We start from the raw sequence: 72,089 nt of genomic DNA, 5'->3' as shown, positions 1-72,089 counted from the left end.
TTGCATTGCATGCCATTCACGGTTTTTGAGGTAGGTGAAAAAATGCTACCATTTGAAAATGGCTCTAAGTCATCAAAACCAAATATAGGTCATTGTAGATGAGCCTCGCATGACCTTATAGGTTCAAACAAATCAATCATATGCATCCTATATTGCAATAAACTGTCCGTCAAAGTTTGACATTTTTTTGGACTCAGGGCACTTGAGAGATCGCGCCGGTAGGGTATGGCTCTCGACGTTCTGGCGCATTGGGAGGCACAATAGGAGCATGCCTAGCATAAACCTACCCACCCGAACATGATCATGATTTTGTTTTGTGCCCATGACAAATGAAATCAAATCTAGCCGATCTTGCAACTTTGCATTGCATGCAACTGACAGTTTTTGCAGCAGGTGAAAAAATACTACCATTTGAAAATGGCTTTGAGTCATCAAAAACCAAGATAGGTCATTGTAGACAAGCCTCATGTGACCCTATTGGTTCAAATTAATTTATCATATGCATATTGGATTATGATAAACTATCTGTCAAAGTTTGACAATTTTTTGGACTCAGGGCACTTGAGAGATTATGTCGGTAGGGTATGGCTCTCGACGTTCCGACGCATAAGGAGACACAACAGGAGAATTCCTAGTGCAAACCTTCCCACCCAGATGTACTTGTGATGTTGGTTTCTGCCCATGACAAACAAAATCAATTCTAGCCTATCTTGTAACTTTGCATTGCATGCCACTGACAGTTTTTGTGGCAGGTGAAAAAACGCTACCATTTGGACATGGCTTTGAGTCATCATAAACCGAGATAGGTCATTGTAGGTGAGCCTCACATGACCCTATAGGTTCAAACGTATTGATTATATCCATCTTGGATTGCAAGAAAATGTTTGTTAAAGTTTGACAATCGCACTAGTAGGGTATGGCTCTCAACGTTTTGGTGCGTTGGGAGGCACAACAGGAGCATGCCTAGCGTAAACCTACCCACTCAGATGCGCTCATGATATTGGTTTGTGCCCACAATGAAACTTTGACAACAATGACAATAACTGAGCAACTTTGACAACAACTAAGCAACTTTTACATCTTTTATCCAAATGACCCCAAACTTTCACAAATGACTTCAAATGATCATTAATGGTCCCATGTCACCTTATTTAGATAGAACAAATGGAAAACAAGATAAAAACTAAAATTTGACCATTGAGAGCATGAGGGTTCTCTCGCACCACTCACATTGACAAATATAAATGAAAGGCATCAAAAGCATCCAATGATCATTACCACGGATCAAATCTGACCATTACCATTGAATTTCATTATGATTGAGACAAGGAGTTTTGTAGGGTTAATTTAATATTTTATAAACCTTATCAAATCATATTCCACAGTTTCAATTCTTTATATCATATATTTTTATGGTTTATAGTCATATTTAGTTCTAAGAGATTTCCACAATCCATCATATAATTATCAAGAGTGCATTTTTTGACTCTCTTCATCCTGATGATGGATCACAGAGTGTGATCCGAAACGTTGATGAAAAAATATTACACACAATCAAATCCAGAAATGCACTCTTGATAATTATATTTATATTGTTTTTTATTAAGGAAAATCAGGTTTTAAGGGACCCGAAACCCGCTTACATAATGAGAAGATAAACATGAAAGAAACTAGAGAGCACATGACATAGAAAGAAAAGCTAAAAAAGAGCAACTGAGAAAACAACAGCTAAGGAAAAGGATAGCAAAAAGCCAGCAAGAGAATAGCAACCAAAGACCAGTATTACATTTCAAATAAAAGCTTTATAGACTCTTTCGCATCCTTAACCAGCATCATCATAGCCTTAACAGCTTCTCTCGGGTCTTTGTTCTCCCACTTCTAATGGGCATCTTTAGTATTCATCTCCAGATTGTTGGTAGTCTACTTTGTTCTTCATCTAGAGGATTGAGGAGCAGATCAGCTGGAGGTCGGCACATCGTCAATGATCACCATCTCTTTGTTTAGTTGGTTCTTCTCCAAACAATCAACCAGGGCGTTCATATTTTGAGACGAGACCTTCAAAACCTCAAGGCTGTGTTTCATAAATTTCTTCAAGGCCTTCTCGGTTTTAGTAATCTGAACTTGATAATAATTTCATTATCAACCTCAACCTTATCTTTGACGATCTTGATCACATCTTCAAGATGCTTCAAGTCTCCCTTAATCATTTCTTTTTCCAACCAGTCCTGCATTTCAATTTTATCATCTGCCTCACTAGTGTCCACCTCCACATCCTCTTTCCCAGTATTGGTATCCTTAATCAAATTATAAATCTTATAATCCAAATCTCTCTGTTTTTTCTAAATACTGGAGATATTTTCAATTACCCATTTCTGGAAATTGAAAAATTCTAGAGTACTATTTCTGGCAGCGTTCAAATTGGAGTTCGTTGTTTTCATACCCTACGCAGAGCTCACATGCCTAGGGTTAACTTCCTCTGTGGTATGCTGAGCTTCATTCCTGCTATCTAAGACAATAGGGTTTGAATTTGGCTCTTCAACATAATATTTTCTCTGCACCTTCTCCTCCTCTCCCGCAGCCTCTTTCTTCTCACTCTTCGCTTCATCATCAACTGCCTTCCCCTGTTCCTCCTCAGAACCAGCATTCACATCCGTGTCCTCTTTATCTCCATCACCAACCCTCCCTTTCTTATGAAGAGGAATGTTAGATGAATCATCATAAGACTCAAAACCATCATGACCATCTGAAATGTGGGCATTTGCCACCACAGGATCTTCCTTATTAACCCTAGCTTTTTTCTTCAAATGCTCATAAATAAGCAGAATGAGACCTTGGTGAGCTATGGGATAGGATTTGGGTTTTTTTTACATGGTCAGCCAAGCTTTCATTTAGGGAAGAAGATAAATAGAAAGGCAAAGAGATCTTAAAACCATGACGGAAATGGTTTAGAATAGCAAAATGATAATTATAAACCTTTGTAAACCTACCATCAACTGTTAATAATTCCATCAAAACTCTTAACATCTTTTTCTAGAAGGATTTTACTTGATGAGGGAGGTAGTAAGAAACATTGTCCTTCTTGGCGAGCCGAACCCTCTCTTCATCACTTTTAGGGAAGTTCTTGATGGCTTCCACCGCAAACTTTTGATCTCTGTAAAACTTGGTACCTTCCTTCTGTAAACCAGTAACCTCCGCCACCAAATCTTCATCCAGCTTCCAAGTCTCCCCAAACAGAGTGACTTTGTTATTGTTCCATCCCTTGGCAAAACCCTAAGACACCAACTTTTTACTACCATGAAATTTTTCCATGTAGTCTGTGAAACCATGTCTGTGCAGCCTCCACCAAACTTTTCGTTCGCTTTTCCAATTATCACAGCCATAGGGCTCATTTCGATTAAGATTGCCTCCCATGTTGTAATTCAGGTCGAAGCCTTCAAGAGAGAATGAGTTACTCAAAAATTGAAAACCAAGACTTAAGCGTAGACTCTTGAATAGAATGTTGGGCTCGAAAAACAAGGTAATTTCCTTGATTTTGAAAAGGTCTTTAAAAACAGTCACATTGAACCAACTAATAAATACTAAGAGGGGGGGGTGAATTAGTATGCCAAAAATCTCTATACTTAAACACTTAAACAGTCTGAAGATAAACCGGTAAAACAATTTAACAGACAAACCGGTTATCACACATGCAAACCAAAATGCAAATAAAGCATTCACCCACAAAAGCAATACAACCATAACACAAGATATTTGACGTGGAAACCCAAATGGGAAAAACCAAGGTGAGATGGAACTCACAAGTCACTATCTGCAGAATAGAAACCAGACTGGTTAAGGTCAAACCGGTTAAGGTCCTACAATGTTCTTCACCAAAACAGATCCTGTTAGGAATCTCAATCTCTGTTAGGAGATAAGTCCGATTAAAGACTACCTTGCTAGAGGATTTTAGATTCACAGAGGTGAACCACCTTGTTAGAGGATTTTACAAAAGGCTTTTGGGCCTACCCGGTTAAGGGCTACAGACTTGTCAAAGATGTGAGTAATCAACAAGTGTTTGATCTATCTAATAGCATAAACTGCTTGGTTAGTTCTAGTATAGCTCACTGCTAATGCATCCCAGCATTACTTCAGTCTTCTCTATCTCTCACTCAGTTACAACTTGATCTTCTCAGATAAGATTTCTCTTTCAATAACTCATCAACCACCTTAAACCCTAGCACAACATAAACCCTTTCAACAATAACCTAGAACCCTAGACATGATGTCCTTTTAAAGGAATCTGATTTCATGTCGATCCAATAGGATTACATTACAATTTCATAGGTTCAATGAATTTAGACATACTCAGTAATACGACACAATAAGCACCGTCGGTGTGTCGGCACCGTCAAACAATCGGTGGATTGGTAACTCATCACAAAATGTCGGTTGGTAACTCATCACAAAGTATTACCGGTTCATACAAAATACCGGTTGCCGGTTTGACAAATGAAGACTAGTAAGAATGTGTTGTGCCGCTTAGCTCCCTCATACCGCTTGAGATCTATGAACCGCTTGGGGTTGACATGTCGCTTCAGACTGGGAAACACATTCTGCAAAATCACCAATAGTCTAAAGACCAGAATACAACATACCGGTTAGAACAAATACTGGTTGAGCTCTAGCTCATACATATAAAGTGGATCTCAATACAAGTGTGTGTCCATCAATGACAATCACAACATAAACATAAAAAATGCCAACAATCTCCCCCTTTGGCATTGATGGCAACACTTAGGAAAATAAAATTTTGACATCTAAGTGTTTTATAGCAAAAACATGCCATAACAAAATTGCTCCCCCTAAGCATATACACTATCCCTTAATCAATACAATGTATAGCAATTTTGCATACAGAGCATAAACATTGAGATATCAAAGCATAAAGCATATATCAAAACATATATCAAAATTTTAAAGCCAGATACTTCTCCCTATTCCTCTCCAAAATAGATAGAGTACTTCTCCCCCTTTGCCAACAATGACAAAGTACCGCTGAACAACCCTGTTTCCATTTGATATAAAAATAATAAAAGTTTATGACAACAAGGAATAATACTTGTCAAAAACTGATTTATAGTCCTGCCAAAATTGTTTCATTGATAGAGACCAGGACTCAAGTAGGGAGGTGGCCACTTCTTTCTCTGTTTGCATATGGGATACCTGTTCTTCCATGGCATCAACTATGCTCATCTCCTGCATAACTGTCAAGGCATCCAGGTTCAGATAACACTTCTGAAGAATTTGCAGACACGGAAGTAAAACTAGTTGAAGCTCCTGCAAATCCCTAGACCGTGTGTTGATCTCTTGCTCCATTTTGGCTGACTGGATCTGAAACCGGTGAACGGTTTGCCCATAAGTTGCAAAGGAATCATAAGGAGGCTTAAATGTGCTTAAGTATGACTGTAAGTATGTTTGAAGCTTTTGCTTCTGGGCTAGCACATCATCGCAGAATAGATGGGGTTGACAGATTTTCCTTAGTAGCAGATTTCTCTCATCCAAAGCGTCCCTTATATCCTTTTGGTCTTTCAACAGTTCAGACAGGAGTTCATTCAACTTCTTCACTAGAGCAATGTTAAGAGCCTTTTGATGCTCTTTCTTGACATTTGCCTCAGCTACTTCTTCCAAGCTCTGCACCTGATCATCCACTATAGTACATAGTAGCTTAAGTTGTGCTAGTGATGATTCAGTGTTGGGAAGATTGGTACCGGGGATCAAACTAGTAAGGGTGTCTACATCTGCTTGAATTATGTCTTGCTCCTTTTTCCTTCGGATGATTTCAAGGCACTCTTGAGCAACCTTGATGCTCTCCATAAGCTCTAACTCACTTGCAGACTGGAGATTGATAGGACTGGAGATATCAACCGGTTTGGCTTGACTCCCGGTTGCCTTCAGAGTCTTCATCTGTGTGCTCTTCATCACTTCCGCTGCCTTGTCTGCTTTGCTTTTCTCTACTGCCTTGTCTTCTTCTTCCTTCTTCTTTTTCTCTGCTTCCTTCTTCTTTTCTTGTTCCTTATCTTCTGATTCTTCCTTTTTCTTCTCAGCTTCCTTCCTCTTCTCCTCTTCTTCCTCTTCCTTCTTCTTCTTTTCTTCTTCCTTCCATTTTTCCTTTTCTTTATTTTCTTATTCCTTCTTCTTCTTTTCTTCCTTATCCTCTTCTTCTTTCTTTTTCCTCTCATCTTCCTTCCTCTTCTCCTCTTCTTCTTTCTTTTTCTTCTCATCTTCTTGCTTCTTTTTCTCTTCATCTTTTCTTTTATCCTCTTCCTCTTTTCTCTTCTCTTCCTCTTTCCTCTTCTCTTCCTCTTCATCCCTCTTCTTCTTCTCTGCCTGTTCCTCAGCCTCTTCCTGTGTGTCCTTAGCTTGCTCACTACCCTATTTATCTTGTTGCCCCTGTTTTGTTCCCTCAGAAGGTATGTCCTAAGTGACATCTTCTATGTCCAGAGCATCGACATCAATAGTGTCGATTGGTTCTTCAACCGGGTTTCCTTCTTCATCAAAAACTTCATCCGGTTTGGATATGACCAGTTCTTTTTCTGCTTGCAGGTTGAGCATTCATGCTTTGTGAGCTGGAATAGCATGATTCATATGCTGATGAGTGTCTTTTTCAACATCATCAATTCTTCCCTCTAACAGCCAGAGTCTTCTTCTCCTTATGAAGAAGAGTCCTTTATTTTGGTCCAAAAAATCAAATAATTCTGAGTTTGGGAGGTCGGGAAAGTACTTTGCAAAGAATTTCTCCCTAATCTCCTATTCTTTTTCTATGGCAATGCGCCATTTATTAGCTAATGCCTTAAATAAAGAATCTGGTGTCTAAGATTTAATCTCTGATGGCAACCGGTCATTCTTACACAAATAAATAATAATTTCCTGTAGTACTTCATCTTTCTCCTCATCACTAAAATCATCATAGTAATCTACTAAATCATGAAGTAATTTTCTCCTAATATTCTTTACTGTTCTTTGACAATGTGTCAAAGGTTTATATGAGGAGATATCGATATTTACTGGTGCAGACGCTCTCGGTTCATTCTTCTTCATCTTCTTTGTCTGTCTAGCCTTCTTTGGCATTTCATCAGACTCAGTCTCCTTAGAGTCTGGTTCATTTGAATTAGTCTTCCTTTTTCTTTCAAAGATTTTTGTCGGTGCCACTATCGGTTTCTTCTTTGCAGGTGACCGTTTGGTCACTCTTGGAGTTGTAGTAGTAGCCGGTGCCGATGTTGCAGGCACTGCCTTTGCTTTCTTTGCTACTAGTTCTTTTCCTTTCTTAACAGAGGGTTCCTCGGCCGGTGCAATCCTCTCCAAATAGGTTCTGGTCCTCTTAGCCTTAGGATCAAGAGGCGATGCAATAAGGGTTGAGGCATACCCTTCCAGCATATCATACATTACCTCATAGCCCATTGGCTCCACTTTTTCCATTCTAGGCTCAACAGTCTCCATTAAGCATTTGTCCACCTGGATGGTGAAACAGATGTCATCTTCATATTTCTTAACAATATCACCTGAGATCCTCACCCTTTGACTCATCTTCCTTGTGAACTCATCAAAATACTTGTTCAGTACATCAGGGTAACCGGTTCCGATAGCTTGAATGCTTTCCTTGATCTATTTGGTTATCGGTTGGTCAGGGGACACTGGACATCTCCTACTCTAGGAAAGTAGCCTTGGAAATAGAAGAACAACCCAAATAATAGTTGTCCGAACTTGAATCTCAGTGCATTATCCTGTTTAATCGACTTTAGATTAGACAGGAGTTGCCTCTGCATACCGGTGCATAGGTCAAATGATGCATCCTCTTTAATCATCCAGTAAGAGGCATTTACCGCTGCAGCAGATACAGAATTAATCCTGCTAGATGAGAATGTTTTGTAGCCTATCACCATGTAGGCGTACTTCACCAGATCATCCTTGATAGGATTAACTGTCATAACTCGTGAGTCGCTTGTTGAACTGGTGAGCTTGGCCATTTCCATTTTGCTTACCGTTCTTAGGGCTGGCACTTCCCCTGTGTTGCAGAAATCGGTGACTGCATGAATTGCCTGTGGCATGATATCATGCGTCCTCTCTAGGTACATCTTGTCACCATGGACTTTGCTCAAAATGATTCTAATATGATCCTCCATAAAGTCTTCCAGAAAGTATACTGCATTATGGAGTTTCTTCTTCTCTAGGATACTAAATTCAGGTTTGATTTTCTTGTCCTTGCTGCAAAATAAACCTAACTGGGTGTGAATAGCTAAAGACCCTAGGTCTTCAATTTTGCAATCAATATAGTCAGAGATTCCCTCTTCTACTATTACTCTAGCCAAAACTTGTGATAAGGCATTATACTTTGACTTCCTTTGAATGAAACTTTCCGACTCAATGGATGTACTAGAACTAGTATGAGATGCAGAAGCCATTGTAGAGTATTTCAAGAACACAAAAAATACCTTTAAAACGCGAAATTAGGGCTTCCTGATTCTCCTTCACTCCACACTTCGTCAGTTGACAAATCACCGCTTTGTGTTCTCCTCTTGACCGTTTGCAAACTGAATTTGAATCTCCTTCAAGATTATTCAATTCCTTGAAATCTCAGCTCAAACTGCCTTTTCTTCGCTTTGCACTTTGAAAAAAATTTCTTCACTCGAAAACAGATAGTGAGAAATGATTTGAAATATGCTTTTATACATGTCTCTCACCTACCGCCATTAATGCTCCTCTATTAGGGCGTAAACCCTAATTTGCCTTTTTTACCATTTCTGGTCTTCTACCAAGCAACAGGTATCGCATACCGGTTAAGGTCTTTTACCAGTGTAATCGGGGGTTCAAAATATTTTGCCGTTTGCTCCCCCTAAGCCTTTTTGGAGCTTAGTTTGCCGGTTTCGATATTTCCACACTAGGTGCAGAAACTGGTTCCTCTTCCAACATTGTTGGTTTCTTCCTCCAGGTTTTGTTCATGTCCACTTGAACTATTTCAACATCAATTTATCCTTCCTGAGTGATTGGTATATCATCAAATATACTCTTTCTGCTTCTGCAGAATCTTGCAATGTGACCCGGTTTGTTGCAATGGTAGCAAACCAATCCAGGTGCTCTCCAAGGTCCATTGTTCATGTTTCCATTTTTCCTTTTGCATGTAGCAGCAGTGTGACCATGACCATGACAAATCCAATAGTTTTCTCTCCATCTGGTTGCCGGTTGATAACCATTGTTACCTGACTGATAATTGTAAGCATTAAACCGGTTAGGGTTCCAATTTACAAAAGATTCCGGACTAGCTCCTTGGGTCCTCTGAGGATATCTTCCGGTGTTGTTCATGATAGACCTGCATTTAGATGCTCTATGCCCAAACTTGTTGCATGCATAACAATGACCATTGAACTTATTGGATCTAGGTACATTGTTGATAAAGTAAGGAAAATTATTGTAGGCTTTGCTCCTACATACATTGGCAGCGTGTCCTTCTTTAAGATAGTTAAAGCAAACAGGTTTGAATTTTTGCTTACCTTTTCCTTTGAGTGTCGGTTGCTTCTTTGATGCTTCAGCATTTGTTCCTGAGGATTCTCCTTCCTCATGTCCAAAGAAACCAAGTCCATTGGTATTCTTTACCAGTCTAGATGACTCAAGCTTTTGCTCTAGCTTAACAGTACTTTTGCTAAATTTAGCAAGTATTTCCTTTGACTCAGAGAGTTCTTTGAAAATAGCAGTATTTGTCTCCACTAGGCTTGCATTTTCAGAGATGGCAATGTTCAGTTCATCTTATACTCCTTCTTTCTCCATTTTGCTCTCATGGAGGTGAGCAGTCAGTGCACTAATCTCTTGTTTCAACTTGGAGATCTCATGATCTCTATCCTTTACCAGATCTTCAACTTTCCTCCGGTTCTCAAGCTCTTGACTAAACCGGATAGTCAGTCCTTCTAACTCCTTTCTGAGATTGGAGTTTGAATCATTCAGCTTATTTACTTCTGCAATCATGGCTTCCATATTTGCTTCATCTTCAGAACTACTTTCAGATAGCTCCATCAACTTCTTTGCATGTTCTCTCCTTTTTTCTTGAGATGCCTTGTATTTGACCATAAGATCATCATAGGCTTGCTCAGACTGAGTGAGTCGTTGAGTAAGTTCCCTCAAGGTGTATTCCCCCATATCTCTTTCCAAGTGGTTAAACTTATAGAAAGGTAGGCTCTGATACCAATTGATAAATACTAAGAGAGGGGGGGTGAATTAGTATGCCAAAAATCTTTGTACTTAAACACTTAACAGTCTGAAGATAAACCGATAAAACAGTTTAACAGACAGACCGATTATCACACATGCAAACCAAAATGCAAAAATAAAGCATTCACCCACAAAAGAAATACAACCATAACACAAGATATTTGACGTGGAAACCCAAATGGGAAAAACCACGGTGAGATGGAACTCACAAGTCACTATCTGCAGAATAGAAACCAGACCGGTTAAGGTCTTACAATGTTCTTCACCAGAACAGGTCCTATTAGGAATCTCAATCTCTATTAGGAGATAAGTCCGATTAAAGACTACCTTGCTAGAGGATTTTAGATTCACAGAGGTGAACCACCTTGTTAGAGGATTTTACAAAAGGCTTTTGGGCCTACTCGGTTAAGGGCTATAGACTTGTCAAAGATGTGAGTAATCAACAAGTGTTTGATCTATCTAATAGCACAAACTACTTGGTTAGATCCAGTATAGCTCACTACTAATGCATCCTAGCATTACTTTAGTCTTCTCTATCTCTCACTCAGTTACAACTTGATCTTCTCATATAAGATCGCTCTTTCAATAACTCATCAACCACCTTAAACCCTAGCACAACATAAACCCTTTCAACAACAACCTAAAACCCTAGACATGATGTCCTTTTAAAGGAATCCGATTTCATGTTGGTCCAATAGGATTACATTACAGTTTCATAGGTTCAATGAATCTAGACATACTTAGTAACACGACACAAGAAGCACCGTCAGTGTGTCGGCACCATCAAACAATCAGTGGATTGGTAACTCATCACAAAATGTTGGTTGGTAACTCATCACAGAGTATTATCGGTTCATACAAAATACCGGTTGCCGGTTTGACAAATGAAGACTGGTAAGAATGTGTTGTGCCGCTTAGCTCCCTCATACTGCTTGAGATCTACGAACTGCTTGGGGTCGACATGCCGCTTCACACCAGGAAACACATTCTGCAAAATCACCAATAGTCTAAAGACTAGAATACAACATACTGGTTGGAACAGATACCGGTTGAGCTCTAGCTCATACATATAAAGTGGATCTCAATACAAGTGTGTGTCCATCAATGACAATCACAACATAAACATCAAAAATGCCAACACCAACACTTATTATGATTAGCCCCATCACATCGGTGATCATAATCACAATGCCTAAAAACAATCACCAGTTGACACTTCACATAACTCCAATCTCTGTCTTTGATATCCGGACCCAAAAAAGTAATGATAAACTTAACTTGTACCATGGACTCAATCAAATAATAATTGTGCCTGGACATCCTTCTTACAAGAGGCTTCTCTGATATATTTAGTGTCCTCCTCTAAATAAACCCCCTCATTAGCTAATAGGTCAACAACCTTGTTACCTTCCCCTAGAGTATGGGAAATGAAAACACTATCGTAGGCATCTAATAATTTTTTAGCACTTTCAATTATATTGTAAATGTTCCAAGAGGGAGAACTAGTGCCTTTGATAGCCTAAATAATATTGAGAGAGTCCCCTTCCAGACATATGTTTTTAAAGTTAAACCCCTGAGCAATCTGGGGGCATTTTAACATTGCCTGAGCTTCAACAACATGATTATTTTGAACTCCAAAGGGAGAGGCAATAGCAGCAACACAAACACCATGAGTATTTCTGATGACTCCTCCCCCTCCCAACTTCCTTGGATTGCCTTTGGTTGCCCCATCAAAATTCACCTTAACCCAATCATGAAAGGGAAATCTCCAAACAACATTTTCTCTCCTACTCTTAATGTTAGATTTGAAAATCTTGTGAATCAGATTCCATTCGGTGAGGATACCTTTCTCATTATCATTCATATTAAGATAACTCCACTGCTTGTTGTTTCTATGAAGAGTGTTTATGTTTTCTTTAATTGCCCTGCATATCTTTTCAAAAACCACCTGAGACGTACACTTGGCCTCCCTAAAAATTCTGTTATTTCTCTCCTTCCACATATACCAATAGGTCATAGGAAGGACAAAGGACTAGATGGTCTTGATGAGAGCAAATTTGGTGGGAAAGATCCATTGCTAAATGACTTCCTTGAGACTATTATGCATAACCCATTCAACTTTCCATTGCATCCAAAATTTACTCCAGATTTCCTAGGTAAAGGAGCAATGGATAAACAAGTGATCCATAGATTCTGCCTCTTTCTAACATAACTCACACCTGTTAGAAAACATGAAACCTCTACGAGCCAAGTTATCAATGGTGAGAATCTTGTTGTGAGCTGCAAGCCAAAAAAACATGTTAACTTTAGGAATGAGGAATCTATTCCAGATTTTAGTCCATATTGGGTTGTTGACCTGAGTAATAGTTTTTTTATAAGCAGAGGCAACAGTGAAGTTACCCCTGGGATTGCTCTTCCAAAGAAACACATCATCAAAGTCTTTACTAACAGAAAAGGACAGCAGATCCTACTGAAGCAGCGAAAAACCAACATAAATAGCATCAAGCCTCACCCATTTATTCTCCTTCCAGTAATTACAAACCATAGACCCATACCTTCTTTTGCATTCATCAATGAATTGGCTACAATTGTGATTAAAGAGAGGTTCATCTTTAATCCAAACATCCTCCCAGAACCTGATTTTGTCACCTTTGCCAGGGACCCACCCAGCTCCAGCTTTAGCAACTTTTATCGACTTGATTATACTATTTCATATGAAAGACCCAACAGGGATATCTTCAGAGTAGAGAAGAGAATGAAGTGGTTGGTTATGAATATATTTATCAAACCACACCCGACTCCAATCTTTCTTAATGCCATAAGCCCTCCATATCTATTTATCAAGCAAAGCTTTGTTAAAAGTTTTAAGAACTTTAATACCTAAACCCCCCTTGCACTTAGGATTACATACTTTGTCCTAGGATACCAAGGCTATCCTTTTCTTGTCTTCTACCCCTGACCAAAGAAATATTTTCTGAATCCTCTCTAAAGCTTCAGCAAATTTAGCCAGTATACTAAACAAGCTAAGAGCATAGACAGGAAGATTTTGAAGAGTGGTTTGAAGAAGCTGAAGCTTACTAGCTTGAGATAGCATAGATCCTTTCCAACCTGCCAATTTCTTATTGAATTTGTCAATTAACAAGTTCCAAAAAGATTTTTGGGGAACCAAACCCTGAGGGAGACCCAAATAAGTGGAGGGGAGCATCTCCACCTTACAACCAATGATGTTAGCAATTCTTTGCTACCTCATAATAGGGGTATTTATGAAAGAAATAGTAGACTTCTCCCAATTAACTTGCTGACCAGTAGCCAAAGAATAAGAGCTAAGACCACCTTTGAAGGCAGCAGCCTCACCAACATAAGAATATCCCATTAAAATTATGTCATCAACAAACTGTTGGTGAGTACAAGACACATTAGCAGAGGAGGGTTGTAATCCTTTGATGGTTTTATTCACTTTCAATTTTTGAATCAGTTTGCTCATACTCCTCGCCAAGATTGTAAAAAGAATAGGAGAAATAGGGTCTCCTTGCCTAAGTCCCCTAGAAGATTTAAAAAATCTAGACGAAGACCCATTAATAAGAATAGAAAAATTTGGGGTAGATATCAGTTCTCTTGTAACTTTAATTACCTTCTCATCAAATCCAAAGGCCTCCATAATCCTGAAAAGAGCCTGCCATTCCACTCTATCATAGGCTTTTGCCAAATCCAATTTTATCAGGAACCCTTATTTGTTAGCAGCATTAAGAGAATGGATATTCTCATGGACAAGAATAATAGAATCCAAAATGTGCCTACCAGGGACAAATCCTTTTTGCTCCTCAGAGATGACAAAGGGGAGAACAACCAAAAGTCTGGAAGTCATGACTTTAGAAATAATCTTATAAAAGGAATTGCAAAGACTTATTGGCCTAAACTTTCCCATAGAGTCAACCCCAGCCACCTTAAGAATTAGAGCAATAAACGTAGAATTGATTTCCTTAAGGATTCTTCTGGACCCAAAGAATACTTTGACAACATTGACCATATCTTTCCCAACAATATGCCAATATTCCTTAAAGAAGAACATGGGAAAATCATTCGGGCCTGGAGCCTTATCCCCTTGAAAAGAAAAAACATATTTTTTAATTTCATCAGTAGTAGGGATAGTAGATAATGTCTTATTCTGGTGAGGTTCAATAATCTTGGGAATGTTATCAACTAGGTCTTGTTTCTTAGCAATGTCAATATCCTTACTACCAGTGAGGAGATCAGAGAAGAACCTAACAGCTTCATCCCCAATGTCATCATCTTTAAGAAGGATTTTGTCATCAAAAATTAATCTAGATATTTTGTTGGCAACTTTATGTTTCATAGAAGTCATGTGAAAGAATTTAATGTTTCTATCCCCAGCTTCCAACCAAATGGCCCTAGATCTCTATCTCCAGTAGATTTCTTCCCTGGATATAGTGTTGTGAAGTTTGGCTAGAATCTCATCTTCCTTAACCTTAGGAAACTTATTATAACCATCTTTCTGAATAGAGTTTTTGATCTATTCTAATTCCTCCAACTTTTTTTTGGATTCAAAAATATCTCCAAAAACCTTCTTATTCCAGATCTTGATGTTATCTTTGATATTTCTTATTTTTTTAGCAACTTTGTACATGGCAGATCCATCCACATTAATATTCCACCAATTGGCAATGGAATTTTCCAAAGAGGGGTGTGAAATCCACATTTTCTCAAACCAAAAAGGAAAATAATGTTTGCTCTTAACAGACTTAGCAACAAAAGAAATGGGATAATGATCCGAACCAATTCTATTAATGACAGACAAAGAACATCTATGTGTAAGGATCTAGTCATGAGTGATAAGGGATCTATCAAGCCTTACCTGAATGAGGTCTCCTCCATCCCTTCGATTAGACCAAGTGTAGGAAGCTCCAGTAAGATCAACATCAATCAAGGCATTGGCATTGATGAAGTCCATCAGGTCAGTCCTGCTATCCAGTTGAGCTTGAGTTCCTCCAAATTTGTCAATTCCTTGCAACGGGGTATTGAAATCTCCCATCAACAGCCAGCTATCCTGAGAAAAAAACCTTCTTTTCTGCTGGATTTTGTCCCAAAATTTACTCCTAGTAGCTTTAGAATTTGGGGCGTAAATGTTGGTAACCACCCATTCCTTTCCTTTAGTAATACTTTTTAATTTCATAGAGATAATATTGCCATCTTCATCTATCAGATCTCCATCAATGGTTTTCTTGTTCCAGAATATAGCCACCCCACCTGATGCCCCATTCGAGCTACTACCACAAACTCCTCCCTGTTTGAAGAATTTTAAATTTTCAACTTTTTCCTTACTCATTTTGGTTTCCTAAACCAGGATGATATCCGATTGTTGATCTCTAATAAGATTCCATAAAACATCTTGTTTATGGAGACCATTTAGGCCTCGAATGTTCCAGGAAATTACCTTCATTTGGAAACCTGGGAGCAGGATTCCTGAATGGTTTGCTACCTTCCATCAGCTATGTTTTGTTTGCTCTCCTGGTCCCTGTGCCACTTCATGGTTTTACGTCCCTGCGGGGATTTGGAAAGACCAATATCCACCTTAGATCTGGTCTGAGTTTTAACCCCATTAGAGCATCCTGTCTTCTTCTTTTTCTTTTTTCCCACCCCTATTATCTCTTCATCATCTTCATCTTTATGAGTAGATTGCTTATTATTCCACGGTTCTCCAACTTTCTGAGAGGAGGTGGGCGACTCAGTTCTAGCACTCTGAAATAGAGAATTTAGGTTAACCTGAGGTGATCCGAACTTGTTCTTTTTTTCAACAATAACTTTCGGTCCTTCAAAGTCATTTGGACAAGCTTTATTACTTTTCGTTACTGAAACTTGAAGGGCCTCATATTGGGATTCATTAATGTCGTCAATCTCACCCTCTTCAATAATTTCTTCTATGGTTACATTCTCTTCCTCCTGAGTCTATAAAACTTCAAATACATTGATTGCTTTGATCTCAAATCCATTATTTTCATTCTTTTTATCTTCCTTTTGAAGAGTAACCTTGAAAGGACTAGCTTTCCTATCCTCTTTTGTTGTATCTTTTAGGTTACTAGGAAGTCCACTTCCTCCTTCTGCTCTACTGTCCTCCTTTTTGTTAGTCTTCTCTTTCCATATCTGTTTAACATGATTGTTAGGCTTCTGGGCCTTTTTGGGGTTACTTGGGCAAGCCTTAGCCCAATGTTCAGCTTTCTTACAAGAGAAACACACAAAGGGGAGGGACTCAAACTCTATGGTTTGTTCCCAAATCCCAAGTTTGGAGTTTATTTCAATAGAACTGGGAAGATCCATATTCTGAGAAATATTCATATTGTTGATTACATAGGCAAATATTCAATTAACTTTATAAAAGGGCAGCCACAAAATACACCGAATAGTTTGAGCAAAAAATAACCGTAACAATTATAGATAATCATATATATATATATATATATATATATATATATATATATATATCAAAATGCACAATAATCAACACAATGAACAAATTCTGTATGTATCGAATATGCCTATCAATATCAACGAAATGCACAATAATGAACACAATACACATTTATTGGATCGAATATCAATATTTATATATATATATATATAAAAGGCATATATGCCAAGTCAATACAAGTTTTACAAAAATGTGGCATATGCCATGTCCAAATCAATATACAATTAAAATGTAGAATATATCTACATATATTGGTCATTCAATGACCACAACTAACACTATATGATCCTATACTTGTGGTGGATCATCAAAATCGAGCCTCTTTGATGCAGTACATGGCTTTGTAGATGGCTGCACAACCACAATTCAAAAGCCAAGTTAGAATCCTTTTGTAGAAAATAGTTCACAATTATCAAAATAACTATGCATTTAACCATAATTTCTTTGCAATTGAAATGTAGATTACCTCATCTATTGATCTAGGATATATTGTCTTCTTTGTCTTCTCCTTGTCATTCTTAGGAGTTTTCTTGAAGACAAACTTCAAAGGATCCAAGTTATGACTGAACCGTGAAGGGGCCTATTGTAGATTAAATACAATTAATACAATGTACTAACATATATAGATAAAAAACACTAAAAAACCACAATATAGAGAACAAAAGTGTATCAGAGCCTCAAATGCTTCCCTAGTAGACTGATGAGTGCTCGCCATTGATGAAGCAACTGTGGCTATTATCTAGATGAAAAATTATTAAAGATTAAATACAATTAATATAATGATAAGTATTGTAGGTTAAATATAATTAATGCAATATATAAAACAAAAGTGTATCGGAGCCCAAGATGCTTCTCCAATACACGGAGAAGGTCTCGCCATTGATGAAGTAGCTATGGATATTTCCTATATGAAAAATGATAAGATTATAATTTATCACAATTTCACATGTACACATGCATATAATCATCAAATCAAGAAAATAAAGTAGAGATACATACCTCTGCCCTCTCTCAATCCTCAAGCATATCAGGTGCATTCAACAATTCTACAAAGCCCAATGGTTGTTGTATATAAAACAAACAAAAAATACTAATCAATATACAAATTCCAACTAAGACAATTTCAACCTTTTCAAACAATTGTATATTAAAAAATGTGTTCAATTACCTTCTTCCCAAGTTTAGGCATCGTCAAGGATTTCTTTCGCTGAGGACAAGGCCTAGACACAGAGCGGGTACCCTAAAACAAACAAAATTAACACAAGAGATATTAGTAGATAATATTAAACATAATTTAACAAATCTAAAATTAAATGACTTTCATATTCCATCAAAAGAATACATAAAATAAGGTGTACAAAATACGATACCACATAGCTTTGTAGGCCAAAATCGATCGTTAAGAGCATGACATCATCAATGTGGGACATTTGGTCCCCTGTCAATGCCTACAAAACAAAAAATTGTCAAGAATTAAAGAGAGTTAGTATATCTTATATTTTTTTTTGAATTCAAAGTACTATTCTATTTTAACATGTTATAAAATTTATACCTCAAGTGTCAAAGTTGTAGCTGCAATAACTGCGGGAGGAATATTAGATGGTGTATTAACACCCATTGTTGCATCCTGAAATGTATATTATTTGTATCAATTTAAATCAATCTATAAATGAAAATTCATTTACAATTACAAATTTTAAGTGACTGATAGATAAAATGTTATGAATTCAAATCAACACACCTGTGTTTGTGACTGACTAGCAAATAACATGTCCATCAATTCATCCGTCAGTGCCACATCCTCAGTCATGCAGATCTGACATCTTCTCTTGTAAATCGTGCACAAATGGGATGTGGAACCATTTGCACTAGCCTTGACATCCATCCTTGTGCATATGCATGAGCAAATGGGACACACATGCTCAATGGGTTGACTAGCGCTAGCTGCCTCAACTAACAGATCATCATCCAGGCCAAGAGGGTGTGCTAATTGTGTCCCATGCTGGATTATCACATTAGTCAATGTTGTGGCCACTTGAAGAGTTTGTAGCTCCATCAACTCTTTCACTAGGGCTACTGGGACCATCGCATGCACCTTGGGTTTGGGTGCTAGGGGGCAACAACTTTGCGAGTCTATTACCCTATAGGCTCCAGGTCTATCTTGGGTAGAGCCACCACCTCTACCATGGAAATCTCTCATATCAAAATTATTAGGCCGCTTATTGAGGAAAAACTCACAATATACTTTCTTAAAAAAATATAATGAAACATCAAAATTATTACAAGGTGGTTCGTCAAAGACCATCCACCACCTATTCCAAAAAAGATTCTTCATCTACACATTGGTACACCGATGTATGAGAAACCTCTTTGCATTAAGAGGTAAGGACTCACCAGTTCTAGGATCAACAAAAAGAGCACATATTTGTTCTTTACTTATGTTTTTTTCTTTTCACTACATCATATGATAACCCATCTGCATAATAAGTGTGACACCTATCCCTATAGTTTTCCCATTTTGTAATCTAATTGGAAACTGTAGTGGCACCACTAGCCAATGTTTCTAGGCTAGTGGCAAGGGATAAATGATGCTCAAGCTCAGATGTTTTCAATCTATTAATCAGTCTAGTTATTTAGCAGTATTTTGCCCTAACTGATTAAGCAAATCCTCCTGTGTAGCTACTGTATGGTCTAAAGGAGGAGCTAGAGGTGTATCCCAAGGATTTTGTTGTGGGTTTTGAGGTGTGTCTTGTTGTGGTTTTGGATTTTCAGAATTTTATATTGGTAACAAATTTTTTTAAAAAACTAATCAAAATCAATGAATTTAAATTGAAAACATAAATAAAATTGATCAAATGTGGAAAAAAACAAAAAAAAATGCATAACCGACCTCTTTCCATGGCATTTAGGTGTGAAAATATGTAGCCCATGTGTGGTTTGGAACAAAAAAACCCCTAAAACTTGCTCTTTGCTACGGAAGAAAAGAATACAGTTGACTGTGAAAAAAAAAAATATTGACAGGGACCGCGTACGCGGTCCTTTAGGAACTAAAACCGCGTACAAGGTCCTAGTTCCTAAAGGACAGCATACGCGGTCTTATTTCCTAAAGGATTGCGTACGCAGTTTTGTCCCTTTAAGCTCAAGCACAATGAACCTAACCGCATACATGTTTTTTTAAAATTTTAAAACTGCAAATGCAATTGCTGTTTTTTCAACTTTTTTTTGGTGTGTGTCCACTTTTTTGCATACCATCTTGGTGCACACACTCAATTGAATAATGTAAATACTGAAGTAAATGCTAAGGAGATATACCTCAAATCTACAATTGTTGATGATGATGCAATTTCATGGTACGATGAATCAATAAGGATCCAGACAAGTACTGAGAGGGGGGGTGAATTAGTAGATAGAAAACTAACTAGACTTTCACCTTACTTAAAAGCAACCTCTCACGTCAAACTCATAACTGACTAGTTCAAACACTGAACTATCAAATGCAATATCACTGTCAAGTAAACCGGTTGACTATCATAACAAAATAACAGTAAAACAACTCTGAAACTCTCAAAACCTTTTTACCAAAACATCCTAATACTTTACTGACAAAAGTAAAAGCACATTTTAGATTGCTACCGGTCATCATATCATATCTAAGTGGATTTAGCATTTAAGCAAATTAACCATAGCAAACATAATCATAAAAACATTCACCACTTGACACAATGATTTTGACATGGAAACCCACAATGGGAAAAACCACGGTGGGGATGAATACCCACAAGTATTCTGAAGTTTTCCCTGTTAAGAGCCAAGCTTGTTAAAGCTTTTACAAAAGTCCTTTTAAGAACATATCCTATTAGGGACTACCCGGTTAAGGGATTAACTGTAATGCCCTATTAGAAGCAATACCCTGTTAGGAGTAACATCGGTAGAGGATTTGAAATCCAAGCTAATGGATCACCTGTTTAGAGGATTTAGATATCACTAAGCCTGTTAGAGATTACCCGATTAAGGGATTTGACTGTTGTAATTGTTAGAGAACAACAAGGGTTTGCTGATCTAGTGAATAACACTACTCTTCTTGATTAGATCCTTTTCATGCTCCTATCTGCCTTTACACATACTGCAGATACATCATCTGGTTCGGCAACCAATCACTCTTAGACTTAACCAAAATTGTCAACACTACAACAAAACAACTCATCGACCTTATAAACAAAACAATAGGTTGGTAACACATCACAAACCTAAGATCTCATAGAGATTACAAACAAATCGGTTCAAGTATGACTGTTGGATTACATAGCAATCATTGCACATCATTCAAGACAACCTCGACCACTCCTTGATCACTGCTTCATCGAACTCTGTAACTCATTACGCGGTTTCCACTTCATGCAATGAACTTTCTCATTCCCAAGATAAAACCATTATCTCTATGTGCCAAAAACCGTTTGAAACTTCATCTCATACAACATGTATACATGGCATAATCATTATCATTCATCATTTGATCATAATACAACCGATTCACCAAGCTCCATCGGTTAGGGTTTGGCACATCAACAGGTAGGGTTACCAATCGATCTCACTACTTCTTAAGTAATACCGGTTTCTTTCACAAGCTCACCTATCGATTGTAGTTCCCTTCACTAGCTCTCCTACCGGTTGCAAAACAACATCATAACAACATCATAACCGGTTATAATTGACATCAATGACAACATAAAATTTCATCAATGCAATCTTCATGCAAGTGCCAACAATCTCCCCCTTTGGTATTGGAATCCTTGTTTACATTTTACCATGTATGCTCCTTCAACCGAGTCTCCATGTCTTCAGCTGGTAACTGGTCAATCATACACTTCTTCCCATAGTCATATAGTTCTTCTCCCCCTTTGACAACAATGCCAAAGTGAAAGTAAAACATGCAGTGTCATACTTCATTGTTCTGCAACATCAACCTGCAACTTGATGCTCCTCCTGTGGAATAAATCCACTCTAAACCAATCATGTTGTAAGATTCTCCAATTAGCTCTGGGACTGATGTATTCCACATCTTTCTCAATTGACCTCATGTAGGGGCACAACCCCTAGATTACTTCTAAGATACTCAAAAGTAGTCTTAGGCAGATGTTTAGTAAAGATATTTGCAAGCTACTCCTTGGTAGATACATGCTCCAATAACACATCTTTACTCTACACTTTCTCTCTCAAGAAATGATATTTCAGCTTAATATGCTTGGTTCTGGCATGCAACACTGGGTTCTTTGAAATATTTATTGCACTGGTGTTGTCACATAAAATCTTTACAAGTTCTGTGATCTTCTGCTTAAATCCTTTCAAAAGATATTTCATCTAGATTGCTTGGGTACAATTCATATAGACTACAACATACTCAGCTTCAGCAGTGGACTATGATATACAACTCTGCTTCTTGTTGCTCCATGATACAAGTCTTCCTCCAAGAAAGAATGCACCACCAATTGTGCTCTTCCTATCATCAACATTACCTGCCTAGTTTGCATCTGTATAAACCTTTAAATCAAAGTTACCTGCATATGGATACCATAATCCATAGTCAATAGTACGTTTCAAATATCTGAATATCCTTTTGGTTACTATCAAGTGTGTCTCCTTTGGATTCTTCTGAAATTTGGAAACTAAACCAACTGCATGAGCAATATCCAGTCTGTTGTGAACAACATAATGCAATTTCCCTATCATTGACCTGTACTCCTTTTCATCAACAGATGTGGCTTCATCCTCCTTAGACAATTTACAACCTGTAACCATTAGTGTCCCAACTGGTTTATAGTCACTCATTCCAAATGTCTTCAATACCTCTTTCACATATTTAGACTATGTGATAAAAATACCACTCTTCATCTGTTGAATTTGCAAACCTATGAATTTTTTTATCTCTCCTACTAGAGACCTTTCAAATTCACTTTTCATCTCATTTACAAATTCATCACTCATGTCATCATTGCCTCCAAATATGACATCATCCATAAATACTTCACTAACCAGTATCTTATCTCCTTCAAATTTGAGATATATATTGTTGTCTTCACTGGTTCTCTAAAAACCTATCTTCATCAGGTGTGAATGTAGCCTTTCATACCATGCTCTAGGTGCTTGCTTCAAACCATATAGTGCCTCGTGCAATTTACACACCATATCTTTTGCATCAGTCAAAGCATAACCATCTGGTTGCTCAATGTATACTTCTTCTTCCAGTATTCCATTTAGAAATGTTGACTTCACATCCATCTGATATACTTTGAATCCCTCATATGCTGCAAATGCAAGTAGAGTCCTAACACCTTCCAATCTAACAACTAGTGCAAATGTCTCACCATAGTCTTCTCCTTCTTCCTGTGCATAACCTTTGCATACCAATATAGCTTTGTTTTTTACTACTACTCCATCTTCATTTAATTTATTCAAGAATACCCATTTAGTACCTATCACATTTTTATTCACCGATCTGGGTACTAGGGTCCATGTATTGTTCTTCTCAATCTGGTCAAGCTCCTCCTCCATAGCTTTGATCCGGTGATCATCTCCAAATGCTTCCTTAACAGTTCTAGGCTCAATAGTTGAGATCATGTAAGAATTCTCTCTGATTGTTCTTCTGGTTAACACTCCAGCATCTTTATCTCCAATAATCTGGTCAGGATTATGATTGAGTCTCACATACCTTGGAATAACATGATCATTATCTTCAGGTTCTTCTTCACTATCATCATCTTCTTCTGAATTTACCTATTCCGGTTGAACTAGTACTACAACATTCACTTCACCAGCTTCTAGCTTCACTGGTTCTGGTTCCAAAATCAGAATACAAGGTTCTTCTTCCTTTTTCTCCTCACTGGTTTCTCCTGAGACTTCAAGATATTCATCCACTCGAACATCAACACTTTCAATGATTCTCTATGTCCGGTTGTTGTAACATTTGTAGGCCTTACTCTTGGTGGAGTAACCAAGAAATACGCCTTCATCACTTTTAGCCTCAAACTTACTAACATAGTCACCTCTCTTGATAAAAAATTTACTGCCAAAAATCTTAAAATAATTGACATTAGGTGATCTACCATACCAGTATTCATAAGGATTTTTATCCTTACCTCTTTTTACCAATATCCAGTTCATAGTGTAGAGAGTTGTGCTGACAGTTTCTCTCCAGAAAGTTTTTGCTACACCTCCTTGTATTAGCATCGTTCTAGAAGCTTCAACAAGTGACTGGTTGTTCCTCTCTACAATACCATTCTGCTATGGTTTCCTCGGTGTAGAAAGTTGCCTCTTAATTCCATTGTCTTCACAATATCTAGTGAATTCCTCTGAAGTAAATTCACCACCTTGATCAGTCCTGAGACACTTTAGCTTCTTACCACTTTCCTTTTCAACTAAGGCCCTGAATGCTTTGAACTTACTAAAGGCTTCTGTTTTGTCCTTCAAGAATGTGACCCACATCATTCTTGAGCAATCATCAGTGAAGATCATAAAATATTTGTCACCTTGAATACTTTTAGTCCTTATGGGTCCACAAAGATCTTTACGAACCAAATCTAACAAATGTTCTGCTGAGAAATATTTTCTCTTAAAAGTTGAGGATGTCATTTTCCCAAATGACATTCCTTACACAGAGCATTCACTAGTTTCTCCAACTAAGGCAAACCTCTTACAAACTTGGACTTATTGACTTTGATAATGTTATCAAAATTTATATGACAAAATCTTCGATGCCAAAGCCAACTATCATCTACTTTAGCAATTAAACAGTTGTTGACTTTAGGATTTAGGTGAAACAAGTTACCTTTTGTCTTCTTGCCAGTTGCAATTAGTTCACCTTTGCTCCCATAGATTTTGCACATTTCATTCTTAAATTCCAATGGATAACCTTTGTCATTGAGTTGAGCTACACTCAAAAGATTGTGCTTTAATCCTTCAACCCAGTAGACATCATCTACACTACTCTTTCCATTAAGAGAAATGGTTCCCTTTCCTTTTACCATGCAGGGTGAGTCATTACCAAATCTCACAACTCCTCCATCAAATTCCTTCAAACTAAGAAATTTACTCTGGTCACCGGTCATGTGGTGTGAACAACCACTATCTATGATCCAATCACCAAAACTATCCATGTGAGAAACTAATGCCTTCTGATAAGATGTCTCTTCTTTAATGGCAACAAAGACAATGTCTTCATTAGAATCTCCCTCGGATTCCTCATCAATGATACCACCATCAACTGCAATGAGACAGTCTCTTTTGCCTTTTCCTTTGTACTTCTTGTACTTCTCACGCTTGTGCTCATTGTCACCATTAGGACAGTTAGCTACAATGTGTCCAATCTTGTTACATGCAAAACATTTCAAAGGTAATTTTCCTTTGTACTTACCGGTACCTCTGGGCAACCGCTTGGCCAACAATGCTTCAAGCTCAACCAGACTGTCTTCATCATCAACTTCTCCACTGGATCTAGATTCATAACTGTGACTAACATCTCTACTTTTCCTCATAGGAGGGTTAGAAACTGAAGCTCTAAATGTAGATTCAGATTTCTGAGCACTACCATCATAACCATTTAATTCAAATGCAGTAAGCTTACCAATGAGGGAGTCAAGAGTTACCTTAGTTTTATCAATAGACTTTAGCTCCTGAATGGCTGCAACTCGGATAGCATAGACCGGTAGAAGGGTTCTCAACACCTTACTAACCACTATGGCATCCTCCCCTTTACCACCAACACTCTTGATCTCACCAACTATCTCCTTGATCCTCTGACCATATTGTTGAATATTTTCACCTTGAGTCATCTACATGTCATCAAATTTACCTCTCAGACTCTCTTCTTTGGCAATCTTCACATGCTCATCACCACTATATATTTCCTCAAGTTTCTTCCATACCTCATAAGCAGTCTCCAGACCATGGACATCAACATACTCTGAATCAGACAAAGAACTGATAATGGCCTCCCATGCTTGATTATTTTCTTGTTTCTCTTCATTTTGATCATCAGACATAGTCCCAGTAGGTGCAACTTATTGAGTAACATGTTCCTAGTATTGACTTCCTAGACTCTTGATATAGATTTTCATTCTATTACTCCATATTCTGTAGTTTTCCCTATTAAACTTCAGACCTTCTTTCTTCATCATGTTTTTCAAGATCTTTACCTCAAGCTATTAGGCTTAGACCTTAGAGGACCTGAAAAGCTCTTATACCAATTGATGGTATGATGAATCAATAAGGATCCAGACAACTACTGAAAGGGGGGGTGAATCAGTAGATAGAAAACTGACTAGATTTTCACCTTACTTAAAAACAACCTCTCAAGTCAAACTCAGAACTGATTGGTTCAAACACTGAACTATCAAATGCAATATCACTGTCAAGTAAACCGGTTGTCTGTCATAATAGAATAACAGTAAAAAAACTCTGAAACTCTCAAAATCTTTTAACCAAAACATCCAAATACTTTACTGACAAAAGTAAAAGCACATTTCATATTGTTGTCGGTCATCATATCATATTTAAGTGGATTTAGCAGTTAAGCAAATTAACCATAGCAAACATAACCACAAAAACATTCACCACTTGACACAATTATTTTGACATGGAAACCCAAATGGGAAAAGCCATGGTGGGGATGAATACCCACAAGTATTCTGAAGTTCGCCCTGTTAGGAGCCAAGCCTATTAAAGATTTTACAAAAGTCATGTTAAGAATATATCCTATTAGAGACCACTCGGTTAAGGGATTGACTATAATGCCCTATTAGAAGCAATACCCTGTTAGGAGTAACCTCGGTAGAGGATTTGAAATCCAAGCTAATGGATCACCTGGTTAGAGGATTTAGATAACACTAAGCCTATTAGAGCTTACCCGATTAAGGGATTTGACTGTTGTAATTGTTAGAGAACAACAAGGATTTGTTGATCTGGTGAATAGCACTACTCTGCTTGATCAGATCCTTTTCATGCTCCTATCTGCCTTTACACATACTGCAGATACATCATCTGGTTCGGCAACCAATCATTCTTACACTTAACCAAAATTGCCAACACTACAACAAAACAACTCTTCGACCTTATAAACAAAACAATAGGTCGGTAACACATCACAAACCTAAGATCTCATAGAGATTATAAACAAATCGGTTCAAGTATGACCGTTGGATTACATAGAAATCATTTCACATCATTCAAGACAACCTGGACCACTCCTTGATCACCGCTTCATTGAATTATGTAACTCATCACGTGGTTTCCACTTCATGCAATGAACTTTCTCATTCCTAAGATAAATCCATTATCTCTACGTGCCAAAAACCATTTGAAACTTTATCTCATACAACATGCATACGTGGCATAATCATTACCATTCATGATTTGATCATAATACAATCGATTCACCAAGCTCCATCGGTTAGGGTTTGACACATCAATAGGTAGGGTTACCGGTTGATCTCACTACTTCTTAAGTAATACCGGTTTCCTTCACAAGCTCACCTATCGGTTGTAGTTCCCTTCACTAGCTCTCCTACCGGTTGCAAAACAATATCATAATAACATCATAACCGGTTATAACTGACATCATTGACAACATAAAAATTCATCAATGCAATCTTCATGCAAGTACCAACACAATTCTCTTTGAATGTAATCACAAATGTTGAATGTAATAGCATGACAAACACATAAACATGAAAAACCATTCACACACACATGCTTGCATGAAGATTGATGCAACTTTGATTCACAATGCTTGAAGGATGAAATGCAACCTTTAATGTCTAAAATGCTCGATGATGAATTCATAGATGCACGAATGATAAGGTATATGATGGATGTCAAAATGAATTGAAGGGATGTCTTTATATAGGGTTCCCTAGGTAAGTTACCAATTAGGCTGGCCTCCAATAGTCAAGTGTAGCCATTGGGACCAAATTCCAATAGGGAGGGAAAGAGATTGCCCCATTTCAAATTAGGGCATGTTTAATGGGGACCGAGGGCATGTTGTAAGGGGGACCAGGGAATTTTGGGGTGCCCTGGTCCAAGACCAAGGCACTCCACACCTTAGTCCTCCAAAAATAGGACCAACAGATGAGAAATAGGAGAGGGAAGCCTCCAAGATGGGGGCCACCTAGTGATGTCAACAGGTTACATCAGGGTTGGAGCAAAATGGGGCCAAAATAGGCCTTGGGGGATGAAAAAAGGACACTCTAAAGTAGGAGCACAAACATGAGGTGTAAATTGGACCGGTTATAATTTATGATGCTACATTTATAAAAATATTAAATTCTTTATTCTAAATCAAGAGCAACCTCTTATAGAGCAATAAAGGAGACCAAATAAAAAGATTTTGCTTCACTTACCATATGAAGAATCTCCTTTGTTGAGTGAATATTCTCTTGATTTGTGATTTCTCAAGGATCATGCAAGATTTTTTTAAAATAAAGATCTGTATAATTGATGTGGTAGATTTATATATTTATTATTAAGGATGTGAATGATTGATATTTGATGTTGAATGAAGGGTTGAGATTAATTTGGGAGAAAAATACTAGGCTGTTAGCTTTTAGAGAAAGATAAAAGATGAATGGTCAAAAATCAAATGAAAATGGATGGTTGAGATTGATTAAAATGACTTTATTAAATGGCGGATGTCTTTTAGAGCTTATTTTAGGTTATATTTTTGTGAATGGTTGATATTTATTATTTGAATGGATGGTGGAGATTTGCAAGATGAGTGTCTTTATTTAAAAAATGGGTTTTCAATTAATGAGTGGATTTTTTTATATTTATAATTATAGATGAACTTGTGAGTTATTCATTTATTTGATTTAAATGAATAATCAAAAAATATTTATTTATTTAAGAGAAATAGATAAATTAATTTAATTAATTAAATGAAAAAGGGAATTAAATATGGGATTGATATAAAGTGAGGTGCTAACATGGTATTAAGTGGTCAATTTTAGATGCCTATCCTAAAAAATAAAAAATCTTTCATGATTTGATACATGATATATTAGAGGATTATTGATTATAAATTGGGTAAAGTTAAAAGATACAAATAGAGCATCTTAGAGACTCGAGGTTTAATTTTGAGTGTACTTGAGGTAGTATCAAGTGTAACTTGATTATGAGAAATGTATCTTTGATGTCAATAATGATAGATTATTTCATTATATCAAGGTGTGTAAAAAAAATTGGTTCCATTTAACTCTACTTCAAACTCTCATCAAGCTACATAATCTACATAGTAATATTTGGGTCATTAGACATTTTATTTCACAAGTGGGAGATCACACTTTAGCCTTCACCAAGATTCCAAAGAAAGATACTAAATCTAAATAGAATGAGAATTATCAAAAGGCCTTTATTGCTATAGATTTTTGCAACACAATCCACCATTGGTGGCATATTAGAACATAATGATGAGAGCATAAAACAATGCATTGTTTTTTATATCAATTTTACATTATTAGATTATGAAACAAGCGTATTCCTAAGGAGAAAATTTATTTGGTAATAGTTTATTATTTAGAAAAGTTAACATTATATTTTACATTACAAGACATGTGATTGTTGAAGTTGATCCTTTAAAATATGTGTTTTAGATCCACTATTTTCAGTAAAACAATATGACGGGCTATGATAATCATGATATTTGATCTAAGCTTTATTTCATAAAAATCATCAAAGGTCAAGAATGGTTGACTAGATAGCCAAAGCACCATGTAATTCTCATGCACCTATTAATACATTTTTTTCTAATGAGTATATTTTTCATATCAATTATTCTTCTTTGTCGACTATGTTCTTTGATGGTTTTGGATGTATGATTGATTTGAGAATGAGGATGATTTTGATAATCTCTCATACAAGATATTTTATTCCATTGCATTTACATCTTGATTTTCCATACATTTATGAAATTACTAAATATGATGCATTAATTTTGTGTGCTTAGATTACCATTTCTTCAAAGGTTAAATCAATTGATATCTATGATGATTCATAGTTCATGGCCACATAGAATATAGGTGATTATAAAACTAATAATTCCTTATTGGCATTGTATCATGAGTTACAATTATAAATATTTAGTTCTTTTGATAATTTCCTATTGATGTTATTCCTTGGAAGGATAATAAACATGTCAATTCCCTATGGCTAGTGGGGCATCACTTATAACTATTTATGTCGGTACTCATATGACATTGGTTATCTATAGATTATGGCAACCAACTATTTATTATGCTAATTTACAAGCTCATTATACTTTGATGAGTGAAGAATGATTTCATTAAATCTGTACAATTACTTAGATTCAAGGGCTTTTCCCTTAATTCTTCTAAAAATTGTTTACATTCACATTCATAAAATTATTGATTATCATGTGTGTGGTCTATCAATGTGGGTATAACATGATTTATTAAATTGATATTTTGATGATAATGAAAAATATTTTCCTCTTTAGGAAGTCCATGGGGGCATATGTGGTGGTCATGTGAGTGCTAAAGTACTAACTCAAAAACAATTGCACATAAGATTTTAATGGATTAAGATAGAAATAATTGAAATGATTTTTCTTATAACTACCTTATATGTCAGACATATATTAAGTTGAAACATGCACTTACTTATAATATTCATTTATTTGTTTCTCCTAGTTATTTTTTATACAAGCATTAGATTTGTTGGAAAACATTGCCCTACCTAGTTTAGATAGACACACTTTCATTTTCCCCACTATAAATTATTTTACAAAGTGAGTTAAATTTGTTCCACTTAAGTCCACTAAAACTTTTGACATATATTCTTTTCTTATAAAAAATATCATTTCTAGGTTTAGATTTCCTTCAAATTTTGTCAAAAAATGGTGCATCATTTAAAATAAAAGTAGTGAAAAAGTCCTTAGACAATTTTCAAATTTAGTAGTGATACATGACCCCATATTATGCATATTGTAATGGTTAAGTGAAAGCTACTAATAAAAAAATTAACATATATTTTGAGAAAAATATAATGGATAAACATTGTACCAATTGGCATATATAGGTACTTCAATTGAGTACACTCCTTATTCATTTATTTATGGCACCAATCTTACATCGTGCCTTTTGAGTTTGAGATTTCTTCTTTGTAAGTGTCTCTTTGTGGTATTATTGATGAAATAATACATATAAAGAGCATATATTATATGATCTCAAGGCATTGGAAAAATGTTGACTTCATGCTTTAGATAACATCCAATCATATTAAAGATAGTTAAAAAAGCACATGCAATAAAGCCTTCATTCAATGCGATTTTAATATTGGACACTTGTTCTTAGGGCCAATCCTAAGATTTTTTTTTTTTAAAAAGACAGAAGTTAAGAGGCAAACTTGAACCCAATTGATTGGGAACCCTTATATTACTTTCAACTATGACACATGAGCATTTAGTTTGATTGCCATTGATGGAAAACCATTGAAATAACTAGTTAATATCATGCATTTGCATCATTATTACTCTTGATGGTTCCTAATTTTAGGGTTTCACTTAAAGGGGGAATTTCATTATATCCATTATCATATATGTTATTTTCATAAATTTGTTCCTACTTTTGATGATTACATAAATTTTAATAATCTTTTATAAATACAAGTGATGAATTATTTGCCCAATCATAATTATAGGGATCTATTTCTACACATTTCTTGTTTAGGTTCCCCAAGTGTTAGTGTGAAAAAGTGTTTTACTTAACTAGTTTGTTTTTAGCCTGCTTAGTGAGTCCTATTCACACTATGGTTAATCTCACTTAGAGGGTTGAGATATTCTCTCCTACTCTTATGGGAGGTTAGAGATACTTTTGGCAAACCTCATGTAGATTTGCCAAGTGCCCCAACATTAGTCCATGGAGTCCTACACTTGTTGCATACTTGGAGAGGTAATTAGAATTTGACTCCTACCTGCTCACCTCTTCTTGGTTGTGTTCAAGGCACCTCTTTGTACATTTGGTTGCAAGTTATAATGTGACATTTCTCATTTTACATCTTGCTAATTTATGGGTAGTATTTATTTTTGCAAGATATCTTCATTGTTTCCAACACCCTCCACATTTGTGGCAACATTTGGAGCATTTTATCACCCTTTACCATCTATACTAACATGCCTACATGTTACACTCACAAACAAATTTATCTCATGATGATTACAAGTACCTCTACGCGTACCACACTTATATCTTATCACTTATCTATGCCAAACATGACTACATATTTTATTAACTTGTTTTATGGTGATTACACTTTATCAATGGCTATCATGATGTCATCTTATACTCCTCTATGTGTACATCATTGTCATCTAGCATTCATGGTCATTATAACCAATTTATGGTTGTAATTAGAGGTAGCATCAGGGGCACTTTACTTCTTATCGTTATACACTGTAATCACATGATAATATATTTCATTTCAAGGGGAATTCACATTTCTTATTGGCTTGTAGACTATTTAATAATTGTGAGCTTATGCATATTTTTAAATGTTTAATAAATGCTACTCATTAGAACCTTTTTATGCTTATAGGTTTCTAGGTGTAGCACATCACAAGGAAGTGTGTTGGATTTACATCCTTATCCTTGTCATCAATATGAGCATTTGAATATTTACTTTCATATCAACTAATTCTTTTACACATGCATCTTTATAGTAGTTCAAATGCAAAAGGGGGAAAAATGTAATGGTGAAAGTTGCACATTTTACACTTTTTCCCTTCATTTTGAACCATTTCTCCCTAATACAATGTTTAGTATACAAAATGATGTGTTTTTGCATGGAAGATGGCAAATAACTTGATCCTCGCTTAAATCCATCTACACTCATTCCCATAGTCTTGACTCAAGCCTCATTTTATCCATCCACCACTTTGGTTTAAAACCACAATCACATAAATAAACTAATTTCATTTTAGAATTTATAGAAATGATCCTAGATATTTCAAAATTTGAAAATAGGCCCATGTTTTGCATTTCCAATTAATAGTTATGAACCAACTAAAGTAGAAAGATATTTGAATTATGTGCTAGCATGTTGTATAGAAGGATAAATCCTAATTCACTTTGAGCATATAACACCCATGTAAGACTTTGCATGAAAAAATCTTCCACTCATTACAGTACCATAATATTTTTAAGATCGACCTTGACATAAGCATTATAGGGCATATGAAGCATAACTACTTACTATCTTTGATTATTGTTCTAAGTTAAATCGGTATCCAAGGGTTTGTCCAAAAGAAAATAATCATAGCCTAATAAACTACTCAAATGTGTTTATCAATATCACTAGCTTATTATTGCAAGAATCAAATTATTATTGCAAATTTATATACCTAGGTGAATCTTTGTTTCCAAATGTACAAGGATTAAAGACGACAAATTGAGATTTATGAATCAAATTAAAATTCATAGATTAGTTTTAGATTCACAATCACAAAAATAAACTAATACAAAAACCATAATATTTCTTTATCCCTAAACAAATTATCTTACCGATATTTTATTTATTTTAAAAAATCAATTAGTTACAATTGAATTATACACATTTATTTCAAATAATTGAATCTTTAACTCTACATCCTACATTATTGACTAATTATTTGTTTCCCCTAAAACATATATAAAAAAATTATAATATTATATTATATTTCTTTGCAATTATTATGTTTAGGTTTAGAATTACTTGGATTACACGTTTAGGTTAGAAGCTATACAACACATGCTTTAAAGCACTAAGATTGATTTGATGGCAATTTTCATAGAAGATCCTTCATTATCTTAACATTAGATTATTTAGACCACTTTAACATGTTGTGATTTTTTTAATTGACAAACACAACTAGGAATTCAAAGTGCTTTGGTAAGTTTAAGATAAGTTCGACACTTCAACAATTGGAATTTAGGATAGAACATAGCTTATAAATAATATTTATGGTAAGGCACTCATTTTAGAAGTTGAGATAAGGGTATATATATATATAGTTTATTTTGTTACATTAAGTGTATTTGTGATCTAATTTAACATCCAATTTGTTTTGTCTTTGTCTTACTTTCTTTCAAGTTGGGATTAGGAAGGTGATACTTACATACATGAAAAAACAAAAACAAAAAACAAAATAACTTATCAATCTTTATATCTCCATCATGCAATAGTTAACAATATCATAATATCATAATAATTTAATATTAATTATAATATAATAATTTTTAAAGTGGAATTTATAATAAATATGTAATTTTTAAAATATTATAATTATTTAAAAATTGATTTAAAAATATTATTTTTACGAATAATCTTGATTCTAATAATAGTTTTTAATTTTTTTTTAACTTCAAATAATAATTAAAATTTTCTAATAATAGTTTTTTTTTGAATCAGTGAGACCATATTTTTGAGGGGTCTCATCCTCATGTTTGTTTGGTAATAACACTCTTATATCCCTCCTTATGTCATCTTAATTTTTTTTTAACTTCAAATAATAATTTAAATTTTCTAATAATAGTTTTTTTTTAATCAGTGAGACCATATTTTAGAGGGGCCTGATCCTCATTCATGTTTGTTTGGTAATAACACCCTTATATCTCCTTGTGTTGTCTAGTCTTCCATGCCCAAGCATCACCTTATCTCTCTATTACCTATGAATAGACTCGAATCCAAGACCTCACATGTAAGATTGTGGGGTCATCCCTAATAATAGTTTTGTAAGATTGTGGAATCATCCCTAATAATAGTTTTTTAAATTCATCGACTTTAACTAATAATTCATTGACTTTAACTAATAATTTAAATTCATCGACTTTAACTAATAATTTAGCTTTTCTATTTTAAAAAACATGAAAAATTAATTCATGTTTTCAACTAAATTGAAGAACACTTAGTAATCTTCTATTTTTAATTATGAGCCCAAAATAAATTCTCTACCCAATTAAAACATGTGAATAGAGGGTAAAAAAAAAAAATCATTTCATATTTTAGTTAAAAAATAACGTACAATTTATTTATAATCCCTGTCCAGATTGCAGTGATCATGCAATTGATTCAAGGGCATGATTGATCATGCAATTGATTCAAGGGCATGATTGATCATGCAGATAAAAATCTGTTTGAATAAGTCAAAGTCCAGATTAAGGGCCCATTTTTGCCTTTTACCTAGATAATCTAAAAAAGAATTGGTCTATTCCTGTGGGAGAAAGGGGGATAAACGGTTTGTCTTGAACTGAATGTTTAGATAGTTTGAAGCTGTTGATGGTGGGATCCACTGGAGTCTATACGGACACTGTTCATCTAGCAGACTCTAATTGAACAGAAGTTAAACAAACAAATTTAATGAATTTTTTTTTATATAACACCTACTCTGAATCTCATGTGAATCCTTCCATGGCTGCACCTTCTTCGTAATCTCTGCAAGTCAGCCTCCTTTCAAACTTACTTCGAAAAAAAAAAGCTGACTATGCCCACGTACGTCACTAAATTTTATGTCGGCTCGCTCACTCTGTATAAATTATGATGAACGGGCTCATTTTGGAAGATTATATTTGGACGCCTTCAAATAAACTTAGGCTTTTGCAATTTTGGTTTCGGATTTGTGTTGGTGTTTTTTAGGGTTGAAAGATCGAAATTCTGTTGAGAAAATGATGGCGCTAGTTGCTCGCACAGGAAGGCATCAACAGCGCTACGACGAAAAGAAATACCGCCTCGTTGCAGGGTATTTTCAATTTTAATGGTTTTTAGAAGTTTAAATTATTGTTATTTTTACGCTTTTCATGAGCGATTTGATTGTTTTGTCATATGGGCATTCATTTTCATGCATTTGTTTTTGGATTTTTGTTTGTGAGTGTAAATTACTGTTTGGCTCTATGTGCTAGTTATATCGATATCTGTGATGTTGGGTGTTTTTACAGCCGCTGATGCATTGTTTTGTTGTATGTGCATTCATATTCATGTTTGTGATTTGGGTATTTTATTGGGTTCAGGTGCATTCCATTTAGGTACAAGGTGGCTGCCGAGGGGAAGAAGGCAGTGGAGGTTCTGATGGTTAGCTCACAGAGTGGCGGGGAGAGGCTTCTCTTTCCAAAGGTATTAGGATCCCATTTGTGTGGGATAAGCTTGAATGACATTAATAAGATTTGAAAATATTGACCATGTTGGAATACGTCTACACCCTATAGTTGTTGCATCACACAGTAACATATGAATCTGGATCAAGCTATTGTGGATTCCCTCACTGTAATTAGTTCCAGTTTTTTTTCTTGTCCATACTCACATCTGCTTTCAGTGCAAGGATAAATGGGCTATCAAGCTGAAAATATTACTTGGCTAATGTAGCATTGTGGCCAACTTGACACTGGACCAATGTTAATTGAGCTTAAACCTTAAACCTGGATGAAATTGCTTTGCCTTACCACTGAACCATACCCTAAGCTACTAGATATTTCTTTACCTTCCTTTTGGATCATGCACATTCTCTGTCTGGGTTTAATGCAACGGTGAATAGAATTTCAAGCTTAGAATACAATTTGGTCTGTGGATTATTGATACTGCAGTAGCGTGGAAAGTAATAACATCTGGGTAAAACTTCGAATCTGGATTGACCTCATGACAATTCCTCAATTTCATTACTAGATCACACACCCACCAGAAATCCCTTACCCCGTCTGTTCTATATTTGGCAACCTGAATGGATCTACAAAACATCTGTCATTACGGAATGTGCATGGTATTTGATCTCGTGGCTGACTTTTGATGCATGCATTGAATTTTTATAAGATTTGAATATGATGAATGTGGTCATGAAATGCACCATTGGACTGTGGATCATGAGCCACATCCAGTGATATTTCATTATGTGACTGAGAAGCCATATTCTAGAGATTTCTTTTCTGCCAAATTTGCCTTGGGTTTGTGCCCATCTTCATCTGAACATGGTGCTCCATTAATGCAGTCTTTTTAGTAAGGGTAGCATATTCATTAGGGCTTGAACCTTTTTCATCATTATGGCAGTTGCTCTCCTGAGCCACTTGAGCATGAGTTGTTGGACTAAACATTTGTTTCCCTTCCTGTTATATTTTTGACACTGTTAGCATATAATGGCAACGTGAATGAATCAAAGTACAACCTGCCATCAAGAAATGTGCTTTTGCTATTGGATCTTGTGACCTACTTCTGGTGCTTGATTGCATCCCATCTCTATTGCCTTTGTCTAAGATTTGAATATGGTGAAAAAATTCTCCATAAATATAAAGTTTTAAAACTTGGTTTTCTACTTCTAAATTTCTAATGTATGGGGAATAGTTAGTACAGTATCTAGCTTAAGATTACCTTTTCGCCTAGAAGCCACATTTTATGAGTATTCCTGCTTAGATCTTCCACTTCACCATGGTCTACTGAAAATTCGAGTGGCTGGGGAAAAAATTGTGCATGTAAGGAAAACATGATATCAAAGAAATTGATATCCAGTGACAAAAATCTAAGCAGCAGGGAGAAAAAATTCATGCAGACCCCGAGGTTACATATCAAAGGGGTCTGAGTATTTCTATATTGCCTGTATTGGGGAATGGTTGAAACCCACCATGAAACAAATGCTTAAAGTGGCAGGAGGAACTGTTTTCGTGTAGAAAAACAATTCAAGAGCAACAGGGAGCACTAGGGATATGCCCACTGCAGTAAAGCTAACTAGAAAAACGTTGGTGCTTTACTGTTATGAGCCCTTGTCTCATACAGTTAGGAAATAAATATGATTGCGGAATTTTGTTTGGGGAAAATGAAAATGGTACATAACATCAATATGATGATAGAGATTCTTGCACAAGGCCGTATAGTCAACAAAATGGATTTTCTGAAAGCAGATTATTAATGTCCAAGATGCATTTTATTTTTGCATTAGCATATTATCTATGTGAAATATGTAACATAATTTAGCATATGGGGCAATTCTAAATTTTGCATAAATATTAAATTCACTATAAGGTCCTGCTGTGAGTGCAAGTCCTTGCCTACTATGAAAATAACATGAAATATCCCCGGGAAATGTTAGATTGGAACTTTTTTTAAGCTTTGTAAGTTTCCTAGTAATTTATAAGTTCTTGAAGATGTCTGATAAAAATGCATTTCTAGACGGAGATATATTGATTCACAGTGTATCCTTTGTGACCTAAAATAATGAATCATGATCAGTATTTCCTAGCGTTTTTCCCGTTGAATCAGTTAAGCGGTCTCCTGTATGTCATTGGTATGACACATTTTATTTTTTGATTGTTTTGGTGTTTGATAATCTGTAACTGAAAATCAGCTATATTCCTTTGTACTTCTCTATTTCAGGGTGGCTGGGAGAATGACGAATCAGTACAAGAGGCAGCATGTAGAGAAGCTTTAGAAGAAGCAGGGGTTCGAGGGACCATCAAGGTGAGATATTTTTTTTGTTGTCCTTTTATATAAATTCTATCTTGTGTATTCAATAGGAAAAAAAGCATAGGTATGTTAGAACAAAGTACCACAATGAAGAGAATAAGTCACTATCCATGCCTCTGCCCTAAATATAAAATTTTATTACTGGCTGTAATTTGGAGGATTGGCTTCTCTAGCTCTCTGCAGCTTAGTTATTCTGAATAATTGAAATCAACTCCAATTGTGAAAGTAAGATCTGTATACTTTGTCATAATGTATTAGTTGTCCTGGATGTTGGAGCTTCTCTCTCGATTTAAGTGCAAAAAAAAAAAAGATAGCTGTAATTAAGAGTTTGCAGCATTTCTCTAGATGCTTTTCTTGGGCCTTTCATGTTATCATCAGTAACAGTGAAGTGCACCAGTTAAGGAAATTCCAAGCACTACATCACACGTCTATGTGAATATTGGTTTCTACACAATTGATATATTGCAGAGAGCATATATAGGTAGACTTACTCTCTTCTAAGAAGAAGGCTAAGATTATTTAGATACACAACGTGGCAAGCTAGATGCATAGTTCAACTGAACCTTGGCATTTCATAGAATGGTATATATCATATATCATATAACAATATTGCCTAATCACATTATAAGCTGGTAATTATATGCGCATCTCACCTTGGTATTTTCATTAGGTGCATATGCTAAGAAAAGCACATCTGTTATGTGTCTTATGCATACTTCTTGTTGGGAAATGTTGCACCTTTTTTGTATCACAAGCAGTATTAGGGAAGTAAGATCTGTCTGTTTCTCATAATAATTATAACTGCAAATGAGTAGTGCATGCAACTACTATTTGCCATTTTACAACTGAAGGATAGTTCTACCTCAGACTGATCTGTATTGACTTAAGAGCATTATCTATGGCTTTAAAATTGCAAGGGTGTATATTCATTAAACTGTAAATTATTCTTAATAGTAGTATACCTGTTAACCCATAAATTATCCTTAATAGTAAATATAGAATCTTAGAAAGAATGCCTTAAAGAAAAGCAAATTGAAACTTTTCCATATGCAAACCTGCTGCTATGATTGCTGTTGACCCTTATAGCAAAAACTGTATGTGAAAAAATCCCAATCTAATTTGAAGTAACAGAAGTTTGAATTCCAAAGGCTGGGCAAGCAAAATTGTTATGAAAGATCTAGTAATTTGGATAGCATAGAGACAATTATAGATGGCTTAGAAATGGAAAACAAATTCAATTTTAAGAGGATTGAAATTTCAATTCCAGCAGTACATGGAAAGGATGTGAACTGTTTTGAGGAGATACAGATGCTGACCCAAAAGGTCTCCAAAAAGAGTGAGATTGATCTACTTGGTCAAGACATGGTCTCTGTAGATGTGTGCACAAAACCACTTATACCCAAAAACTTGCCTAGCTCTAATGAAAAAGTTATTTATAGTTCATAATCCCATATTGGCTCTTTCATTTTTTGTGTTAATCATATGCTTAATAGAGTAGTTGCTAAGATTGTCAGAGATGTTATGCCCTATGAGCTGTGGACTGGTAAGAAGCCCTCGCCAGCACATTGCAGGTTGCTTGGTTGCCTTCGATATTTTCATATTCTAATGTGTAGATGAGAAGACAAAGAAGCTGGATGCTAAGAAACCAGTTATTATGTTATGTTACTCAGTTACTTTTATGGCCCATTGTCTTCTTGATCCAAAGAGGTATTAACTTATTATTGTTGATTTTATGGTAGTGCTCGTTAACCACAGGCAAACATCAGATCTGTTGCCTTCCCAACCATAGACGATAAGCTCTTATCGTCACCCCCGAGCACACTACATGTCCTTCATGTTATTGAATTCATCTCTGTTGATGCAATCATGACCTTGCATATATATGAATCAATACCTCCTAATAGACCTCAAGTCGGCCATATACTTTTGGCGCCAAGGATAGGGTCAGACCTATATATGACAAGTTACATATGAGTCTCCCTTAGTTGTAAGTTACATTTAACTTAATCACAAGTTACACACAAGTGGTTCGCCCAAATAGGGCCTGCCCCAAATTAGACTCATACAACTGAGATATCCAAATGCCAAGGCCGACAGGCCACTTGGCATTTTGTGCACTAGGTCAGCCCTAGAAGGGATCTGACCTAGCTACACTAACAACAATTATGATTAGAGATGTCAAGTTTGTTGACTATGTGTTGAGAGTGACATTATTTTAGGAGTCTCTCCTTAAGCATTTTTTGGATAGTTTGTCATTTGATGAGGTGGTTGTCCCATTCACTATTGAGAGACAATAGCAGCAGCATAAGGGACCAAGGGCACTACTCAATGCTTTAGGCACACTTTTCATTGGGGAAAATTTGCAGGCTCCTCTACAAAATGAGCTTGTGCATAGACGTTTGTGGTAGAGAACAATGGCCAATGAAGCAGGAGTTGCAGCCTAACTGATTGTTCAAAAGCCAATATGTCACCAGAAATCAGCTGGGGATGAATATTGCACTCAATGCTAAAGACATCGACATCACCGATTGTGAGCCATATGAGGCTGCTGGAATTGCTGTAGAGTAGTGTTGACGTGTATTTCATACACAATCATACACAGAATAAAATACCGACAGGCATCTTATCCTCTCTTGAGAAAATAGTCTCTAACTGCTGAAGATCTGCAAAAAGGATCAGTTAGATGGACTCCAAGGTTCTTTTAGTGGGGTCTCCACGTGTGGACAAGCTTTTTAGTGGTATGATGTGATTTGCTGTTTCCTTCAAGGCTTCTTACGGATTCAATGGTTCGAAGATTTCACTAATCTAAAAGGAACTTTCAAAAAAAAAAATGGAAAAAGGACAGGGTTTAAGAAAGTCTAATCTAGCCTAACCCTATGAACGACTTAGCATGAATGAGATTTGGCAAGACTCAACCAATTTCAATTTTGCCATAAGATAACAACTCAACTGAAATTAGTGCGATCTTCTAAGGTAATAATGGTGTTCAATGCATCAAAGACCAAGGACACTACTACGAAGGTACATGTCCTAGATACGAAAATGCTTGAAGGTTAAGGACTCAAAATGTTTTCCAGTCGACCACGCAAGGCGTTCCTACAATCAGCAAGAAGCTAGTGGTTTGGATTGCGAATCCTACCAAATATCAAATCTCACACTTAGTCTTTCAAATTAACAAACTACTTTGATTGAGCGTGATTCAAGTACATCCAACAACCATGAAGATAACTCAAGAAACTTGCAACAAAACACCATAACTTCAATATTTTATTGATTTCCAAGTCATCATATACAACAATTGCTTGAACTTCTCTCTTCAAGACTCAATCTTGCTACAAAATAAAATTGCTTACACTTCTAATCTCTCTATTTCACTATTTTTCTATTCTTCTATTACTCTATTACATCTATCCCCAAATGAAATGAAAAATGGGGGTATAAATGGCATCCCCAGTTACAATGAAAGGTCCAGATTGAAAGTAAATCAATGGACAAGATCATGACACCTAAACCCTAATTAGGGTTTGTTACAAATGACCTCCTTTTTACTGAACAACATTAAATATATAGCCAAATATTAAATTTGGCACAAAAATCTAGGAGGTATCAACCAATGAGAAATAAGATGTCATGTCATCTGTAACAACCTTTCATCTAGAATCTTATTCCCTTTCCAATTCTCTTTCTTAGCATAAGCAATGAATTTTGTCACGATTCCTTCGATTTCTGTGCTTGGAATCTCGGGAAGATTCTTGATACTCTCTTCTAAGTGGATAACCTGATCAAATGCATCTAGAAGAGCTGCGTCCCAAGTAGGTTCAAGTTCCTTTGTTCTATCAATCAGGAGCATGGTGGCATACATCTGATCATACTGCTCATCTGTAACGTCTGCGTCCTTGCGAAAGATGATCGTGATTCTATCCTCAAACTCTTGTAAATCCACATCTGTCTCGACCTCGATCCTTCAGCCAAGAATGGTACGAAGTACCTCAAATACTCTGTCCTGGATCGGATTGATCACCTCCTCAACTTGACCACATCTAACACTGATGTCCTCAAAGAGAACACTCTTTATATGGAGTAAGGTTGACCACTGAAACAAACTGTGAGAATCACCTTCCAAGATCCTCTCTTGTGCTAAAATTCTTCTGGATGTGTGTCTTATAACTTTCAAGACAGGGATGACAACGTCCTTGGTATGGGCAAATGCAGCTACTGTAGCCATCAATCTGTGGATTATCTCAAGAACTTGGATAGCCTGATGGGTGATCTTCGACATCCTTGTAACAAACTCAATGGCCACCGTGTGAGATCTATCCATCCAACCACATGTACGCTGGACCAGGTTCCTGAATCTTTCTGCTTCATTGATTGATTGAAGGGGCAACGCCTGCAATGGTGATCTAACTGGATCCTGACGTCCCAAAGGTTCATTGATGTGACTGAAATATGTCCTCCATGCACCGACCTCTCTCTCAAGCTTTCTATTCTTTTCTACTTCTTCTCTAAGCTTGTCCTTCAATGCCTCAAATGTGTCGGTGGCATCATCTAGAGTCTGCTCTGCTGTGGAAGGTCCTAACTCAATAGTCTGTATATGATAGTCTTCTGCTAGGATCTCACCCTCATATTTGTCTGCCGCCGGTGTAGCTATCTGCAGTTTTCTAGATCCAGTCTCATCTCGAATCATCTTGGACATTTTTGTAGCCTTCTTCTTCTTTGTTGTCATATGTGAACGCCCAACAAGGCTCTCTAAATCAATTGCACTGTCCTCGTCCTCAATTACGATCACCTTAGTCAATCTTTCCTTCAACCAATCTGGGATATTTGATCTTGTCTCTTGAACTTGAATTTCTTTGTGTACTACTTCTTCTTGTCTGGGAGGAGATGTTACTTCGTTATCATTATCTAAATCATAGTCTTGGAGGGATCCATCGGATGAAACATGCTGTGCCTGTTCTTCCTCCTGTCTGTCATTCTGTACCATCGATTCCATGGACTCTTCCACTCGAACTGTTCTATCCTTTGGTCTGGAAGAAGTACCTGGTGTTTGATCTTTGCCGGCACCTAGCTTTTTCTTGGAAGGCTCTTTCTTTTCTGATCTTTCCTTTCTCTTTGAACCTCTCGGATGGAGATTGCCCTCACTAGCACATCGAAGGTTACCTTCTCCTGAATTCCTAGGATTAGGATTGCCTTCACTAACACTGGCTCCACCTTCGGCTGGCTTTTCTTCCAAAGTAAAAGACATAGCTATGCCTTGTTCTCTCAACTTCTGATGCTGAACGTCTACCCATCTGCGAGTACAAGACAAGACTGGTGCCATCAAATCATCTAAATCCACGGCCTCGGGCTCATTCCAATTCAAACTTATTGTTTTGCTTTCTCTATCATATGAAGATTGGATGTGCCTGCCGTTGTCCTGAGCTTTGTCGGCCACTCTGTAAATCTTACATTTCCTGATGAAATCCAAAGGCAATCTAGAATGTATCTTTCGTTTCACTTCGAGATCATCTAGGAGATTCATCATAAAATCTTCAATTTGGTACTCATGTCTAAATCTTCTACCGACCGTCTCCTCTAAATGTCCATGAGGATCAAAACTATTCCTCCAAGCAAAAGATGAAAAAGGATACAAGGCTAACTCCCTCTCTGCGTCATCCATGGCTGAGACATTGGGACATACCTCAACTGAATTACCCAAAATAATAGGTACCTGAACTCCATTCTGATGTCTGTGTCTGAATGCCTTCACATATGCTGCCAACTGCCTTGTTACTTCAAGTAACACAATTCTATCTGTAGGGTACCTCGGCAACATGTATGGAGGTAAAGGACATCCATACACTCTAATGTAAGTGAACTTGGGAAACTGAATGAACCAAGCACCGTACCTCTTGATTAACTCCTGGGCATCCTGAGATAATCTGTTATGAATCCCTCCTTGCAACGTCCTTGTGATGTTCATCGTGAAAGTATCATTGATTAACTTGTAGTTCTTCCCTGGTGGATGATGCAAGTAGGTATAGGATTCACAAACTCTGACCTCGCCAGGTCCTCTTCCAATCACTCCTCTGTGAGGTAGTCCTGCGTACTCAACGCTCCTGATTAAGGCATAGATGACGTATGAACTCATGTGGAAGGACTTAGTAGCCCTGAGTCTTCTCAACTGTACGTCTAAGCAATGGCTAATTATCCTAGCCCAATGTATTGTACCCTTTCCTTGAACAATCACCTGGATGAAATAAAACATCCATTTCTCAAAATAGAAGGCATGAGGTGCTCCTGTAACTCTGTTGAGCATAGTAATCAAATCTCTGTACTCCTCTTGGAAATCAATCCGGTGTGGTGTGTTCGGTACTTTGCTCAGACGGGGACGACTCTTGAGTAGCCAGTTCTTGTTGATTATGCTTAGGCAAGCATCTGGATCATCATCGTACACTGATCTGGCTCCTTCAATGCTCTTGTATATCATGTCCCTGTGCTCTGGAAGATGGAAGGCTTCACTTATGGCCTCCTCTGAAAGGTATGCCAAAGTGCTTCCCTCATTGGACACAATTGTCCTGGACTGTGGATTGTAATGACGGGCACACTCGATCATCAACTCGTGGCACTGAATAGCTGGAGGAAAACCGACCGCCTTGATGATGCCACTCTCTATTATTCTCCGGGCGACAGGTGATGGCTTGCCGATGTAAGGGACCTCTCGGAACTTCTTCGTGCTAAAGTTCCCCAAGTTTGTATCTCCAACGTTGCTCCACTTGGACACGATCTTGGTCTCCACTTCTTCGGTCTTCTGATCTTCTTTCATGAGAGCCGAGCGACTGGTGGATGCTCCCGCCTTTGGGGTCGCCATACCTACACAACATTTCATTATAAGAAATAGATTTTGCAATAAATAACGTAAATAAGAGAGATAGATTTTAGGAAACCTCATGATAAGTCTCTAGAGTTATCATTTCCTAAAATAAACGATTGAGCTGAGAGAAATTCAAGAATCAAAATTTCAAAATTTGAAATATGACGATGAATGAATAAAGCAATAACAATTAAATCGCCATACCTCGACAGAGAGCTAACTCTAGAATGCAAAAACAAAATTTGTCTAGGCAAAATTGAGGTATAAAGATAATCTTCAATATGATCTCCTCAAATTTGACTTCGCCACCTCTGGAGAGAATGTGATCTTCAATTATCACCTTGGACTTGGTCTCAAATGGATCTTCAAGTTCGCACTAACAAATCTCCAAGTCCTTAGCAAATTCGCCTTAGGCATGGTCTTGGATGGATCTTCAAATTCGCTCTTGGTGTATCCTCAAGCTCGCACCACCTTTGGTTTGGATAAAGCGCCACCCTTTGGATTGAATTCGCACCCTTTCAAACACACTTCGCACTCCTCACAAGATGATATTAGCGCCACCTTTGGGTCTTCAATGCAATTCGCACCACCTTTGGAGTGTCTTCGCCACCTTTGGTTTGAAATCGCACCACCTTTGGAATGTCTAAGCGCGCCACCCTTGGATGAATGAAACTCGCACTATATTCGCCTCTTCTCAATTCGCATGAAGGAAGGTAAAATAATGATGTAGAAAATGATAATTCTACCCCCCTTATATAGCGCTTGCATCCTTTACCCCTTAGGCCGACTTAATAAAAATAAAACCATTTTTTAAATGATTTGCAATGACATAACAAGGCCGACCTCCATATATGAGCGCTCAAATCGATTTTTTATTAATTAAATAATTAACTATTAATGCCTTGCGTTTTTTAATTGCAAATTTCGATTTTTAAATAAGGCAAAAATAATTAATAAATGTTAACGCCATATTAAATGCCAATAAAAAATGGATTTTCAATTTTTAAAATTGATTTAGCATTTAAAGAAAATTTGAATTGTTTAATTTGGCGCCAAAAATATGAAAATAAAGGGACGTACCTCATCGCTCTGGTCCCTTGAAGAGGGACAGGAGCGATCCATGATTTTGGTCCAGATTATTGCATTTTCAACGTTCAACCCCTTCATTTCCATGTCCCAAATTGATCACCTGGTGGTCCTTCGAATTTGATTGCCTTTCTTGTGCGAGCAAATACATCTTATGGCCATTATCGCCCTGGTCCCTTGGAGAGGGACAGGAGCGATCCTAAGTTTTTTGCTTGAAATTCTCCATTTTGGTACGATCCTTTCCTTGTATCATCTTCCAAACGTCATTTAGAACCTTGTGCGTCCTTGTCTTAACGTGATTTTCAAAAATATCATGTGTTCTATCTAACATCGCCCTTGTCCCTTGGAGAGGGACAGGAGCGATCTCCATGTCTTCATGTTCATCTTATATCTTTGACCTTCGAAATATCAATGCTTGTGTTCTTTTGCGCTTATTCCCATTTGCTTTTATTGTGCGTTTGGATGTATTAAAAGGACCATCGCCCTTGTCCCTTGGAGAGGGACAGGAGCGATCCATTATTTCTCCTTGATCTTGGCGACTTTTAAACTTCGATCCTCTTTGCAATGTCCTCCAAATGTCGTCCTTCGCACTTCCTAACCTCGCCTCGCCTTGATCTTTGAAGGAACGTGAGTGTTTTGATAGTATCGCCCTGGTCCTTGTCCAAAGGACAGGAGCGATGGGAGACTTTTACCTTGATTAGCAATGTTTGGACGTTTAAAACTCTTGCAAATTATCTTCAAACGATGTCCTGGAGCATATGTAACCTTGTGTATCTTTGTCTTTACGTAAATCTTGCATGGATTAATCTAATATATCAATATCGCTCTAGTCCCTTCCTGAGGGACAGGAGCGAAGTTCATCATAATATGCTTGCTCTTGTTTGTACCAACTTGCAATTATCTTCATTGCGTGGAATGATGTCCTTTCGACCCTCTTGGTAACTTGAAACTTGTTTGCCTTTTGAAATTTACGCCATTATGTAGATATCGCTCTGGTCCCTTGGAGAGGGACAGGAGCGATCTAGGTCTTTAGAGTGCAAATCCTTCCATGTGATGACCTTTGCAACGTTGCGCTTGATGGAAATGCCTTGAAATGTCCTCGCCACCCTTCGTCCTGACTTGGATCGGCCTTGAACCTTGGAGGGACGACCTTGAACTTTGGAGGGACGTATCATCACCATTGTATCGCCCTGGTCCCTTGGAGAGGGACAGGAGCGATCCTTCCCTTGTGGCTTTCATCTCACTTTGCCATGCTCTAAGTTTATATTCAACGGATTCGTCCTTCTTCCCTCTATCCGCCCATGCCTTGACATTGTTTGTAATTTTGCAAAAAAGGCAATTATATCAAAAATCGCTCTGGTCCCTTCCTGAGGGACAGGAGCGAACTAGGCATTTAACACTGGTATGGACGTCCCAAAAATCTTCAATTTATATTCAATGTGCTCATCTCATGTTTTCCCTTGTTTTTGAACGTAAACTTGCCTCGACCCTTGTCTGGATTTTGCAAAATGAAGGAAATCGCTCTGGTCCCTGGGAGAGGGACGAGAGCTACAAGGTACCTCGCCCTGGTCCCTTGGAGAGGGACAGGAGCGATTTAGTCAATATAGGTCATTTTCCTTCGTTCTTTGCATCTTAAATTATATTCATTTGGCAAAGTATCTTCCTTCGGACGTCCTCAACTTGCTAAGTTATCAAAATCTCGCAAGGACAAGGTGAAATTTGAATTGTAGCTCCGGTCCTTCACTGAGGGACAGGAGCGATTTTCCTCCTGGTGGCATGTCTGTGCTCATAAAAATCTTCAATTTATATTCAATGGAAAGATCTTGTTGTTCTCCATCACTTCAAACGCAAACTTTGTCTGGACTCTGCAAGGACAATGAGATATTTGAAAATGAGCTCCCGTCCTTCACTGAGGGACAGGAGCGATTTTGCTCCTACAGGCCAAAATAACAAGATTTTTCACATTTTAACACTTCACGAGGCGAAAACAAATCAATTCCAATACCTAGGATCAAAATTCAAAAAAGTCAAAATTTGGTCAAAATATTCAATCAGACAAAAATTCACATTGACGGTCAACACTTAGACAAATTTAAGCTCTGCATGAACATTCCAATTGAAAAATTTGACCATTTTGGCGAATTCATTGCATTCAAAATTTGCATTCTAGAAAAGAAGCTCAAAAGCTCTCTCAAAAAACGACTGGATTATGGCTTGAAAAGGCAAAATTTAACACCCTAAGGCTTAGCCCTAAATCCAGACAACTAACTGACTAACAAAACCCTAAAAAAGAAAGCGAAAACGAGCGAAAAACAAGCAAAAAGAGGGGGTCCCCATTTGCGATGGGGCGATGTGTGAAATGGTCACAACATCTGGCGACACCACTGAGAAATGTTGCAAAACATTTGGGAATCAATCCTTCTAAAAGAAAACTCAGAAAACCTCCCTCAACAAAACCGGGAGTTAAGAAACACTTACAAGAAGAGACCATCATATTGAGACAAAGTATCAAGTCCACAGTTACCCATGTGTGTGCAAATGCGTTAATTCCCCTCAACAAGACAATCATGATCTTCAGGTTCCCTTGTGATAAGCTACGTAGTTCGTCTAAACTCCAAAAGCATCCTGGATAGAGCCTAACTGCCAGCCAGACGTCCATAGTCCCGACGAGGTTATCGCCGCAAGCTCACGAACATTGCTCCATTGCCAGTCAGGCGTCTATAGCCCCGATGGAGTTATTCGAAAATTCCCTTTAGCCAATTTGATATTCCTCTTTAGTTCACTTCTTTTCTTTTGATTTTTCTCATTTTTTCATTTTTTCTCTTGATATTGCTTTTCAGTTCTGTCAATTCTTTGGCTCGTGAGCAAAAAACTCACTAGGGTTTGAGGATTGCGGTGGCGCTGAAGCTAAACTTTAGATTTTTCACTGATCACAGCTTCGCCTGTAAACCATAATGACTCGGAGATTATAAGTGTGTGAAAATATAATAACTGGAGGACAAAAATACGTGAGTTCAATAAGCTAATCAACTTCAATGCAAATACGTCCTGACTCAAAGCTTCATTAAAAGAAACTCCCTTTGTAATTCCAAAAGACCTCATGATTATCCAAATGCATCCAACAATCCAGCAGGAAGTCAGAGCGTTACATAACAAAATCACCCACTGCCAAATGGATACCCCTCAGGACAAAACAACTAACCTAAAAAACAAAAAAAAACACCTAAACTAAAACAAAACGGAAACAAAACAAAACAAACGAAAAAAACAACGAAAGCAAACTAAACTAACTATGTACAAGGGAAGGCCTTGGCATTTTAGGATTGGAAATAATGTTTGAGATATCTCCCATTGACAGGCAACGGGATGTCCTCTCCAGTTAAAGTCTGCAACCTAAATGCATTTTCTCCCAATATCTCTGAAATTTGATAAGGACCTTTCCAAAGCTTATCAAACTTATCATGTTCTCCTCTTTTCTCATGTGCTTTGTCCCAATACAGGACGAGATCTGAAATTCGGAACGCCTTGACTCTTGCTTGTCGATCAAACCATCTCTTCACCACTCCTTGGTGTTTAGCAAAGGTCTCTAGTGCTTGATCTCGTTTCTCTTCTAAATTCATCAACTGTGTCAACCTGGCCTGCACTGCATCAGTGTCCTCCATGTACTCCTGAATGAATCTCAAGGTTGGAATCCTGAGTTGCATGGGGAAGACTGGGTCTTGGCCATAAACTAGAAAATAAGGCGAAATGCCTAATGCGTTCTTTGTTCTGATTCTGTCTGCCCATAAAGCAAATCTCAACTGAGTATGCCATTCTCTTGGACTTCTCTCTAATAATTTCTTGATAACACTGAGTAAATTCTTGTTTGTGGACTCTGCTAATCCATTACCCTGAGGATAATAATTCGATGAAAACTTGAGGGTTATCCCGTACTCAAAAGCCCAATTTGAGAATCTCAATGATGTGAATGCCGATCCATTGTCGCAAACCAACGCGTAGGGACATCCAAACCGTGTGATTATGTTCTCCTCTAGAAACTTGATTACAACTTCCGTAGAGCAAACCTTAAGTGCCTGTGCCTCTGACCATCTGGTACAATAATTTGTAGCGGTAATGATGTACTTGTGTTGTGCTGAGGATGTGGGGTTGATGACACCAATAAAGTCCATTCCCCATTTAGCAAATGGTCTGGCCTCAATCACCGGATTCAGTGGCATGGCAGGATTTCTTTCTCTAATAGCTGCGACTTGACATGTGTGGCAAGTCTTAATGTGATTGAATGTATCTTTAAAAAGCGTAGGCCAGTAATATCCTGCTCTTAGGATCTGGTGAGCTGTGGCGAGGTTGGCTCCATGTCCGGTTCCAAACTTGGCATGGAAATGTTCAATTATCTGCTTTGCTTCCTCTTTGCCAACACATCTCAGGTATACTCCCTCATAGTTTTTACGGTATAAAACAGATCCTTGAAGCATGTAATGTTGACACTTTAATCTTAATGCTCTTTTCTGTGTAGGTGTCATATGAGCAGGACATCTGTGATTAAGCAAATATGTCACAATGTCTTTGTACCATTCATCAGGCGTGACATCCTCTAATTCATAAATTTGTTGGACTAATCCTGGCCCATCTATTGCCAATGTCTGCGCCAAAGCTTGTCCTCGAACTAGTTTCATGGGCTGAATCTCAATGTCAAATTCTTGGATAATGGCGACCCACTTTCCTCTTCTTTCTCCTAATTCATTTTGCATGAGAAGAGTCTTGACTGCCGCATCAGACACTATTGCATAAATCTTGGCTCTCAGGAGGTAATGTCTGAATTTCTTAACTGCCTTTACTAATGCGTATGCTTGCTTTTCAACGTTTGGATATCTCAATTCTGCATCTTTCAACGGGGTGCTCATGAAAGCAATTGGGTTTTCGTCCCTCTCTTCACTTCTTTGGGTGAGAATGGCGGCACAAGTGTATTCGGAAGCGAAGGAATATAAATAAAATGGTTTGAGATAATCAGGACTAATCAAAACTGGCGCCTCCATGATTGCGGTCTTTATTTCTTCAAATGCCCTTCTGGCTTGTGGAGTCCACTCGACCTTTGCATCTTTCTTTAACATTTCATTCAATGGCCTGACAATCTCGGCAAATCCGGTAATGAACTTTCGGACGAAGTTGATCTTGCCAAAAAACGATTTGAGCTCTTTCTTGCTTGCTGGCAAATTGATAGTAGATATGGCCCTCACCCTTTCAGGATCAATAGATATTCCTTTCTCTGAAATGACATGTCCTAAAAGCTTTCCTTCTGTGACTCCAAATATGCATTTCTTTGGATTAAGGGAGACACCGTATCTTCTACATCTTTGGAAGACTCTTCTCAAATCGTCCACATGATCTTCTCTCTGCCTAGAGAAAACTGTGATATCATCCATATATATAATAATGCTTTTACCAATTAAATCCCTGAAAGCGATATCCATAGCTCTCTGGAAAGTGGCCCCGGCGTTTATGAGTCCAAAAGGCATTCTCTTATAGGCAAATGTTCCCCATTTGGTAGTGAAAGCAGTCTTTAGTCGATCTTCAGGTTCGACTAGGACTTGATTGTATCCTGAATATCCGTCTAGGAAGGACATCATCTGTGATCCATTGACAATCTGCAATACTTCATCTAATGATGGGAGCGGATAGTTATCTTTCTCTGATGCTCTGTTAAGGTTTCTAAAATCAACACACAATCTGATCTCTCCATTTTTCTTTCTAACAGGTACCAGGTTGGCGACCCACGTCGAGTGTCTTACTGGGAAGATGATTTTAGCTGTGAGTAACTTCTTCACTTCTTGGTATATCAGTGGTTCCAACAAAGGATTGACAGGTCTTTGTCTTTGCCTAAATGGCTTACTTCCTGGCTTCAACGGGATTGTATGAGTGATAATTGCAGTGTCGTAGATCTTAAGATCTTCATAGCTCCATGCGATGACATCTGGGAAGTCCTTCATGTTCTTCAGGATTCCATCCTTTTCAGTCGCTCTGCAGGACTTTCCAATGAAAACATTTTTAACTTGTGTCTCATCACCTAGATTGATCGCGTCACACATATTGCCTTCTACACTGTGATTCTTTTTTTCTTTCAACTTGTCAGGATCAAAAATCCTTTCTAATTCAACCATTCCTTTCGGAATAGTGTTTGTCTTTAAGTTCAGGACCCCTTCGGCATCGAACTCAGCTTCACCTACTTCATCTTCATCTATGATCTGTGTTAAGAAGACGTCCGTGCTGGTTAGGAAGTCTAGAATGTGCTTGTCGTCTTCGAAAACTTGGAAATTGGTAATGTTGTCTGGGACTGAAGGAACTGATATTAACTCGATTGTAAACTTCTTTAATCCTTCCATCGCTAATGGAATCAATGAGCTCGCGGCCTGTGCAAGTGAATTGGCCACTTGATTCTGATGTCTATAAATTGAATTGATATTGAAAGCTTCAAAACTTTCAATTAGATCCCAGACTCGATTCCTATACTTAGTTAGCCTTTTGTCATGGCAAACATATTGCTTCCTGATTTGCCTTACTGCGATTTCTGAGTCTCCATATACTTGTAGTATCTTCACCCCCTTTTGGATGGCTAGCAGTAATCCATGAACCAAAGATTCATATTCCGCTACGTTGTTGGTGCAAGGGAACTGCAATCTGTGAGCGGCAAGGTATGTTTCTCCCTTAGGACCAATTAATTCATATCCGGCTCCGGATCCTTGTTTGGACTTAGATCCGTTGAATCTTAATGTCCATATTTGACTTTCTTGATTGTTTGCTTCTGGACTTTCATGACTTTCATCTGTTGTATCGGATAAGCCTTCACCTTCCATAGAGCTCTCGGTGTCTGTAGAGCTCTCATTCTCTGAATCTTGAGCTTCCTCTATAATTAGTGTCTGTGGGATTCTTTTGTTTACTTGCTCCAATGCTGTCTGGCATAAAGCACAAGATAATTCTGAGTGGACGGCATTGTGAATTCTACACCAATTCGGAAGGAGCAAATCTCGGACAGATGTTAGATTGCCAAGTTGTACACTTTGCTGGATGTTTCTTTGTACGAACCTCCTGAAGTTTTCGAACATGCCTTCGTCCTCTTGGTCGGATCCTTGATCGCTTTCAATGACTATCTCCGTCGATTCCATGACCTCTTGCTGGGTATCCTCATCTCGCATATCTTGTATCATCAAGATCTCCTCCACTTTTGGCTTGTATGTTCCTAGGTCGGACTCTAAAAATAGAACTTCGTTGTCCTCTCCATATTCAGTTATCATCAACCTCAACCTTGGGGTGCTATCAATCTTAATCTGGTTCGGGACTCCTCTCCATGGTAGCCACATGTGTGCGAAATCGGTCGATACATATCCATTCAATTTTCGGGACCAATCTCGACTCAGGAGCATTCCATATGAATCTGGAATATCCACCACTGATATATTTATAAAATTCTGGACTCTTGGGTCTGCGGCCAATTGCATGTGAATGTTGTTCAACTCTCCCATGACTGGAACTTCTGTCTTGTCAAGCTGAGTGACTTTTCTCTTGGTAGGTGCGGGAGTGATTCCAAGTCTTTGACAAACGGCTAAAGGCATGACATTGCTTGAGGCTCCGGAATCATAAAGGCAATTGTGTAATAGCTTTCCAAATATTCTGACTGATAACAGGAACGGGGCCGGTTCGTCCTTTCCTTGAGAAGGCACTGAATTTCCTTCACTTGATTCTTGATGTTTAACTTGATTAATCTTTGAGTGATCTTCCTTCGCTGGGCTCTCCTCTTTCGAGTGACTGGCTTTGCTTGTAGATTTATCTTTTTTAACCGCATCTTTCTTGATTGCGACTTCCTTTTCGGGAAGAACCAAGTTAGTAGTGAGGTTCTCTTTGACTGTAGGCTGGGCTTTCTTTGTTTCGCCTCTTTTGAGTAATACTTTTCCTTCCAACATATCTTCCTTTTTAGCTGGGAAGGTTATAGTTTGAACCATGCACTCGTTTTGTTCGGGTTGTTCTTGAGAATCGGCCTCCCCTTGAGTCATATTGATAGTGGCTTGAACACTTGACCTCGTTGTACTAGGTTCACTTAAACTATTGATCACTGCCTCTTTAATTTCTGACACTTTGAGCAACTCATAGAGTGGTAAACTTACCTTGACTTTCTTGAGTTCATCTAACACCAAGGCGGCCAATCTTTTCATTTCATTTCCCGCGGGAGGTGAAATATTTCTTTGTCTGTATTCTTGAGTGTTTTGTGGATATTCAGGGACGTTGCTGGCTTGGGGATCTGGCGGAGTTGAAAAATTGTTTGGAGGAATCGATGTTGTTAAAGGTTCAGGATTCCTCTGATTCCTGTGGTAAACTCTTTGGTTTGCACCTCCTGACGATTGGTGGAACACTTCCTTGATTCCTTCTACTAAAACACTGTCGTTCAATGGTGGGAAATAGTATTCTGAATCCTCTACAGGTCCATTTGCAGATGCTGGCGGAAACTGAGATCCTGGTGGCACCATTGGTCCATTGGCCGATTCTGGAGGAAATCTCCCATTTTGTACTTGACTAATTTCTTCTTGTGAATATCTGCAGGTTTCAACGATCATAGCTTGACCATACTGCGTGGTTGGAACAATTTCGTACCCTGTGGTGGGAGGATTTTCAGGCGGATTGGTAGTACGCATCTCTTGTTGGAAAATGTCGGCCGCAATTTTGAACTCAGGACACTGCAACTCGGAATGTTGGTTCGTGTTGTGGAGTCTGCACCAACTGGACAAGGCTGCTTCGGCTAAAAACACTTTGCTCGAAGAGGGGTTCTCTTGACTTTGCGCATTTGGTGGATTGTCCAAAGGCGTCACCACATTTCCATTGTTTGGAGCTGTATTCCATGGTCTTCTTTGGAAACCTTGATTATTATTTCCTTGATAATTGTTTCTGAATCCTTGATTATTATTCCCTTGGAAATTCTGGTTGTTCGTGTGTTGGCCATGGTTGGCCCTCTGCATGCTCTGGAGTTGATTATTCTGGTTCCTCAAATGAGTTACCTCGGTCGATAGCCTCTTGACTTGTTCAATTAGCTCTTTCATTTCGTCTTTCTCTTCTTGTGTCCTTGACGAATTTGTAGCGTTTTGCAGGTACACAGGTTGAGCGGGTGGGGCTTGAGAAATTGGAGCCCCTGGGTGAAGGACCAACTGATTTGCCGACTGTACGTTGGGATATGTCGCTTGCGGAATTGGATTCATGACTGGAGTTTGGTTGGCTAAAGCCGTGCCAACTGCCTGCATCTGGTTAGGTGCCGCGACGGGTCCCATATGTAGTAGTGGTCCAATGATGTTTTGTCCCATATGCTTACTCACTTCAATGGCCTTTGCATAGGCCGCATTTAGATCATTCGGAGTAGGATGTGTCCTTACGAACATAGCTGTGAGATGATCTAAGGCTCCATAGTAAATTTCCCTTGGATCTGCAATAAGATAAGGAGGACGTAGCATTGTGTATGCTCGGTGAAATCTGTCATTGAAGGAAGTAATAGGTTCATGTTCCCTCCTTCGAACCTCAACAAACTGTCTATATAACTCCGCTGGCGTAGTTGGGATGCCAAATTTGGCAATGAATGCGTCTTTCATCGCGTCCCAAGTCCTGATGGACCCTGTAGGCAAATGAATAAACCAAAAGTATGCCTCTTCTCCCAATGAGTAGGGAAAAAGCCTACATGCCACATCTCCATATTCAATTTGTCTGTTACGAAGAAGGTCCTCGAACATCTTGATGTGATCTTCTGCCGTGCGATGGAAATCACTGACATTGAACTTGGAACAAAAGTGTTCTGGATTCTTCGGCATATCATGGTAAACTGCAAATTCCAACGGTGATGGATTGTTGACTAGCCACGTCGCACCATTAAGTACATGAGGAGGAGGAGGTGGAGGTGGAGCACGATGAGCCATTGTATTCCTTGAAACTGAACTTGATGAACTAGCTTGGCTCTTTGTTTGTGAAATTACTTGGATACTAGATTGGATCGCCGCTTGTACTTGTTCTTGAAGAACTTGTGATGACTCAGGAGATCCTTCCAATCTTAGTTCGAACTCCTTGGGAGTGTCCTCTCTCTTAACTCGCTTTGCTTTGGAAGTAAACTGAAGTTCACTTAGATCCTTGATGCCTGGTGTGGACCTCAACAACCTTTGATGTTTCTCGGGCGAGAATGAACCAATGTGATCCAGCGTGAAGTCTTGCAAGGATTATTGTGGGTTCCTTTGATTGCGAAGATTCCTAGCTATGACCCTTTGATGTTCTTCGGCTATATCTTCCTCTTGCTGTAAGATGATTCTGACTTTGTTATATTCGACTTGACTTCTCCTTGCGTTCCAAGCTACTTGATTCAATTGGGAAATGATGTCTTCTTGGGTATTGCCTACTTGCAAATTGGGTTGCACCACTTGATTCAGTCCTTCATTCGGCAACACCATCGTACTTCGTGATCATGCTTGCAATGTTTTTCTCTTTTTCAAAATCTTCGGACTTCGAACTTTGAAACGAAAGAGAGCCCTCCTTCTAGCGCCAATTCTGTTGACGTGTATTTCATACACAATCATACACAGAATAAAATACCGACAGGCATCTTATCCTCTCTTGAGAAAATAGTCTCTAACTGCTGAAGATCTGCAAAAAGGATCAGTTAGATGGACTCCAAGGTTCTTTTAGTGGGGTCTCCACGTGTGGACAAGCTTTTTAGTGGTATGATGTGATTTGCTGTTTCCTTCAAGGCTTCTTACGGATTCAATGGTTCGAAGATTTCACTAATCTAAAAGGAACTTTCAAAAAAAAAAATGGAAAAAGGACAGGGTTTAAGAAAGTCTAATCTAGCCTAACCCTATGAACGACTTAGCATGAATGAGATTTGGCAAGACTCAACCAATTTCAATTTTGCCATAAGATAACAACTCAACTGAAATTAGTGCGATCTTCTAAGGTAATAATGGTGTTCAATGCATCAAAGACCAAGGACACTACTACGAAGGTACATGTCCTAGATACGAAAATGCTTGAAGGTTAAGGACTCAAAATGTTTTCCAGTCGACCACGCAAGGCGTTCCTACAATCAGCAAGAAGCTAGTGGTTTGGATTGCGAATCCTACCAAATATCAAATCTCACACTTAGTCTTTCAAATTAACAAACTACTTTGATTGAGCGTGATTCAAGTACATCCAACAACCATGAAGATAACTCAAGAAACTTGCAACAAAACACCATAACTTCAATATTTTATTGATTTCCAAGTCATCATATACAACAATTGCTTGAACTTCTCTCTTCAAGACTCAATCTTGCTACAAAATAAAATTGCTTACACTTCTAATCTCTCTATTTCACTATTTTTCTATTCTTCTATTACTCTATTACATCTATCCCCAAATGAAATGAAAAATGGGGGTATAAATAGCATCCCCAGTTACAATGAAAGGTCCAGATTGAAAGTAAATCAATGGACAAGATCATGACACCTAAACCCTAATTAGGGTTTGTTACAAATGACCTCCTTTTTACTGAACAACATTAAATATATAGCCAAATATTAAATTTGGCACAAAAATCTAGGAGGTATCAACCAATGAGAAATAAGATGTCATGTCATCTGTAACAACCTTTCATCTAGAATCTTATTCCCTTTCCAATTCTCTTTCTTAGCATAAGCAATGAATTTTGTCACGATTCCTTCGATTTCTGTGCTTGGAATCTCGGGAAGATTCTTGATACTCTCTTCTAAGTGGATAACCTGATCAAATGCATCTAGAAGAGCTGCGTCCCAAGTAGGTTCAAGTTCCTTTGTTCTATCAATCAGGAGCATGGTGGCATACATCTGATCATACTGCTCATCTGTAACGTCTACGTCCTTGCGAAAGATGATCGTGATTCTATCCTCAAACTCTTGTAAATCCACATCTGTCTCGACCTCGATCCTTCAGCCAAGAATGGTACGAAGTACCTCAAATACTCTGTCCTGGATCGGATTGATCACCTCCTCAACTTGACCACATCTAACACTGATGTCCTCAAAGAGAACACTCTTTATATGGAGTAAGGTTGACCACTGAAACAAACTGTGAGAATCACCTTCCAAGATCCTCTCTTGTGCTAAAATTCTTCTGGATGTGTGTCTTATAACTTTCAAGACAGGGATGACAACGTCCTTGGTATGGGCAAATGCAGCTACTGTAGCCATCAATCTGTGGATTATCTCAAGAACTTGGATAGCCTGATGGGTGATCTTCGACATCCTTGTAACAAACTCAATGGCCACCGTGTGAGATCTATCCATCCAACCACATGTACGCTGGACCAGGTTCCTGAATCTTTCTGCTTCATTGATTGATTGAAGGGGCAACGCCTGCAATGGTGATCTAACTGGATCCTGACGTCCCAAAGGTTCATTGATGTGACTGAAATATGTCCTCCATGCACCGACCTCTCTCTCAAGCTTTCTATTCTTTTCTACTTCTTCTCTAAGCTTGTCCTTCAATGCCTCAAATGTGTCGGTGGCATCATCTAGAGTCTGCTCTGCTGTGGAAGGTCCTAACTCAATAGTCTGTATATGATAGTCTTCTGCTAGGATCTCACCCTCATATTTGTCTGCCGCCGGTGTAGCTATCTGCAGTTTTCTAGATCCAGTCTCATCTCGAATCATCTTGGACATTTTTGTAGCCTTCTTCTTCTTTGTTGTCATATGTGAACGCCCAACAAGGCTCTCTAAATCAATTGCACTGTCCTCGTCCTCAATTACGATCACCTTAGTCAATCTTTCCTTCAACCAATCTGGGATATTTGATCTTGTCTCTTGAACTTGAATTTCTTTGTGTACTACTTCTTCTTGTCTGGGAGGAGATGTTACTTCGTTATCATTATCTAAATCATAGTCTTGGAGGGATCCATCGGATGAAACATGCTGTGCCTGTTCTTCCTCCTGTCTGTCATTCTGTACCATCGATTCCATGGACTCTTCCACTCGAACTGTTCTATCCTTTGGTCTGGAAGAAGTACCTGGTGTTTGATCTTTGCCGGCACCTAGCTTTTTCTTGGAAGGCTCTTTCTTTTCTGATCTTTCCTTTCTCTTTGAACCTCTCGGATGGAGATTGCCCTCACTAGCACATCGAAGGTTACCTTCTCCTGAATTCCTAGGATTAGGATTGCCTTCACTAACACTGGCTCCACCTTCGGCTGGCTTTTCTTCCAAAGTAAAAGACATAGCTATGCCTTGTTCTCTCAACTTCTGATGCTGAACGTCTACCCATCTGCGAGTACAAGACAAGACTGGTGCCATCAAATCATCTAAATCCACGGCCTCGGGCTCATTCCAATTCAAACTTATTGTTTTGCTTTCTCTATCATATGAAGATTGGATGTGCCTGCCGTTGTCCTGAGCTTTGTCGGCCACTCTGTAAATCTTACATTTCCTGATGAAATCCAAAGGCAATCTAGAATGTATCTTTCGTTTCACTTCGAGATCATCTAGGAGATTCATCATAAAATCTTCAATTTGGTACTCATGTCTAAATCTTCTACCGACCGTCTCCTCTAAATGTCCATGAGGATCAAAACTATTCCTCCAAGCAAAAGATGAAAAAGGATACAAGGCTAACTCCCTCTCTGCGTCATCCATGGCTGAGACATTGGGACATACCTCAACTGAATTACCCAAAATAATAGGTACCTGAACTCCATTCTGATGTCTGTGTCTGAATGCCTTCACATATGCTGCCAACTGCCTTGTTACTTCAAGTAACACAATTCTATCTGTAGGGTACCTCGGCAACATGTATGGAGGTAAAGGACATCCATACACTCTAATGTAAGTGAACTTGGGAAACTGAATGAACCAAGCACCGTACCTCTTGATTAACTCCTGGGCATCCTGAGATAATCTGTTATGAATCCCTCCTTGCAACGTCCTTGTGATGTTCATCGTGAAAGTATCATTGATTAACTTGTAGTTCTTCCCTGGTGGATGATGCAAGTAGGTATAGGATTCACAAACTCTGACCTCGCCAGGTCCTCTTCCAATCACTCCTCTGTGAGGTAGTCCTGCGTACTCAACGCTCCTGATTAAGGCATAGATGACGTATGAACTCATGTGGAAGGACTTAGTAGCCCTGAGTCTTCTCAACTGTACGTCTAAGCAATGGCTAATTATCCTAGCCCAATGTATTGTACCCTTTCCTTGAACAATCACCTGGATGAAATAAAACATCCATTTCTCAAAATAGAAGGCATGAGGTGCTCCTGTAACTCTGTTGAGCATAGTAATCAAATCTCTGTACTCCTCTTGGAAATCAATCCGGTGTGGTGTGTTCGGTACTTTGCTCAGACGGGGACGACTCTTGAGTAGCCAGTTCTTGTTGATTATGCTTAGGCAAGCATCTGGATCATCATCGTACACTGATCTGGCTCCTTCAATGCTCTTGTATATCATGTCCCTGTGCTCTGGAAGATGGAAGGCTTCACTTATGGCCTCCTCTGAAAGGTATGCCAAAGTGCTTCCCTCATTGGACACAATTGTCCTGGACTGTGGATTGTAATGACGGGCACACTCGATCATCAACTCGTGGCACTGAATAGCTGGAGGAAAACCGACCGCCTTGATGATGCCACTCTCTATTATTCTCCGGGCGACAGGTGATGGCTTGCCGATGTAAGGGACCTCTCGGAACTTCTTCGTGCTAAAGTTCCCCAAGTTTGTATCTCCAACGTTGCTCCACTTGGACACGATCTTGGTCTCCACTTCTTCGGTCTTCTGATCTTCTTTCATGAGAGCCGAGCGACTGGTGGATGCTCCCGCCTTTGGGGTCGCCATACCTACACAACATTTCATTATAAGAAATAGATTTTGCAATAAATAACGTAAATAAGAGAGATAGATTTTAGGAAACCTCATGATAAGTCTCTAGAGTTATCATTTCCTAAAATAAACGATTGAGCTGAGAGAAATTCAAGAATCAAAATTTCAAAATTTGAAATATGACGATGAATGAATAAAGCAATAACAATTAAATCGCCATACCTCGACAGAGAGCTAACTCTAGAATGCAAAAACAAAATTTGTCTAGGCAAAATTGAGGTATAAAGATAATCTTCAATATGATCTCCTCAAATTTGACTTCGCCACCTCTGGAGAGAATGTGATCTTCAATTATCACCTTGGACTTGGTCTCAAATGGATCTTCAAGTTCGCACTAACAAATCTCCAAGTCCTTAGCAAATTCGCCTTAGGCGTGGTCTTGGATGGATCTTCAAATTCGCTCTTGGTGTATCCTCAAGCTCGCACCACCTTTGGTTTGGATAAAGCGCCACCCTTTGGATTGAATTCGCACCCTTTCAAACACACTTCGCACTCCTCACAAGATGATATTAGCGCCACCTTTGGGTCTTCAATGCAATTCGCACCACCTTTGGAGTGTCTTCGCCACCTTTGGTTTGAAATCGCACCACCTTTGGAATGTCTAAGCGCGCCACCCTTGGATGAATGAAACTCGCACTATATTCGCCTCTTCTCAATTCGCATGAAGGAAGGTAAAATAATGATGTAGAAAATGATAATTCTACCCCCCTTATATAGCGCTTGCATCCTTTACCCCTTAGGCCGACTTAATAAAAATAAAACCATTTTTTAAATGATTTGCAATGACATAACAAGGCCGACCTCCATATATGAGCGCTCAAATCGATTTTTTATTAATTAAATAATTAACTATTAATGCCTTGCGTTTTTTAATTGCAAATTTCGATTTTTAAATAAGGCAAAAATAATTAATAAATGTTAACGCCATATTAAATGCCAATAAAAAATGGATTTTCAATTTTTAAAATTGATTTAGCATTTAAAGAAAATTTGAATTGTTTAATTTGGCGCCAAAAATATGAAAATAAAGGGACGTACCTCATCGCTCTGGTCCCTTGAAGAGGGACAGGAGCGATCCATGATTTTGGTCCAGATTATTGCATTTTCAACGTTCAACCCCTTCATTTCCATGTCCCAAATTGATCACCTGGTGGTCCTTCGAATTTGATTGCCTTTCTTGTGCGAGCAAATACATCTTATGGCCATTATCGCCCTGGTCCCTTGGAGAGGGACAGGAGCGATCCTAAGTTTTTTGCTTGAAATTCTCCATTTTGGTACGATCCTTTCCTTGTATCATCTTCCAAACGTCATTTAGAACCTTGTGCGTCCTTGTCTTAACGTGATTTTCAAAAATATCATGTGTTCTATCTAACATCGCCCTTGTCCCTTGGAGAGGGACAGGAGCGATCTCCATGTCTTCATGTTCATCTTATATCTTTGACCTTCGAAATATCAATGCTTGTGTTCTTTTGCGCTTATTCCCATTTGCTTTTATTGTGCGTTTGGATGTATTAAAAGGACCATCGCCCTTGTCCCTTGGAGAGGGACAGGAGCGATCCATTATTTCTCCTTGATCTTGGCGACTTTTAAACTTCGATCCTCTTTGCAATGTCCTCCAAATGTCGTCCTTCGCACTTCCTAACCTCGCCTCGCCTTGATCTTTGAAGGAACGTGAGTGTTTTGATAGTATCGCCCTGGTCCTTGTCCAAAGGACAGGAGCGATGGGAGACTTTTACCTTGATTAGCAATGTTTGGACGTTTAAAACTCTTGCAAATTATCTTCAAACGATGTCCTGGAGCATATGTAACCTTGTGTATCTTTGTCTTTACGTAAATCTTGCATGGATTAATCTAATATATCAATATCGCTCTAGTCCCTTCCTGAGGGACAGGAGCGAAGTTCATCATAATATGCTTGCTCTTGTTTGTACCAACTTGCAATTATCTTCATTGCGTGGAATGATGTCCTTTCGACCCTCTTGGTAACTTGAAACTTGTTTGCCTTTTGAAATTTACGCCATTATGTAGATATCGCTCTGGTCCCTTGGAGAGGGACAGGAGCGATCTAGGTCTTTAGAGTGCAAATCCTTCCATGTGATGACCTTTGCAACGTTGCGCTTGATGGAAATGCCTTGAAATGTCCTCGCCACCCTTCGTCCTGACTTGGATCGGCCTTGAACCTTGGAGGGACGACCTTGAACTTTGGAGGGACGTATCATCACCATTGTATCGCCCTGGTCCCTTGGAGAGGGACAGGAGCGATCCTTCCCTTGTGGCTTTCATCTCACTTTGCCATGCTCTAAGTTTATATTCAACGGATTCGTCCTTCTTCCCTCTATCCGCCCATGCCTTGACATTGTTTGTAATTTTGCAAAAAAGGCAATTATATCAAAAATCGCTCTGGTCCCTTCCTGAGGGACAGGAGCGAACTAGGCATTTAACACTGGTATGGACGTCCCAAAAATCTTCAATTTATATTCAATGTGCTCATCTCATGTTTTCCCTTGTTTTTGAACGTAAACTTGCCTCGACCCTTGTCTGGATTTTGCAAAATGAAGGAAATCGCTCTGGTCCCTGGGAGAGGGACGAGAGCTACAAGGTACCTCGCCCTGGTCCCTTGGAGAGGGACAGGAGCGATTTAGTCAATATAGGTCATTTTCCTTCGTTCTTTGCATCTTAAATTATATTCATTTGGCAAAGTATCTTCCTTCGGACGTCCTCAACTTGCTAAGTTATCAAAATCTCGCAAGGACAAGGTGAAATTTGAATTGTAGCTCCGGTCCTTCACTGAGGGACAGGAGCGATTTTCCTCCTGGTGGCATGTCTGTGCTCATAAAAATCTTCAATTTATATTCAATGGAAAGATCTTGTTGTTCTCCATCACTTCAAACGCAAACTTTGTCTGGACTCTGCAAGGACAATGAGATATTTGAAAATGAGCTCCCGTCCTTCACTGAGGGACAGGAGCGATTTTGCTCCTACAGGCCAAAATAACAAGATTTTTCACATTTTAACACTTCACGAGGCGAAAACAAATCAATTCCAATACCTAGGATCAAAATTCAAAAAAGTCAAAATTTGGTCAAAATATTCAATCAGACAAAAATTCACATTGACGGTCAACACTTAGACAAATTTAAGCTCTGCATGAACATTCCAATTGAAAAATTTGACCATTTTGGCGAATTCATTGCATTCAAAATTTGCATTCTAGAAAAGAAGCTCAAAAGCTCTCTCAAAAAACGACTGGATTATGGCTTGAAAAGGCAAAATTTAACACCCTAAGGCTTAGCCCTAAATCCAGACAACTAACTGACTAACAAAACCCTAAAAAAGAAAGCGAAAACGAGCGAAAAACAAGCAAAAAGAGGGGGTCCCCATTTGCGATGGGGCGATGTGTGAAATGGTCACAACAAGTAGGTGAAGAGAGATGAATATAATTTCTTGTGAAGATTGAAACTTGGCAAATGGTGCCTCAACCACTTGGGAATACTATTGTGATGTGTATGTGTGTCTACAAGAACATGTACACTTTGGATGATAAGATTGAGTAAATGATCTGTAGACTCCATTGATTCTCCATAGGATTTTGTGATTTCAAATCATTTATTCATTACTTAGTTACACGTTCGATGCCAAAAAAGAGCAACATAGATGATTGAAATCAATAGAGACATTCCCATTATCCAGAAGCAAATGTCTTAGTTGTTAGAAACTTGTAGCATCCTGGTATAAGCAAGTAAACACGAGCACAAGTAAGAGAATTACCTTGGAGAAATCCAATGTAGGAAAATCTCCAGCAAAAATAATCCACTATGAAAATCAGTTTGTACAACACAAGTTCCACACCAAAAAAGAGAAACATAGATGATTGAAATCAATAGAGACATTCCCATTATTCAGAAGCAAATGTCTTAGTTGTTAGAAACCTGTAGCATCTTGGTATAAGCAAGTAAACACGAGAACAAGTAAGAGAGTTACCTTGGAGAAACCCAATGTAGGAAAATCTCCAGCAAAAATAATCCACTATGAAAATTAGTTTGTACAACATTGCTCCTTGCAAGGGCCTTCCAAGAACAACTCTCTTCCAGCATTCTCACTTGCATCTAATTTTGTAAACACTAATGACCACACACAATCACATGATCCTCATGGAACATGGCAATGAACTTCTACCTTTAATTGCCAATAACACTGAACCTAACATGAGTGGAAAGCACCTCTTTCAAGAGACTTCTCTCTCTTTCAATCCTTCCTTGATTCCCCACAAGAAGGAGAATCCCTCTAAATGGAAGAATGTCAACATGGCTTGCATAAGTCGCCCTCACAAGAAACATACAATGAATTTTCACCTTTAATTGCCAATAACCCTAAGAATTGGCATGATTGGAATGCAGCTCTTGTTGTCAAGTGTACCTCAATAACATTTCTTATTTGCTTTCCCAAGAAGGAAGAAGTTACTAGTGCAAATATCAATCTTTGTATTTGTACTAGAAAATGAATACGTGACTTGACTAAGAAAGAACATAATGCGTTCCATGCATTGAACAAGAGGGAGAACTGTTACAAGTAGTGAGACAACCTTTTAATTCTACTGTTTTGTCATGTATGGGATGAGTTCAATAGCAGTTGAACCCATCACTTGTTGCCCTGTCTCTTCAAAGTAAAATTTGACAATGATCAAAAACATGTCAGACAAATTCAATTATGGCCATACTCTTCACCGATACTTGGTCCTATGGGTTGCAATCACATATGAAAGAATATCACACTAATCCAAATATGTAAGAATATCGCACTTAAGATGAGTCTCTTATCACACTTAAAGAGTATCAGAGATTAATCCAAACATGTAAGAATATCATACTAAAGATGAGTCCCTTATGTATAATTTAACTCCGCTACAAAATTTCATTATTTATTCTACTAGCATTCCAATTGTATCTGAATGTTTATATGACAATTTTTGGATCGCATAAGTCACTACATATTGCTGAGGGTTATTTCAGAAGGAAGATATTGAGTCACTGACTATATGAGAAGAGCTTTGCTCTTATTCCAAAGATAACTAGGGTCAGAATTGAAGCATGGAAGATGAAAATAGACAAGTTGTCAAATCTATGAAATAGAATCTGTTTTGACTCAAGATGTACCTTATGACAAACAAAAACTTTTTTCTTGCAAAGTAGTGTGAGGGCAACTCATAATTCCTCATCTAATTGACAAATACACAGCAGCAATGCAATATATTCTACTTAAACATTCTTATTAAATCAAATATCAGGGACTTCCAATCTCCCACAACCAGTTTTTAACCTACCTTTTCATAAAGAATATACAATGTTTAGTGTTTATTCTTCTGGGCATTCAGTACACCCTATCCCTATCTTTTTCATTATTTATCATCAACATGACTGCATCTAATTTGCTACACTGGAGTAAAACCTAACATTCTTTCATGGCTGTGTGTGAATACACATTATACCATACTTGCATTTGAATTTTTTTTTAGTTTTTCTGGTTAGAGTTGCGTACTAGTTTGAAATATGTATATTTAAACAAATGGGCATCTTAATACTATGCAAAATTATCTTTGTATGGCAAAGGAAATACCATTATACCATGTCAGGGTTTTCTAAGACTGCATGTACCATAAGTAACAAGGAAATACATTTAGAATTGAAGGTTCTTTGGACTTAAAGAAATGGCATCTCTTGAAGAAAATCAGAGATTAATCAGGCCCCAAAATCCCAGCTTTGCTTTAAGCACAAATATATAGGAGGGTGCTTGTTACAATAAGGGATGCTATTGGATAATGAACATATATGACAATATATTTTAATCATTCACCCACTTTCGGTAATTCAGAGATTTGCAATTAAATAATATATGGAATTATTTGACACGAGTTCATTTTTTAATTTCAATGGCATACAACAAAGAGAGCTCATCTTGTAGATAATCACTTGGAGTCAATAATTGACTCATGTGCAAAACATTTTTTAAGATTTTTATGAAGGCATGTGGTTTCATCTGTTTTTTGTATTAGAGTATTTATAAATTGAAAAATCGCAGTCATGCAACATTCACCTACAGACCCATAAACTTTATAAACTCAGTTACCGGTTCTTGCCAAAAATAGTCGGGTCCTGGTCCTGGTTCATGCCTGGTCCTGGTCCGAGCCTGGTTCAACCTGGGTCCCACCCGGGTCCTGCCCAGGCGGCTGGGTTCCCTGTGGGTCCTGCTGGTTCATGCCCGGTCCTGGTCCAAGCCTGGTTCAACCTGGGTCCCACCCGGGTCCTGCCCAGGCGGCTGGGTTCCCTGTGGGTCCTGCAGCAGGACCCACAGGGAACCCAGCCGCCTGGGCAGGACCCGGGTGGGACCCAGGTCGAACCAGGGAGGACCCGGGTGAACCCAAGCCCGTGGGTTCCCAAAAACAGGGCCCACGGGTTAGAAAACAAAGAAAAACAATTAAAAACCAAATTTTTTAATCTTATTTTAACATTTTGAAACTTGAATCAGTTGAAACTTGAAACTTGAATATTATATTTTTTGCAAATTATGAATATGATATTACATTTATGATTTACGATATATCTTTATCAGAATATTTATTGGCATTGGCAATTATGGATTTATGATTTATGATTTATCTGTTATCATTTATGTATCTTGTATGGGAAAGTGACATTGTATGTTTGAACTGTGAACGTATATAATTTTGATGTTTGAAGTTTGAACATAAATATATAAAAAAATAAATAAAATATATATATATATGTACGGACGAACCAGTACCCGTACACCCCCCCCCCCCCACCCCCCCCCGTGGAAAAAAAATTTGCCGAATCCGTACCCGGAACCGGTAACTTAGTTTATAAATAGTGTATTTTTGTTTCTATTCTAAGTGTAAATGTGTTGTGACCATGCTATGGTGGATTGACATTGAACGGTATATTTTCTGAGCATGAGCGAAGCATTTGTCACACCTAATTATAACTTTGTAGATAATCCTATTGACTTGATTACTATTTTTTCCCTTGATTGCTATTCAAAGCCAAGATTAACTAGTTGCATTTCAGCATTCTTTTAGCATTGAATTTTTCAAAACAGTGTCTCGTTTGAAGATTTTCTAAAGTTAATGATTGTCTTATTTTCTGAATGCAGAAACATTTGGGATCGTGGGAATTTAGGAGCAAAAGGTACCAAGATGATTGTGGGCATGAAGGATTTTGTAGGGCTCAAATGTTTGCCTTGTTTGTAACTGAAGAACTAGAGTCATGGCCCGAGAAAAATAACCGCCAACGCAAATGGGTTAGTTCTTTGAATCTTTCAGTTTTTATATTTGCAGATGATAGACTATTATATATTAAATGAGATTTTTAGAATCTAGATATACAAAAAATAATTGTATACCCCTTATTTACATAGAATGCTATTTCTATTCTCGTCCAGCTTGAGCTTGTTTTTTTCATTTGTTGAAACCTTCATGTTATCTACAATAAGAATTAATGGATACTACAACAGTACAACTGATAACTAACCAGTGAATGAAAGATACCGTCCCAAGATGGGCTAGTAGAGCTAGCAAATTTGCAAAGATGTTTTGAGTATATTTATTTTCCCCTAGTTAATGCAATTTCTTGTTTTGAATTTATATTGGCAATCACCGAAGCATCTATTCACCACTTTATTGAGTACTATGTTCATATAGACCTCTAGGACATATAACTGTCATTAGTTTGTTCTAGATGCTGTCAGATCTATCAGTTATGGATGAATCTTTTCTAAGGGTTTGTGTGAGCATTTTTTGCTATTATTCTAACTGGCAAAATTGTTTAATTGTAGAAATTTCTTGTGTCCTTGTGTAGGTTACTATTACAGAGGCAGCAGAACTATGTTGCTATGACTGGATGCAAGCTGCTCTTCATAATTGTGCCTCTTATACACAATCAGAATTGGGTGATTGTTCTGTTTCTCCAAGACCATTGTCCCAACAATCTGACCAAGGACAAATATGATGGTCTACTTTATTGATGATTGTTGATGGAGACTTTGCTACTCACAGTCGATGGCCCTTATACTCTTCCTTCATCTCTAACAGAAAGTATGATCTTCTTAATCTGAGCTTCAAGAAGTCCATTGTTTGAGTGAAGCTTCTTAAAGTCAAGGATTTTTCTACTAACAGAATTATCGGCAATTGTACATGATCTGTTTTTCTTTCACTTAGTTAATTCTTAATTCATTTTTTTGGGTCAAAAGAGCAAGGTCTAACGAAATTCTTTTTGTAATTGCCAAGTCAGCGATACTAACATTGTCAACTTGAATGGTATTGAATAACAGTTGCATTCAAGTTTAAAGTGCAGTGTATATGGAGATGACTCTTCATTCCATTTGTTTGAATATTCTTTATTTCGTTGTAATTCTTTTCATATGTTGTTGTGAATGAAATTAAATTTTCATCGAATCCTTTGTTGGAAAATGAAATCATGTTACTGTTAGTACGTTTCATACATTAACAAACAATTGAGATTCAATAAGAAGCCATTTCTTTACATTTTCAGATACCGTGTTATATTGCTGTTGCAAATGACCAACAGATACTTTACTTTGTATTTCAGATCTTTTAATTTATAATCATGATATTTGAATGGATATCCTCTTGTGAGAGTGAATTGTTTTAACCGCTAGCCCATGTCTCTAGGACCAAACTTGATATCTACTTTCTAACTGAATCGCCATTTATCCTCCTAACACATCATATAAATTGATCTCCTTGCATGTCCGCAATATTGAAACCTGGTCACTCAAATGAGAGCGAATTATTCAAATCAGTAACTCATTTCTTCCACTTCAAAAATGGCATTTTTAAAAAAATTATATTTTAAGATTTTTGTGAAATTTTGGCCCATGTATATTTAAGTCATTTCTGGGATAGCCAATTATCATGGATATTCTTTTCATTGATATCTCCCTTTTTTTCATAGCTATTATCAATGTAGCATAAGTACAACCTAACACTCAAGGTATTTTTATTTTGTGGGATTCTTTTCTAAGCATTTAATTGTTTGTGTCTCTTTTAACCCAGTCCATTGTTGAATTAGCATGAAGGGCCCATAGATCACTCCATCACCTCTAAGCAATTGTGGTTCTATAGAAAAGGATGAATATTTAAAATAGTGATGACAAATGTACTCTATAGTGGAGGTAATGGGTTCGTATCTGAAGGGGGTCATGGTTGTACATCTCGTCAAAAATATTTCCTCCATGGAACTTACATGATGACTATAATCAACCTGGGAATTCCAATACACAATTTGCCAACATGAAATAACAATCTAAGGCTACAAATCAAGGCTTTGAACAACTCTAGCTGTCATATTTTCGTACAAATATGCACATGCTTGCATACATAAATAATTGCATACAATGTCTCATAACTCATCCATTCTACCATAACATGTGGCACTTTTCTTTTCCACAAGACCATTAGTACAACAAAGAGTGTTCCTTGCTGTTGTAGAATGAATTAACACATTGTTATGCTTTCTTAGTGCTCGAGGCTATGTAGTAGTTGATGAGTGGAAATAACCAAAAAAGTATGTGGAAGCATACAAGTAGAAAGAGATGCATAAATATTTTTACAAGGAGAAATCCAATGTGGAAAGACTCAAAAAATTTTACTTTTCTTTTTGTCAAAATTAACTCCTTTGTATATTTATAAGCTTACATTGTCTTAACAAGATATCCTTAGAATAGCAATGTTTTACAACTTGCTTTCATGCACCCTCTCCTATTGCACATACATGCCCCAACTCCAATTTTCATTTAAGACCAAATGAATAAATGGGATTGCCATCAATTCTCAATTCTAATTCTAATGGTTTATAATAACACCAAATGGTATACATATAATGAACTCAACTAGAAAGGCTCATGCAAGGACCATGCAGAGACATTGTTTCCATCTATTATTCCTTTTTATAATATTTAACATGGGCAAAACCACCATGACACACATAATTACTATGACAAAAGTAAAAATACTGTTTACAAAAATAAGATCTTTATTTTGTATGTTTTGTCAATGATAAAATTGTGCGATGTGTATGTTCTAATCCTTAGAAACTTGCTTCGACTATGTTGGAATCTAAGGTGTTTGGATCATTGAGAACCATCTATAACCTTTGTAGATCCCTATGAAAACTTGAAAATACTTGGCCAAAAAATATAGCAATAAGAGCTTTAAAGTGTTTTAAGGCACCTACCTAGCTTTTTTTATTGTCATCCAAAATATTGAATCAATAAGCTAAACTTACTAACTTTTCACAATTTATTTCACATCACAATCTAAATGTTTATCTTATATCTTGTCAAAGGGATACCTTTTCTTTATTAGTTCTTATGAATTGAAATTATTCTCTTGATTTCAAAGTAGGTAGTGTTTGGATGGTTTTTTGCTCTGCTAGGGTTTTGCTTGCTTCTATCTACTATCTGTATTTTTTAGTAGGTTTGTTGTCACATCACATTTATAGTAGGATTTTCGGGTTTATTGTGGCTTTGGCCAACCTCAACCCAACATTTGATGTTGGTGTTGGAGCTTTGGCATCTAGTAATCATGGCACCATCAAACAAATGACCTATGAAATTTGTTACAAAAGTCTTTCATGAGGTACGTTTGTTGGGTCCCCTAATGTTGTTTTGCATGTTCAAGATTTTGATAGTGCATGCCAATGGCTTGAACACTTTACTTTGATTGGGTATTTTGTGGGGAGGGTTCCACCTGAAAGCATGCTCCATGACTGGGTTGCCAAGACATGGGCCCCTCATGGGATCCGTCTTGATGGTGTCTAGAACCTTACCAAAGGTTTTTTTTCCATTTCGTTTTGCTAAGTCAAACCATGTTTAGGCCATCCTTCAACATGGGCCTTAGTATGTCTTGTCGTCCTTACTCGTTTTCCAACCATGGTCAAGAGACTTTTCTGTCTTTGATGACAAGAAGCTCAAGGTCTCAATTTGGATAGAGTTTCTTGGTCTCCCTTTGCCTTGTTGAATGCTTTTGCAA

General features: G+C 37.7%; 1 protein-coding gene across 2 annotated transcripts; it reads left to right on the top strand.

Annotated features, from left to right (window-relative positions):
* The first annotated feature begins 34,825 nt into the window (after window positions 1-34,825).
* On the top strand, window positions 34,826-69,447 carry LOC131073906 (nudix hydrolase 16, mitochondrial). 2 transcript variants are annotated; one of them, XM_058010412.2, is made up of 6 exons: window positions 34,826-35,248; window positions 35,393-35,495; window positions 35,764-35,866; window positions 38,108-38,191; window positions 68,192-68,338; window positions 68,896-69,447. In XM_058010412.2, exons 2-6 carry the CDS (start codon window positions 35,422-35,424, stop codon window positions 69,043-69,045), a joined length of 558 nt encoding a protein of 185 aa, XP_057866395.1. In that variant the 5' UTR covers window positions 34,826-35,248; window positions 35,393-35,421; the 3' UTR covers window positions 69,046-69,447. The 2 variants fall into 2 exon arrangements, with proteins under 2 accessions (XP_057866395.1, XP_057866396.2); XM_058010413.2 differs by having other exon boundaries at window positions 34,826-35,495.
* The last annotated feature ends 2,642 nt before the right edge of the window (window positions 69,448-72,089 follow it).

Source organism: Cryptomeria japonica, chromosome 9 (genome assembly GCF_030272615.1).
Source record: "Cryptomeria japonica chromosome 9, Sugi_1.0, whole genome shotgun sequence".
In the NCBI taxonomy this organism is placed as follows: domain Eukaryota; kingdom Viridiplantae; phylum Streptophyta; class Pinopsida; order Cupressales; family Cupressaceae; genus Cryptomeria; species Cryptomeria japonica.
The sequence above is the reverse complement of the archived record's forward strand: the minus strand, read 5'-3'. Positions and strand labels throughout refer to the sequence as shown.

Excerpts from the sequence above, each read along its gene's own strand:
- LOC131073906 (XM_058010412.2), top strand. The coding sequence starts at position 35,422 with ATGATGGCGCTAGTTGCTCGCACAGGAAGGCATCAACAGCGCTACGAC. Across the intron at positions 35,496-35,763 it reads AAATACCGCCTCGTTGCAGG|GTGCATTCCATTTAGGTACA; the intron begins GTATTTTCAATT and ends TATTGGGTTCAG. Across the intron at positions 68,339-68,895 it reads ATAACCGCCAACGCAAATGG|GTTACTATTACAGAGGCAGC; the intron begins GTTAGTTCTTTG and ends GTCCTTGTGTAG.